The sequence below is a fragment of the Dromiciops gliroides genome, chromosome 2 (assembly GCF_019393635.1).
Source record: "Dromiciops gliroides isolate mDroGli1 chromosome 2, mDroGli1.pri, whole genome shotgun sequence".
NCBI lineage: Eukaryota > Metazoa > Chordata > Mammalia > Microbiotheria > Microbiotheriidae > Dromiciops > Dromiciops gliroides.
Window position 1 is genome coordinate 215,418,262 of NC_057862.1, and position 72,089 is coordinate 215,490,350.

At 40.4% G+C, this 72,089-nt stretch overlaps 1 long non-coding RNA gene across 1 annotated transcript; it reads left to right on the forward strand.

Moving 5' to 3' along the window:
• The first annotated feature begins 45,290 nt into the window (after positions 1-45,290).
• On the forward strand, positions 45,291-57,812 carry LOC122740041. The gene is made up of 3 exons (XR_006354704.1): positions 45,291-45,397; positions 53,543-53,599; positions 57,778-57,812. It is a non-coding gene; the product is annotated as an uncharacterized LOC122740041 (long non-coding RNA).
• The last annotated feature ends 14,277 nt before the right edge of the window (positions 57,813-72,089 follow it).

The following is a 72,089-nucleotide window of genomic DNA, read 5'->3' on the forward strand; positions in this document are numbered from 1 at the left end:
AAACTCTCCAGGACTAAAACTAAAACTCCCTCCGCCAAAACACATCAGTAATTTGTCATTTAAGCCTTAGCAAGTTCACTTGGGTACCAAGATGTGAAGTGATTTGTTCACTTAAATCACATAACTAGTCTATGTCAAAGGAAGTAAGCCAAAGGTCATCCTGATCTGAAAGTCAGTCCTGTGTCTTACTGTAACATTTCTTATCATTAAATCATTTGATTAAAATAATTTTATTATCATTAATTATATAATTATCAATCATCAAGAGCACCATGCCTGAAGTCAGAAAGGCCAAAGTTCAAATTCAGTCACAGACACTAGCTTTGTGAGCCTGGGGTAGTCACTTAACCTCTGCCTGTCTCAGTTTACTCATCTGTAAGATGGGGATGGTAATAGTACTTGCTTCCCAGAGTTACTACAAGGATCAAATGAAATAATAATTATAAAGGGCTGGCACATAGTAAGTGCTTATATGAATGTTAGCCATTATTATTATTATACATTTTTATTATTTATTATTATCATTATTATTATTTCTAACCCTTTAAGACTTATAAGACTTTTTCCACACAAAAACCCAAAACTTGTGACATAGGTAGTACAAAGATGTTTATCCCCATTTCACAGGTGAGGAAACTGAGTCACAGAGCATTTTAGTGACTTGCCCAGGGGCATACAGTTAGTATGTATTCAGTTCATTAGACTGTCATTCACTTTTTCTGACCCCAGGCCTGCTGTCCCTTTCCCAGGCTGCTTTTGGAGGGTCTGGAGGGGCAGAGGGATGGCATGTGAAAAAGACAGTGCAAATAGCATTGAGATGGGAGTCGAAGATTCCAGTGAGCATTCTGGCTTTGCCAATGACTAGTTGTATGACTGAGCAAATTGCTTAACCCCTCCAAGTTTCAGTTTACTCATATGTAAAATGAGAATCATACTTTGACTTCCTGCCCACCAGCAGCTAGGTCACACGGAGGATAAAGTGCTGGACCTGAAGTCAGGAAGACCCGAGTTCAAATCCAGCCAGGGAAAGTCACTTAGCTTCTGTCTTCTTCGGTTTCCCCATCTATAAAATGGGGAATAATAATAATAGCACCTACCTCCCAGGGTTGTTGTGAGGATCATCAATTCAATTTAATAAGTATTCATTAAGCACCCACTATATGGCTTAGCCCAGGGCTAAGCTGGGGATACAAAAAGAGGCAAAAGGGCAGCTAGGTGGTGCAGTGGATAGAGCACTGGCCCTGGAGTCAGGAGGACCTGAGTTCAAATCCGGCCTCAGACACTTGATACTTACTAGCTATGTGCTGGGCAAGTCACTTAACCCCAATTGCCTCACCAAAAAAAAAAAATGGGGGGCATCTAGGTGGCGCAGTGGATAAAGCACTGGCCTTGAATTCGGGAGGACCTGAGTTCAAATCCAGCCTCAGACACTTGACACCTAACTATCTGTGTGACCCTGGGCAAGTCACTTAACCCTCATTGCCCTGCAAAAACAAAAACAAAAAAAAACAAACAAAAAGAGGCAAAAGGCAGTCCCTGCCTTCAAGGAGCTAACAATTTAATGGGGGTGACAACATGCAAACAAATATATTCAAAGTAAGCTATATACAAGATAAATAGGAAATATTTAACAGAGGGAAGGCACTGGAATTAAGAAGAGTTAGGGAAGGCTTCCTGTAGGAGGTGGGATTATAGTGGAGATTTAAGGGAAGCCGGGAAGGTCAGTAGTCAAAGCAGAGGGGAGCATTCCAGGTGTGGAGAATGGCCCAAAAAATGCCCAGAGCCAAGTGTGTTGTTCATGGAACGGCCAAGAAGCCAGTGTCACTGGATCGATGAGTATATGTTAGGGAGTAAGGTGTAAGAAGACTGTAAGGTAAGGAGGAGGCTAGGTTATGAAGGGCCAAGTAGAGGATTTTGTATTTGAGCAGGGGGTTGCACCTGTGTTTTAGGAAAATCACTTTAGTACCTGAAAGGAGATTGGGTCGGAGTGGGGAGAGAGAAAATGAATTAATATTATTTGCAAATTACTTTTCTGGTTCTTTTTTTTTTTTTTTTTGTGGGGCAATGAGGGTTAAGTGACTTGCCCAGGGTCACACAGCTAGTAAGTGTGAAGTGTCTGAGGTCAGATGTGAACTCAAGTCCTTCTGAATCCAGGGCCAGTGCTCTATCCACTGTGCCACCTAGCTGCCCCTTGCAAAGTACTTTTCAAACCTGGAGATGCTATAACAATGCAAGATGATGACGATGATGGGGCTATGACAAAGATTGCCTCAGAACTTTAAGTGTGCATCTTTCTGTTGGTGAGTGCTCCCACCATCAGCATTGTACTTCAACCCCTCAGGAAATAGTTATCCGAAATTGCTGTGACTGAACAGTTCATCGCTCTGCAGCCCAATTGGGGTTGACCCCTTTTGAGGTTAGCTAGGTTTGTCCTTGGACAACAGGGCTGGACTTGAGGGCTTTCTGGCTTGTTAGGACCTGTCACAGCTTGCCTATTACTGATGTAGATTTCATTTATTGATTTTATTTTTATCTGCGTAGATGAGACCATGAATCTACTAGGTATAACTTTTAAAATAATTATATATTAAATTTCTCATAATAGTACCAACACTACCCTGCTCATCTGTGTCCCCTTCTGAACTTCCTTCACTGGCATAGGGTTGAAGAAACTAGGGTGACCCAATTCCTGTCCAGACAATTAATTGTGTGACTTTGGGCAAGTTACTACCTCCCACAGCCTCAGTTTCTAAATTCACAAAATGAGAATGTTGGACTAGAATGATCTCTAAGGTTCCCTCCAGCTCTAACATTCTGTGGCCTATGACTGAACATGCTGTGTTCTAGGGTCCCTTCCAATTTCAACAGTCTAGAACTCTGAATGGATAGAGAGAATCTCTCCTCACTAAGATGGGGGTAAAAAGCATTGTAGAGTTTTCCACTTTAGGCAAAATGCTCGCCCTTTCAACATATGGTGACAGCATGGTGAGGGAGGAAACTGTTCCCCATCTTGGTCACTAGAGATATCAGTCCAGGTCCTCTCACTTGGTTGCTGAAGTCAAATGAAAAAATTAGTGTGGACCTTCTCACTTGACTTGATGCTTTGAAAATGGATCAATTGCATTTTTCCAAGTTGAATCAAGTTTCATTATTGGCTGACATGATTGATTTGAATGTTCTCTAATTTTACTTCACATCATCCTTCAGTCGGCAGTGCTTCCTAGCCCTAGCTTTGAGGTTTTTTTTAACGTTTTCTGCTTAAATCTCCCCTCCAAACTCCTGCCCCCATCAGCTTCTCTCATCAATACATTGTAAGCAAACCATTGATGCACTTGGAAAAACTTCTATTGATCCTGATTCTGTAATGTGGAATATTACCTCTTTCGTAACCTAGTCTTTTTTTGTAAGGCTGTGGGGCCTTTTGTTTCCATTTTAAGCACTTTCATCTGTCATATTCATTTAGTTTAGAGGCAACATCGTGCAATGATAGAGAACCGGTCTCGGAACCAGCAAGTTAAGTCTTACTACCTCTGACCCGACTGCCAAGGTCATCTTGCCAGAGTACAGGTCTAATCATGTCATGTGAGCTCCAAGAACCTCCAGGACCTGTGTGACCCTTCACAATATCTGGGCTCTTCCTAGTCTTCTTTATGATCCAGCTACAGTGGATTGCTCGAGCATGCCACGCCTTCTCATCCCTTGATGCCCTTCATCTTTTGTTTTCCTTTTGAGACTCCACTCAAAGCCTATCATCTGCAGGAGACCTTTCCTAGTTTCTCCCACTGCTAATACTTTCCCCCTTCAGGTTACCTTCCATCTACTCACGTGACGTACTTGGTCTCCAGAGCTTTAGGGTTTTCACTGGATAGTTTTCCATGCATGGGATGCTCATCTCTAGCCACCCCTGGCTTCCACCAAGACCCAGTTAAAATCCCACCTTTGACAAGAAGCCTTTCCTTATCCCCCCTAATGCTAATGCCTTCTGACTGTGATTATCTCCCATTTATCTTTTCTCTATCCTTGTTTGTACATAGTTGTCTGCATATTGTCCCCCCTCCTGTTAGACTGTGATCACCTTGAGATGAAGAATTTGCTTTTCACTTTGTATCCCCAGCACTTAGCACAGTGCCCAGTACATAGTAGGTGCTTAATAAATGCTTTTTGACTACTTTATGTTTATTTTATATGTAATTAATGACTTACAAGTTGAATCCCCTAATAGAATATTTACTCCTTCAAGGCAGGGATTCTTGTTAGTTTTGTTTGTTTTTCTCTGTACCTCCAGTGCTTAGCCCAGGAGTGCCTGGCATACAGTAAGTGCTTAATAAATGCTTGTTGACTGACTTCCTCTGTAGTCATGGGGAAAGTTAACTTATCCTATCAGTGTTCTAAATGACTCTTTTTGAGACTGTAAATTACATAGAAGGTGCTGATCTGTGTCAGTAGATGAAGTTCCCTTATCTGTATCCCTATGTTCATGAAATCAGAGATCCAGTCTCTCTTTGTGTATCAGGGAACAGGGGTTATGGAGCTGAGTCAGAACAAGAGGCCAGAGTGCATGCTAACTTCCATCACCATTGCATTTGTTTTAACATATATATTGGGCTTTCTTAAGGCAATGCACAAGTGCCCCCATGAAATCCTGAGCCAAAAGTTATCAGTCTGAGCATTCCTGGGACAGAGCACCTACACACAAGCGTCCGTGTGTGTGTGTGTGTGTGTGTGTGTGTGTGTGTGTGTGTGTGTGTATACCTTAAGATCAATAACTCCATCATTCAGTCAATCTAAATGAGCCACACCTAATGCAGGAATCCAGCCTTTCTCATCATTTAGAATAGACCCAATAACAGAACAAAAAATTCTCCGACAGTCACCTTAGAGTAGGAGCAGTGAGTTTGAATCTTGCCTCCTTGAAATGAAGATGAGGATGACGATGATAATAACTTGCATTTATATAGCTTTTTATTTTTTATTTCTTGGGCAGGGCAATGAGGGTTAAGTGACTTGCCCTTGTCACATAGCTAGTGAGTGTCAAGTGTCTGAGGCTGGATTTGAACTCAGGTCCTCCTGAATCCAGGGCCAGTGCTTCATCCACTGCACCACCTAGCTGCCCCTATATGGCATTTGTTTTATTTGTTTTTTGTTTTGTTTTGAAGGGCAATGAGGGTTAAGTGACTTGCCCAGGGTCACACAGCTAGTAAGCGTCAAGTGTCTGAGGCCAGATTTGAACTCAGGTCCTCCTGAATCCAGGGCCGGCAATTTATCCACTGTGCCACCTAGCTGCCCCTCCCTACAAGCATTTTAAATATGTAATTTCATTCTCACAATGGCCCTAGATACTAAAATGATCCTGATTTTACAGAGGAGGAAACTTGAGACAAATAGAAGTTAAGTGGTCACACAACTAGTGTCTGAGGCAAGATTTGAACTTGGGTCTTCCTGATTTACTGGTGTGACTGAGTCTGAGGGAAAGATCTTTCACAGATGGCAGGGAGAAGGTAATCTACATGGAGGAGGTGATATATGAGCTGGGCTTTGAATAATGGATAGGATTTCAACAGGTTATATTTCAGGCATAGGCAACAGTATAAGAAAAGACTCAGCTAAGGGAAAGAATGAGATGTATAATGAGGGAGAGTGGAAAGTTTGGCTGGATTATAGGGGAAGTGTTTTTAACCTAAGGCATATAAACTTAAAAAAATATTTTTGATAACTCTTTTTCAATATAATTGGTTTCTTTTGTAATTCCATATACTTTATCTTATGCATTTAAAAAACATGATTCTGAATAGGGGCTTCTGAAGGGTGTGTGTGTGTGTGTTTGTGTGTTTGTGTTTGTGTGTGTCTATAAAACAAAAATAATTAAGAACCCTTGGACAAGAATTTAATGTCATTAAGGCTAGACAGGTAGGGTAGTATCAGATTGTTGAAAGTTTTAATGCCAGAGGAAGTTAGATATCTTTTTGGTAGTCCTTGGGGAGCCAGTAATTTTTGTGAGCAGTGGAATGGTGTCAGTTACGAAAGGGGAAAGACTGTTTTTTCATTTGGTCTTTATATCTTTGGTACTTAGCATGGTACCTTGCGTGGTACTTAACACATGCTCATTGCTTGGATTGAACTAAATTAGATTGGATTAATATGGAAGTAGAAGTGGTTTGAGGGTGATAGGGTGGAGATGTAAGCACAGATATCCTCTACAGCTCAGCTGTCAAAAATTCCACCACCCCTCCCATCTCCCTAGGGTAGAATGTGGCTCTTAATAACATTTCCAGTGTAATTGGACATACCCAAACTAAATTGGAATAAAATTGGGAAATATTTTACAAAATGAATGCAAAATAAAACATAATATTACATTTCAAAATTAAAATATAATTGGGAAATAGTTTACAAAATAAATATTGTAAGATGATCTGCTGTGAATGACTTGCTTATTTTCAACAATGCAATGATCCAAGACAACTCTGAAGGTCCTATGAAAAATGCAGTCCATCTACAGAGAGAGAATTGATAGCGTCTAAATACAAATTGAAGCATATTTTTTGTTTGTTTGTTTGTTTTGTTAGTTCCATTATCTGAAGTTTTGTTTTTGTCTGTTTTCTTTCACAACCTGGCTAATGTGGAAATGTTTTGCATGACTGCTCATATATAGCTTATACTGAATTGTTTGGGTTCTTGGTGGGGGGAGGGAGGAAGAGAATTTGGAACACAAAGTTTTAAAAAAATTGATGTCAAAATTTGTATTTACATATAATTTGGGAAAATAAAACTTAATGGGAGAAAAAATAAACAAATAAATACAATAATACAATAAAACAGATAATATTACATTTTCTTTTTTCTTCCTTCTTTCCTTCCTTCCTTCCTTCTTTTTTTTCAGGGCAATGAGGGTTAAATGACTTGCCCACAGTCACACAGCTAGTAAGTGTCAAGTGTCTGAGGCTGGATTTGAACTCAGGTCCTCCTGAATCCAGGGCCAGTGCTTTATTCACTGTGCCATCTAGCTGCCCCAATAATATTACATTTTAAAATTAAGTCAAGATGCTGCCCACTTGGGATCCCTATGTTTCATTGGTTTAGGGGCCCCTGTTTCTATTTGAGTTTGACACCCCTACTCCAAAGTATCCTTGAGAAATGATCACATAGCTTCTACTTGGACAGCTCCAGTAACCAAGAACTCACTACCTCTAAGACATGATGCATAGATCTGACTGTCGATTGTTAATAATTTATTCCCTTGATTGAGATGAATTCCCCAAACACTTGCAGACCCAGGGCTCCCAGGAACAAGAGTGGTTCTTGGGCAACCATCCAAATCCTGAACCCAGAGCCATCACTGGAGGAGAAGAGAGGTAATCAATGCCCTTGCCATATCCCCTGCCACCTCCATTAACATTTAGAGATCCAGACAGGTGAGCTGATAGACCTCCTCACCTTGAAATTTCAACTTAAAAATGCTACCTGAAACTGGTAGGACGACTGGGGAACCAGACTAGTTTTGACGCTGGTGTGTAAAGGTGTGTGTGGGGGGTGTTAGTTAAGATTTCATTGTGTACATACAAGAGTCTGTGGTAAAAAAATATGAAAGTTTTTTAACAGTCAGTTAGGATAACTGAAAGACGCCAGTTTTTCTTTAAGGACCACCCTTTTGGGGAGGAGACCAATGGCATGAGCTACGCACGCCAGTGTGCCTGCTGCCCATGTCAGACTGCCTGCTATGCACTCGACTTCCGGGGTGCGAGCTGAAAAGGCAAGGAGAGAACGGAAGTGGGAGCTTTTTCCTGCTCTGCTGGTCTCCTGACTGCGCTGCACAGATGGTCTCTCTCTCTCCAAAGGTGGCCTTCGGTTTTGGTGAGTTTTTATAAGGAATATAGACTAAGCTTAGACTTAAGACGATTTGTATTGTGTTTCTACTTTCCTATCCTTCTAATCAACATCACCTTGTGACTACCATAACAATAAGAGGTCTATCGAGAAAACCAAAAGCTTCTTCCATTTACTAGTCTGGGAGATAAATTAAGGGAAAAGTTAAGTAGGGGAGATTTATGATCTAATATCCAATTTTTAATCTCACAAGTCAGAATATTCTTTTCCATAAGATGGTAGAGCCAACCCATCTCAATCATTGACTAGAAAGCTGACTTTGAAGGCATAAAGAATGGAGAAGACCCAGAGTTTGAGGGAGGGATATGGAAGGCCATGTGCCCAGATGGCTAAGGTTTAGGGTTGGTCTGTCTATCAGTTTCATTCATTCTGGTTTTTTATGCCTACTCTGGGCCACAGTACTCTTCAGCATTATTCTCTTGACTAAGCTACCTTGATACCCAATGGATTTGGTACATTGAAAGAGACAAAGTTCCATACCTCTGGGCTACTCCTGCAACATGCAAATTTGTAGGTTGTGTACCCAGAGGGGTGAATACCCTCCGGTTCTACTATTACTCTGTGGGTTTGTACTCCTAACATTATGGTTCATGAGCCCCCCATTAGTTAGTATGTAGGTGGCAAAGTGGATAGAGCACCAGTTTTGGAATCAGGAAGATTAATATTCCTAAATTCAAATCTGGCCTCAGATACTTACTAACTGTGTGACCCTAGGCAAGTCACTTAACTTTGTTTGCCTCAGTTTTCTCATCTGTCAAATGAGCTGGAGAAGGAAATGGCAAACCACCCCAGTATCTTTGCCAAGAAGACCCCCAAATGGGGTCCCAAAGAGTTGGACACGATTAAATGGCTAAACCACAATGACAACCCCAGAGAAGAGAATTTTCTTTGCCTTGTTATTAACATTTTCTACATCACTTTCCCAAGTCTAGATAATCAATAAAACAATAGATCAAGCCCTGATTTGCAGAGGTAATTGATTTCCCAGGTATATAGAGTCTCATACTGAAAATTTAACAATCAGCTCTCTTACTTGGACCCAACCAACTCTTGCATACTACTGGTTAGATTCTCTGTTATGTAAAGTCTCTCCTAGTTCTAGCTTTCTATGTTCTAAGTCTGCATTCTAAGCTTTACCATCCTCTGTTCTAAGATCCCTTCTAGCTCTGACACCCTTATTACTATTTTATAGGTTAATAATTCTAAGGTACCTTTTTACTGAAACATTCAATCTCACACCAAGTCCTATAAAGTCAAACCCTATTCTTGTTCTAAATGTCTCCCTGAGGCCAACTGCTAGTATTTATTCTCAGCCCAGCCTCTTTCTTGGGTACACCCAAATTGAAGATTTGAGGCATCTGGGCTATGTGTAACTGTGCCTCCTGTGAGAAAAGCTTTCTGAAGTCCCTGAGTGACTCATGACCGGGAAGAAGGGGTTTCTTATTGAGAAACTAAGCCGCTGAGGAAGTCTCCTGGACTCTTGCCCAGGAAAAGCTTCTACAACCTTTTCCTGATCTTCTGGGTCTTAGACTTTTTTCCTTCCCACCCATGGCCCCATTTCCAGGACACACAGAGGTTCCCAGTCAGGTAGGTTGTTACCTAGCAGCCACCTCCCTGAGAAATTCCCTGCACTTGAAGTGACACATCTGTTGGGAAAGTCCCCTTTAAACTAGACAACCCCATGAATGCTAAACAAAGATCTCTCACTATTCTTCAGTTTCCAAACTTGCTTCCCTGTTTGTTCATGTGGCCCAATCAATTCTCTCTCCTGAATGCTACAGAGACAGAGAGGTACCTTTATCACCAGCATTTTAGAGGCAACTAGGTGTTGCAGTGGATAGAGTGCCAGGCCTGGAGTCAGGAAGACCTGAGTTCAAATCCAGATTCAGACACTTACTAGCTGGGTGACCCTGGGCAAGTCATTTAACTATTATCTGCCTCAGTTTCTTCAACTGTAAATTGGGGATCATAGTAGCACATACTTATCAGGGTTGTTGTGAGGATCAAAGGAGATAATGTTTGTAAAGCACTTCTCATAGCTTAAAGTGTTATATTAACTTTTATCAGAGTCAGGATTCGAACCCAGGCCTTCTAATTCCAAATCCAGTGTTCTTTCCCTAACACCACACTGCAGAGAAGCTCTGGGGCATGTGAGCTACACTGGTCTGCCCCTCTAGGCAGAAGGATTATCCTACAGGGCTCTTGCTGCCTTCAAGTCACAGACCCTCCCATGAGGTCAAAGTTCACACATTTGTGAGGTCCCTGTCTCCCAGAAAATTTGCCCTGTAACAGTGTAAATGTGGGGAATGGTACACCTTTATTCAATGAATTGTGTACATGTCCTCAGAACTAGGAAGACCTAGGTTCAAATTCTTCCTAGGACACATACTGGCTGTGTGACCTTGGTCAAGTCACTAAACCTCTTAGTCCTCCAGGCAACTTGTTATGGCTAATAAATTGCAGAGAAAATGCCAACATGCATGATCTCTCATCTGAAAATTCACAAGGTTAATGAAGCCACAGGTCTAGTTCCTCTCCCTCTCTTAATCAACAGAGAGAAGGCCATAGGGAGGGTGGGCAGGTGTGGCTTCTGTTTATCTAAAGCTTCTAACAATCTTAAAAGAGTTATGACCTGGATAGAATGATAGGACCAAAGATTGTTAGAGTTGGGGCAGCTGGGTGGTACAGTGCATAGAACACCTTCCTGGGAATCAGGTAGACCTGAGTTCAAATCAGACACTTACTAGCTGTGTGATACTGGGTAAGTCACTTAACCCTGATTGCCTCAAAAAACAAAAATTAGAGATGGAATAACATTTAGTGACAAAAGAAGAAGAGTGACTTCCTCAAGGTTAAATAGCTAATTCTCCCCTACCCCCCCCCAACCCCCATCTCTAAGACACAGGGAAGGCAGGCACATTTTCTTTTTCTTTTCTTTCTTTCTTTCTTTCTTTTTTTTGCTTGGCAATAGGGGTTAAGTGACTTGCCCAGGGTCACACAGCTAGTAAGTATCAAGTGTTTGAGGCTGGATTTGAACTCAGGTCCTCCTGACTCCAGGGCCGGTGCTCTATCCACTGCGCCACCTAGCTGCCCCAGGCAGGCACATTTTCTTTTTCTTTTTTCTTTTTTGGTGAGGCAATTGGGGTTAAGTGACTTGCCCAAGGTCACACAGCTAGTAAGTGTCAAGTGTCTGAGGCTGGATTTGAACTCAGGTACTCCGAATCCAGGGCCAGTGCTCTATCCACTTCGCCACCTAGCTGCCCCAGCAGGCACATTTTCAAAGAGCAATCAATCAATCCACAAGGGGGCCCAGGACAGAGCCTTTGGGAGTCCCCACAGTTAGGGAGTATAATGTAGATGATGAGACAGAAAAAAAGACTGAGAAGGACCAGTCAGATAGGTTGGAGGAAAATCAGGAGAGAGCACCTGGTTATTAACCAATTAAAAAGCATTTATTAAGCACCTACTATGTGCCAAACACTATGATGTGGATAATGAGACGGCAAAAGAAACTGAGGATCAGTCAGACAAGTGGGAAATCTGGATTTTACCATTGACCACTTATTGTATGACCTTGTAGAAATCAATCCAACCCATCTATGCTTCAGTGCTCTCACATACAGAATGAAAATGGAAGAAAACCTCCTATGATGCCTATGGATGTTGGGAAGATAAAGAAACTTGCTGCCTGCATCCAGCTCCTTGAGAGACAGCTGCAACATAATGTAGGAGACCTGAGCTCTAACCCCTGAACTAACACTTTCTAGATGAGAAACTCTGAACAAGGCATTTAGTCTCCTAGGCTTAAATTTCCTAGCCTGGGAAATTGCTAGGTCAGGACCAAGCAATCTTTAAAAATCTTTCGGTACTGATATTCTAAATTCATGCTCTAAGGTCTCCTCCAGTTCTAACATTCTATTTTTTTGTGTGTGGGGGTCAATGGGGGTTAAGTGACTTGCCCAGGGTCACACAGCCAGTAAGTGTCAAGTGTCTGAGGCCAGATTTGAACTCAGGTACTCCTGAATTCAGGGCCAATGCTTTATTTAACCCCAGTTCTAACATTCTAAATATTAACCCCAGTTCTAACATTCTAAATCCCCATCTAACAGTCAATATTTTAAGATTCCTTCTAGGTCTAACAGTCTTTATTGTGTGATAACATTTTGTGTTCCTAGGTCCCTTACAACCTTACTCATAGTTTCATGGTAGGGTTGCTACTCTTTAATTCCAAGGTTATTTTATTTCTTTCTTTTCTTTCTTAATTTCTCTCTCTCTCTCTCTCCTCTGTCTCTGTCTCTGTCTCTGTCTCTGTCTCTGTCTCTTCTCTTCTCTCTCTCTCTCTCTCTCTCTCTCCTCTCTCTGTCTCTTTCTCTTCTCTTCTCTTCTCTTCTCTTCTCTTCTCTTCTCTTCTCTTCTCTTCTCTCTCTCTCTCTCTCTCTCTCTCTCTCTCTCTCTCTCTCTCTCTCTCTTCTCTTCTCTCTCTCTCTCTCACACACACACACACACACACACACAGAGCCACTCTTATGAACTCACTTCATCTTGCATGTCTCTATACATTTCTTAGGGCCTCTTGCCTTTAAATAGGTTTGTTTAGGTGGTTTTTCTTTTAAAGTAAATACAAAAATGATACAAAGCCTGCCCCAAATTGCTCCTCTGGAGGGGTCGCTATTATACAAGCAGAGCCCTGTGGATACCCTGAGGTGCTGAAGCCTTAACTGTGGAAAAAAAAATTATTAAAACCCAAGTTTCCTTGAGACATGAAGGCTGTAGTGTTTGTTAAGCCCCATCAGCCTGCACACAGGTCACCAAGTGTTTCAGAAGTTATACTCTGTGCCCGCTACAAATAAAATCTTAGCATTTCCAGCTTGGCTGGGTTTATTTGATCTGTTTCCCATGTACCCAGCACAGTTTACTTTGGAACATCAGGAATTTTATTTTTCCACTTTCAAAAACACAGTCCTTTTTTTTTTTTTTTCAGTCACTGCGATCAGGAAGAAAACAAAGCCTTGAATTGTTTTTGAGGGTTGGTGGATGGAGCAAAGCCACACATCTAATCATAAAATGTGCACATGGCCCATGCACCTAGAAACAGGGGGAAAATATAATAAATAAAGGTAAGCCAAGAAGAAATGAGGCAGCAGGTCTAATAAAAATTAGGCAGAAGCCCTAGAAGACACAAGGATATTTCTCCTCTCCCTTCTGCTTTGGGAGTTGGGGGGACAGAGGAGAGGGAGAGTAGGCTGAATTTTCCAAACAGCTGCCTCACCTCTCTATTCCCTTATAGCCATGTAGGTCATGGGTTCACAGACTTAGCATTCAAAGCGATCTTGGAGGCCACGTAACCCAATCTTCTTATTTTAGAGATGAGGAAACTTGATCTCAAAGAGGTAAAGTGCCCTGTTCAGGATCATACAGCATCTAGAAGCAGAATTTAAATCCAGATCTTTCTGGCTCTAGGTCCAGCACACTATACCAACCACCATGCTTGATAGAAGAGTTGGAAGCTATCTCTACATGTAACTGGAAAATAATAAAATACTTTTATTAAAAAAAATAAAAAAATAAAAAATAAAATAAAGAAGAATTGGAAGGTCTCCCTTGCAACCTCATCGATGTTCAGCATGTCTTCAAGTATTACATCTCTATACAGCTACCCCTAAAGTGTTTTCTCCTATTCTGGCTTCTTTCAGGACTCTAATAGTTAATAAACATGTATTAAATTCCTACTATGTTCCAGGTGCTGTGCTAAGGGCTGGAGGTACAAGTAAGAAAACAGAAGACAGTGTTTACCTTCAAGAAGCTTACACTCCAACAGGGGAAGACAATACACACACACACACACACACACACAAACTGACAAGGAAGAAGGTCTCCAAAAGGGTACCCTGTATAGAGGGTATGATATTCATGGAGGAGAAACCAAACAGAGCAGCTGGTAAGGCATGAGGGCTGGAACTTTTGAGCTTTCTATTAATTGAGGCTTTTGGAGAGATTTTTTGCTTTTTCCTCCAGACCTCCAATCATAGGTAAGGGGTAACTGAGGGTAAGAATAGCTAGGTGGTACAGTGGATAGAGCACTAGACCTGCAGTCAGGAAGACCTGAGTTCATATCTGGCTTCAGACACTTCTTAGCTTTGTGATCCTGAGTGAGTCGTTTAACCTTGTTAGCTTCAGTTTCCTCATCTGTCAAATGAGCTTCAGAAGGAAATGGCACACCACTCTAGTATCTTTGCCAAGAAACCCCCCAAAAAGGAGTCATAAAGAGTTGGATACGACTGAACAGCAACAAAACAACTGAGAGTACTGATGAAGTAGCAAAGCTAAAGCAATCTCCAAGATGATGAGATTTCAAGATGATGAGCTTATCCTGGGGGAAGCACAATGTTCTTAGAGATGAAATGAAGTAGATCATCTGGTGGGAATTCTCATTTCCAAGTGCCTGCTGGGCATCTTCACCTGGAATTCATTATCCTGACATGCCTTCACATTTAACATTTGATGATAATGGTAATAACTCACATTTCTACAGGACTTTAAGCTTTAAAAAGCACCCCTCCTCCCCCAAAATATGAGGGCAAGTAAGTAAAGTATTTTACCAATGAGGAAACTGAGGCTCAGGGAGGGAACATGTCTTGTTCCATGGTCAGTGAGTGTCAGAGGTAGGATTTGAATCCAGGTCTCCTGATGACAGACCTACCTTTACTTGAGGTGAGGGCGTTTTGTACTTCTCTAGATCCCATTGTGCATAGCTCATGGCTGGGTGTATACTCAGTGTTTAGCAAATGTATTAGGGATAGGGACAGCTAGGTGGTGCAGTGGATAAAGCATTGGTCCTGGATTCAGAAGGACCTGAGTTCAAGTACAGCCTCAGACCCTTAACACTTACTAGCTGTGTGACCCTGGCCAAGTCACTTAACCCCAATTGCCTCACCAAAAAAAAATGTATTAGGGATAGATGGAATGAGTGGGTGGGTGGGTATATGGATGGATGAATGGATGGATGGATGAGTGGGTAAGTGGATGGATGGATGGATGAATGGGTGGATACTTGTATGCATTTCTTGGCTACAATATAGCTTTAGTAGCTCACCAAATGAAATTTCTCTCTAACCCAAGTTGTAGAATGTATTAGATATCCTTAACTAGCAAATTCTACCCAGGCCCAGTGATCTGGCATTTGGAGGCTCAATATGGAAGGCAAAGTGGAAAGCAGTTCACCAGACTTGAGGTCAAAGAATTTGGGTTCTAATCCTTACCCTTTCTACCTGTGTATCTTTAAACAAGTTCCTTAACCTCTCTGAGTTCCTGTTTCCTTGTATATAAAAGAGGGAGTTAGATTAGATGACTTCTAGTGTTCCTTCCAGTTCTAGATATTGTGACTTTAAAATTCTTAATATTTGTTTTGGGGTTTTTTTGGGGGGGTGGTAATGAGGTTTAAGTGACTTGCCCAGGGTCACACAGCTAGTAAGTGTCAAGTGTCTGAGGCTGGATTTAAACTCAGATCCTCCTGAATCCAGAACTGGTACTTTATCCACTGCACCACCTAGCTGTCCTAATTCTTAATATTTGTAAAAGAGATAGTAGGAGATAAATGGAACTGCAAGTTGGGAACCCTGGGTTCCAGTCCTGTCTCTCACATAGACTAGCTATGTGACTGTGGGCAAGTCACTTAATCGCACCAAAATTCTGAGACTCAGCTACAGAAATGAGTTTCTGGCCTGTATCATTGAAGGTCTTTTCTACATGGAGAGTTCCCCTGTGCAGGTTCAGATCAATGGATATTAAAAATGCTTCTATCTTTTACCATGTATGGGTCATGATCTTCTGTGACCTGAAGGGAGGGACTCTCCCCACATCCCCGCTGCCTTTTGTGTCACTCTTGTCTGGGTCTGATTCACTTCCTCTTATTTATCATCCTGTCCTTCCAGCCTCGTCTCACCTGCTTCCTGCTTCTGTTCTGTCCTGTACTAATCTATTGAGTCGACTACGTTGTTATTACTCGATCCCTGGCCTTGAGGTGCAACAGTTCCAATCAGCATCTTGTTTCTTTCCTTAGTCTTATATTCTTTTTTTTTTTTTTTTAGTGAGGCAATTGGGGTTAAGTGACTTGCCCAGGGTCACACAGCTATTAAGTGTTAAGTGTCTGAGGCCAGATTTGAACTCAGGTACTCCTGACTCCAAGGCCGGTGCTCTATCCACTGCGCCACCTAGCTGCCCCTTAGTCTTATATTCTTGAAGGGAGTTGAGATGGTTGGAGACATGGGGATGTTTGGGGTTAAAGGACAGGATTCCATTACCTTTCACAGGGTTTGGAAAGGATATGGATTGGTCCATATTCTAGGTAATCCCGGAGGCTAAAGACTGCAGAGTCTGTTGTATTATATCATGTATTATAATTTATATTGTATTATAATATAGTATACTATATAATGTAGTATAGTATATAGTATTATATAGTTCAATATAAAAGCATGTATTATAGTATCTAGTATTTTGTATATAGCATATAATATATAGTTAACAGTCATGTCCAGTTGGAAGAAGAGTTCTTCATGATCCCTTTTTTCCAATTCTCTCGGCAAAGATTCTGGAGTGGTTTGCCATTTCCTTCTCCAGCTCATTTTACAGATGAGGAAATTGATGCAAACAGGGTTCAGTGACTTGCCCAGGTTAACACAGCTAGTAAGTATCATATGGTATATAGTAAAGTATGGTGTATAGTATAATTAATTGTATGTGCTCTAGTATATGGTATATGGTATGGTATGAGATGGAAAAGGAATGGTATATATATGTATGTATGTGTGTATATATATGTATATACGTAAACATCATAGTATAGCATAGTAATTTTTTTTTTTATGTTTTTGGTGAGGCGATTGGGGTTAAGTGACTTGCCCAGGGTCACACAGCTAGTAAGTGTTAAGTGTCTGAGGCCAGATTTGAACTCAGGTACTCCTGAATCCAGGGCCAGTGCTTTATCCACTGCACCATCTAGCTGCCCCAGCATAGTAATTTTATATTGTTTCTTAATGACTTAGCAAGACCCTAATGTAAAGCATGGTCTTGTCTTGCTGAGCCCCCGGCATTTTTCCTAGGAATCAGTGATACTTAGTTGTATTATACTTACCTGTGTATGTGTGTGTTTTTGTATATACATACATATAGATACACATACATATGCATGCATGTATATAGGATACTTCGTAATAGTACATACACTCCTTAATGACAGAGAATATTGGATTTGTCTCTTTGTATTACCTATTATGTAAGTAGTGCCTTGTACTTGTGTGCCCTTAATAAATGTTTGATGAATTAAATTGAATCTGCTTGTCTATATTCTATAAGGGGAAAATAATTTTTCCTCCCACAACTCTTCTATGCAGTAGTTGGAACAGGGCTTAGTATTCCTATTTGACAGGAAACTAAGACTGAGACCCAAAAGACACAGAACTAAGTTCTAGAAATAGCCAGAACCAAGTCACCCTGTAGACAAGGGGTTTTTTACATTTTTTGTGTCATAGACCCTTTTGGCGAAACCTAAGGTCTTCTTTTCAAAATAAATATTAAAATACATGAAATAAATTACTTAAGGTTACAAAGGAAACCATCTATATTGGAATTAAGATGTATTTTTTTTTCAAGGAAAATGTTGGATGTTGGAAGGGATGTGGAAAAACTGGGATGCTAATCCATTTCGGTGAAGTTGTGAACTGATCTAACCATTCTGTAAAGCAATTTGGAACTATGCCCAAAGGGCTATAGAACTGTGCATACCCTTTGATCCAGCAATGCCACTGCTAGGTTTATATTGCAAAGACATCCCTCAAAAGAGAAAAAGACCTATTTGTATAAGAATATTTCTAGCAACTCTTTTTATGGTGGCTAAGAATTGGAAATCAAAGGAATGTCCATCAATTGGGGAATGGCTAAATAAGTTGTGGTGTATAATGGTGATGGAATATTATTGTGCTATAAGAAATGACAAACAGGATGATTTCAGAAAGGCCTGGGAAGACTTATATGAACTGATGTATAGTGAAGTAACCAGAACCAGGAGAACATTGTGCACAGTGACAGCAATGTTGTTTGATGAATTGTGAATGACTTAACTATTTCAGCAATATAATGATCCAAGAAAATCCCAAAGGACTAATGATAAAGCATACTATCCGCCTCCAAAGTAAAAATTGATATGGATTAAACACATACTGAAGCATGCTATTTTTCACATTCTTTCATTTTTTCTTTTATTTGAGTTTTCTTATACAAAATTACTAATATGGTAATGTTTTCCATAATTGCACATGTATAACCTATATGTGATTGCTTACCACCTTAAGGAGTAGGGAGGGAAGAAAAGGGAGGGATAGAATGTGGAACTCAAAACTTTAAATAAAAAATGTTTATTAAAGAAAAAAAAAGGTAAAAAGTTGTATTTTTTTTTCCTTTTCCACATTCATAGACCTCCTTGAAATCTATCCACAGAAAGGGTCTATGGATGCTTGTCAGGTTAAGGATCCCTGTTGTTGACAAACTGAAAAGTGCCATTGCTGGTTTTATGAATGGTCATATCTAACATGAGCAGATGAATATACTTCATATATTGCATCCTTGAGTATCAGAGGAAGAGGTGGCCCTTTTCTTTGCCAAAGCTAACTTCTTCACTTCCGCCCTTGTTCCCATTTCTTCTGGGAGCTTGACATTCCCTCTATCCCCTCATTCCCTCTATCTTACCTTCAATGTTTCCCTGTCCACTGAACTCTTCTCTTTGCTTACAAACAGGCATAAGTATTCCTATTTTTAGACCTTTCCCTCTCCAATCTACACTTCGCACACTTCTTCAAGGTGACTGGCGATGACCCAGGATGCAGTGGGAGACCTTGGCCCTTTTAAGCTAAAGTCTTTCCCAGGTCTCACAGTCTGAGGCAATGCCCATTGAGAAATTAAAAGCCAGGTAAGAACTGGAGCAAAAGATGGCCTAGATGTCATTGGTTCTCTTCGAGTGACTTGCCCAGGGTCACACAGTTAGTAAGTGTCAAGTGTCTGAGGCTGGATATGAACTCAGGTCCTCCTGAATCCAGGGTCGGTGCTTTTTATCCACTGTACCACCTAGCTGCCCTCTACCACATACTTCTTAAAAATAGTATTCCTAAGGACTTATATGAACTGATGCTGCATAAGATGAGCAGAACCAGGAGAACACTGTATACAGTCTTGACAACATTGTGTGATGATCAACTGTGATAGACTTAACTCTTCTCAGCAATATAATGGTCCAAGATAATTCCAAATGACTCATGATGGAAAATACTCTCCACATCCAGAAAAAAGAACTGTGGAATCTAGATGCAGATTGAACCATACTGTTTCTACTTTTTGTTTTTGAAGTTTTTCTCTTTTGTTCTGATTCTTCCTTCACAACATGACTAATGCAGAAATATGTTTAATGTGATTGTACATATATTACCTATATCAGATTGCTTGCTGTCTTGGGGAGAGGGGAGGGAAGGTAGGGAGGGAGAAAAAATTACAACTATAAATCTTACAAAAACAAATGTTGAAAATTATCTCTACATGTAACTAGAAAATAATAAAATACATTTATGATTTTTAAAAAATAATCTTCCTAAAACTCAGGTCTGACCACTTCACTCCTTTGTTAAAAAAAAATCTTCAGTGGTTCCCTATTGCCCCTTCAATAATTCCCATTGTATTTTGGTTCACAAAATTCTTTCTATGAGAACAAAAAAGGGTTATGCACTCGCAAGGATAATTTCATATACTACTACTCATAATATGCAGTAATTTACTGTTAAAGTCACTGTGACACCATCATTGAAAATTCCCAAGGGGTTCAAGAACCATTAAGTGGGAACTGCTGTTCTATAGGATAACTGACTGCATTGTATGTGTTTGGTATGGTTCTATATATGTGTCTAACACTGGTGGGGAGACTAAGAGGGAAATGCTTATCCCTTCTAAGTACAAATGCTAGGATATATCAGTCAGTTCTCAAACCCCACACAGTGTCTCCCTGTTAGAATGTAAATGCCTTGAGGTCAGAGACAGTTCCACTTTGATCTTTGTAAAGCTATCCCTTCCACATTGCTGGGGTTAGGGGTTAGAAACCTGAATTGTTATAGTATATTAAAAGATAAAATTTGTTGATATTATACAATACTATACATATATTTTATGCATTTCTGAGTTTCTAAACTTTTTCTGTCATGTGCTGGTCTTTTGCGTGTCATCTGCAGCTTTTGCAAAACTCCTCAAAATTCCCATTTAATTTCTTATGCTAACCAGTGATATATATTGTGATAGGGAAAGTCATGATGTGGAAGGGATAACTGTATTCTTAGCACTTAGCACCGTATCTGGCACATAGTAATCATTTAATAAGTGCTTGTTGATTAATTATGATATTCCTCTTGGTACCATATGCTTTTATATATGCCCCATGCCCCTGTTGGTCTCTTAGCCCCTTGTCTTATATTTTTCTTTTTTATATCAACTTTAATCTCCTGGCAGTGGGGTCTGACACATAGTAGGCTCTTGATAAATGCTGATTGAATTCAACAAATCATCTCAATTCATTAAGACTATTAACAAAGGAGGAGGGGCGGCTAGATGGTGCAGTGGTTAAAGCAGCGGCCCTGATTTCAGGAGTACCTGAGTTCAAATCCGGCCTCAGACACTTGACACTTACTAGCTATGTGACCATGGGCAAGTCACTTAACCCCCATTGTCTAAAAACAAAAAAAACAAAGGAGGAAACAGAGCATGTTATGACTTGTGCTGGTGGAAGGCAGAACCATACTCATGAAAACATAGATCCTCAAGGTAAGTATGGACATGCTCTATTTCTTAGCCAGTATCAGATAGTTTTGATAATTACTGCCCTATAATAGTTTCAGATCTGGTACTGCTAAATCTCCTTCCTTTACATTTTTCCCCATTAGTTCCTTTAATATTCTTGACTTTTTTTTTTCTTCCAAATGAATTTTTTTACTACTTTTTCTAATTCAGCAAAATAAATTTTTTGGTAATTTAACTGGGATGCTATTGAATATATAAATTACTTTAGGTTAAATTGTCTTTTTATTATGTTGGCCCTGCCTATCCATGAACAATTAATATTTCTCTAATTATTTAAATATTATTTTGTTCTGTTCTGTTTTTTACAGGGCAATGAGGGTTAAGTGACTTGCCCAGGGTCACACAACTAGTAAGTGTCAAGTGTCTGAGGCTGGATTTGAGCTCAGGTCTTCCTGAATCCAGGGCCACTGCTCTATCCACTGCACCACCTAGCTGCCCAATATTATTTTATTTGTATAAAAAGTTTTTAATAATTTTGTTTATATAGTTCTTTAACTTTCATCTTTCTGTCTCAGAAGACCTCTTCCCTCTTTAATAGTGGACTATGGAAATGGCTCTGTTTGGGGTACTTTTTTCAGTGCTTTTCTTCCCTTGGCCTCCTGTTAAGGGCTAAAATTCTAGCTAAACTGTCTAAAATATCTAATGAGTGGTCGCCAATAAATTATAAGCTTTAGCAAGAGTTAGACTTTTAAGCATTTATTAAGGAGAATAAGAATTTGGTAAAGAGAGAGAGAAAGGCCTAGATTTCTATCTATTAAAGGGAGAGCACATTTTTAGCTCCCTTCTCCGCCAGCGTCCTCAGGAAAAAGAGTCTCAGTCTCTTCCTTCCTCCTCCCACTAGCCCGCGTCACTTCCTTTTCCAAAGAAAAGACTCCTGGTCTTGCCCTCAAAGACCTTCACTTCATGGGCAGAACTCTTCTACAGTAAGTCTCCAGCAGGTGGCGTCATTCCAATCGTTACACTCCTAAACTGGAATAGAGCAAGGTATTGGGGAGAAGGGTGGAAATCCTTCTCTCTAGTCCTTTCCCCACCAGGAGCAATGATGACTTGCAGTGGACACACAGGTGATCCTGTCTATGGCATCACTGAACCTGGAAGACCTGGCTGCCCTCTTCTGCCTTTCTGTTTCCTTTCCTGAGCACAGGTTAATAATTTCCTCATTTGTTAAGTAATAATGCCCTCTGGTTCTAAGAGATCTGGGAAGTTTTAAGATTTCTTGAAATATAATGTTTAGGCTCCTTTTTGGTGGGTGGGACTCATGACTTTCAGGAAGTTTAATGATTCTTAAATTATCTCTCCTCAAATCTGTTTTCCAAGTCAGTTGTTTTTGCTATGAGATACTTTACATTTTCTTCTTCTTCTTTTTTTCTTTTTAGTCTTTTGACTTTGAATATTTCTTTTTGTCTCATGGAGTTATTGGCTTCTATTTAGTCCATTCTAATTTTCAGTGAGTGGGTTGCTTGGGCAAAATTGTGTATTTTTTTCCAATTTTTTTGTAGCTCTCGTTTCTTTTCCATTTTTTTCCTCTAAAGCTCACTCATTTCACTGATAACATTTGTTAACTCTTTTAAAAACTCTTGCTTCAACTCTTCCAGGAATTCTAGGAAATTGAATTTGTGCCTAAGCTGTGTTATTCTTTGGGGCTATGCTTACAGACATTTTGGAGTTGTCCTTTTTTTTTCTGGGTTTGTGTCTTAAATGTCCCTGTCACCATAATAGCTTTTTATGACAGGATTATTTTTTGTTTGCTCATTCTTCCAACCTACCTTCTAATTTAGACTTGATGTAGACTTGTCCTTTTGCTGCTTTCTTTTGGTACTGATTGTTATGTTATTCCAATCTCTCAGGGACAATTCAGGTTGGGGACCAGCAAGCTTTTAGTGCTCCCAAAGTGTTCTTTTCCAGGACTAAGTCAGATCACTGGCCCCCCTGGTCTGAGTTCTGCAGATTTATGACCTAAGTTTGGGTCTGAGCAACTGTAGATTGCTACTGGACTCAGCTCCTATTGTTGCTGTTCAGTTATTTCAGTTGTGTCCCACTTTTTGTGACCCCATTTGGGGTTTTCTTGGCAAAGATCCTGGGGTGGTTTGCCATTTCTTTCTCCAGCTTATTTTATAGATGAGAAAACTGAGGCAAACAGGGTTAAATTACTTGCCTAGGGTTACATAGCTAGTGTTTGAAGATGGATTTGAATTCTGGTCTTCCTGACTACAGACCTGTTGCTTTATCCACTGTGCCACCTACCTGCCCCCAGCCTCTATTAGCCAGCTGGAAAGTTACGATGGTTCAGAGTGACAGAACTGTAGGTTTCTCTTTGCTCTGAGATTCCTTCTTTGGTTATTCCACTACTAATTTCAAACTGGGCTAGAAGCTGGAACTGAGACTCCACTCTGTTCCTGGGGTCTGAGTGGCATAGTAGCTGTTTGCTTCTGAATTTTCTCCTTTCTCAGTACACAGCCTAGGACCTGTGACCAGTCCTCACACCAGAATGGGTTCCTAGGCACAGGTCCCTTCATCAGTCCACCCTGGATCTGCTACCTGAAACTGGGAACTGGGTAGTAGGCAACAAAGCTGCCAATTAGCACTTCTTCCTACACCTTTCACAAGGTCTTAGTGCCTTGTGTGGGTCTGTGATTTCTTCTCACAAAGCCCTGGTCCTCTCTTGGTTCCTAGGTGCTGTGATGCTCCATGTGCCCCCTGGACAGATTCTATCCTCAGTCTCTGCAGACCTGTCTCTCTCTGTCTCCCTATACTGATCTGAGCTGGACAGGATGACTCACTCTAATTTTTTTCCTTGGATTTCCTGATCAGGAGTCGGTCTAGTGCATTTTTCATATCTGTTTGGAGTTATTTTTTGGCGAATAGGTAGGGGTAGGACAGAGCCTACTCTTCTTTCTTCTGCTACTTCACCATCTTGGCTCTAATGGAAGTAGCTTTTTTTTTTTTTTTTTAGTGAGGCAATTGGGGTTAAGTGACTTGCCCAGGGTCACACAGCTAGTAAGTGTTAAGTGTCTGAGGCCAGATCTGAACTCAGGTACTCCTGACTCCAGGGCCGGTGCTCTATCCACTGTGCCATCTAGCTGCCCCAGAAGTATCTTTTTAGCAGCCCCACTTCCAGTGAGTACAGAGAGTACAATGGACTATTTGAGAGTATCTTGTGTTTCCTGTATTTGTTCATTTATTCCTGTGAGTCTTATACAATTTCTGTTGAGAGGGAAATGAAAAAACTGGTCCATACCTGCTACCCATATTGTACATCCAGAACCTTTATGATGGGGGATTTTGTCATATACCTTTAGGAAGGGAGTAGACATGAACCACATCTAAGCTTTATTTTAGAGATTTTCTCTGAGAAATCCAAGTGGAGACACTGATGAGCCATATAACTTTCCCCCTTTGGGATCAGGCCATCAAGATGAACTTGGCCATCAAGGGAATACTTCCCATATCCCCAGAGTCCCTTGGGAGTGTGGGAAGGGCATGGTCACTGAGCCACAGGGAAGCAGACAATTTGAGGGACTCCTAGAAGATCTTTCTCTTAACCTGAAACATCTTATGATAAGTTCATAGGCCCCTCCTCATTTAATAGAGGAAGAAACTGAGTCCCATGGAGAAGGACTAATGTGATGTTGTGGACAGGGTTCTGAATTTGGAGTCAAAGGATTTGGTTTTATATCTGCCTCTTACTGATTCAATCATGGGCAGATCACTTGGCCTGCATGGGCCTTAGTTTCTTCATCTGAAAAACGGGGAATTGGACTACATAGCCTCTAAATTCTCTTCCAACTGTAGATCTAGGATCATAGGAACCTAGAACCTGCCCAAAGCTTCCTTTTGAATGAGTTTGTGAGAACCTGACCTCCCTTACAGGGCCAGGCAGCATGGGAACATCCGAGGCCTATGGGGGGAGATGATGGTACCTGCATTGGCTAGCTGGCTCCCCGGCTTGTTAGGGATGCAGGGTACAAGCAGACATCTGTGGGTGGAGCTTAGGAGGAAACACCTTCTTGAAAGAAGATTCGCATTAGTCAAGGAGTTAGTGGTTTGCTCAGTGGCCTGTGGGGTCAGTCAGGGAAAAGGTTTACTCTTTCCCTGGAGTAGTTTGGCTACTTGACAGAGGAATCTCCAGTTTTTCTTTCCCCTTTTACCTCCTACTATTTTACTCAAACCAAATGCCTTCCAAGGGCTACATGTTTGAGGCTTGCCCTGCCTCGAGGGCCGGTGAACTGGGAGATACATGACGACTGGGGATTCAGTTTTTCCCCAGAGCCAGACGCCAGAGTTGCCTCACCACCAGTCTGGAAATTTTTCAGACTTTCATAGATCAGAGACCAGAGAAACAAGGAAAGTGATAAATAGTCTGGAGAGGCTGACTTGGGAGGAAAGACTAGGAGAGAGCTCACTCAGGAAAGATAGCCTAGAGGGTAGGAAATAAGGGAGGGGAAAACTGTACCTGGGGAAGAAGGGAAGAGCAGCTATTCAAGGGTAAGAGAGGTCTTTGAATAAATGTGGAGGAGGAAGGGAGTGAACACATTCTAAATATGTGTCTGTGTGGTGCAGGGAAAACACTGGGCTAAGAGTCAAAAGACATGGATTCCATGCAAGTAAACTCAATGACCCTTTACTGAGTATGTCCAATGTGCTGCAATACAAAGGCAAAAAATGAAACAGCCCCTGCCCTCAGGAAGCTTACATTCCATTTAGAGGATAAGTATCTATCCTCTAAACAAAGATAAATATCTATAAAAATATGTATTGGGTAAATATTTTTTTTTGGAGTGGGGAGATCACTAATTGGGGGAGAGAAGAATTGGCAATGTCCTTCAGCAGGAAGTGGTCCCAATTTTTGTGTTGAAGGACAGTAGGGATTTTACAAGGCAGAGTTCTAGCAGGAGTAGGTCAGTAGGGCAAGGATTTCATAGTGGCCTTTGGACCTCATTTTTCTCACCTGTAAATTGAAGGCTTCTCCCACCTTTGGATCTATGATCCTATCACCTCTGTGTGTTAGTAGTAGTAGGGAACCATGGGGGTCCTATTCCTGGCTCCTTGTTCCTGGCTTGGACACTAAGTACCTTTGTGAAGTTGGAGAAATGACTTTGCCTCTCTAGGACATGTCCCCAAAAGGTGAAAAATGAAATTTGTGCAACCTCTGGCACAGAGTGAAAGTTCTGAGTTCTACCTTAGCAGCTTTCTTTTGGATTGTGCATACATCTGGAGTTCCCCTGGGAAGATCAGAATGTGGCTCATTTTGTCCCCACCCACCATTTTTCTTAGGAACAGCAGGCTCTGGCTCCTGTTTAATATTAATAAGGGTCTGACTGATGAGGGCAGCTAGGAGCCTCAGTAGATAGAGTGCTGGGCTTGGAGTCAGGAAGACTGAGTTTCCAGAGTTCAAATCAGGCCTTAGATACTTACTAGCTGTGTGACCCTGGGTAAGTCCCTTAACCCTGTTTGCCCCAGTTCCTTGTCTGGAAAAGGAACTAGAGATGGAAATGGCAAACTGCTTCAGTCTTTTTGTCAAGAGAACCTCAGATGGGGTCACAAAGAATTGGATATGACGGAGAAGTGACTGAACAACAACAATGACTAATGAGGACTCATCCTGGGAGGATGAGCACAGGACCTTTGTGAACATTTGGTGAGCCTACTTCCAGCAGCGCATTATCTTGCACAATGGAGGGGCCTAGCCCTTCATTTTATAGTATGTGTGGATATTCTCTGACCATTTCCTGAATGCTTATTTTCATGGTGAAGAAAAATCTTTTAGTTGTCTGCTGAGCTGGAACTGAATGTGCATACAAAAGTCCCTAACCAATGAAATCACTCTCTATTCTACCGGCTGGTCATGAAGTATATGAACAATTCTCTGAACTCCAGAGGGCTGGTGAGGGAAGTGTCCCTTCCTCCAAGCTCTGGCACAGCTCATGAGCTCCTAGCTTCCTAGACATGTCTTTGGGATGGACCTGCCTTAGGTTTATGTCTTTGCTTTGTTATAGAACCTTGTGAGATCTTGAGAAGATCTTTGGGAAGAACCACCAGAAGTGCAGTGGCTAAGCCCGGGAAGGAAGCAGCCCTGAGGAGCAACCTGTGGGATCCAGTGGAGCAGTGGGCCACCTTAGCCGCTGAGCTGCTATATCCTTCGGTAAGAGAGTGACGCAACCTGTGAAAATGTCACATTTGGAAGTGAACTTGGTCAGGCAAATTTAAGTTTGAATTCAGTCTCCCCAGTGGGCAGTGGCAGCAAGGTGAGTGGTGAGACCACTGATTTCTTGGCTTGGAGTCAGGAAGACCTGGGTTAAAAATCCCACCCTCTTAGATACTTGCTAGCTGTATGACCCAGACTACTCACTTAACCTCTCTGTGCCTCAGTTACCTCATCTATAAAATGAGGAAGTTGTACTCAGTGGCCTCTGAGGGTCCCTTCTGGCTCTAAATCTATGATCTTAGGACTACTCTAAGTCTAACTCTTTATCCCATTGTGTCATACTGTCCCTCCAGTTACCTTTGGGCATTGGGGCATAAGGGCATTGCCCCATTTGGGGAAGTTATGGGTGGTCCCATTTAGAACTACTTCCAATTATTCATATTTTTATGGGTTATAATGATTTCTGGGGATTTGCTAAGTGAACCACTAGTTGAGAAGTCACTAGTTAAGAATCACTGATTGAGAAGATGGTGGCTGAAGTTAAGCTTTAGATTTATGCACTGTGAAGTAAAATCTAGGAATAATGAGTTCTTTGCTGGGGATGGAATATAAGTAACAAGGTCTGGTTAAAGCAAACACTTTTCTCCTGGAGACTTGCAAGGACTTTGAATGGAAAAAGAAAGGAGAGAAAGACAATTACCTGCATATATCTTTCAAGCCAGACACTACTGTGAGGAATAGGCAAAAGATAGAAAGAAAATTAGTAGTAGAGAGGCATAGTAATTCACAGAAGATAAAATTCAAGAAGGAAGCAATAAAACCCAAGCCTTTCAATGTCTATATACAAATATACAAAGCATGAATTACAAATAAGGTGAAATAAAAATCCTAAGGTAAGGAAGTAAAATCATTACTTGGAATGAGATCGGTATCACCAAATGGGACAAGAGACTGGAATGGAGTTATAGAAAGGTACTCTTAACAAAAAGAAAAAGGATAGATTGCTTTGGGTGCAGAGTAGCGTTGCATATTAAGAAGATATAATCAGAAGAGGAAATCAGGAGCCAGAAGAATATTTGGGTGAAGATCAACAGAGAGAAAAACAGACATGATACATTCATGGCAACATAGAGTCATCCAAAAAAATCTCCAAAAGGCAAGAACAATAAAATTGTTTGGGGATAAATCTGATGTTCTACATTTTTGTTAAAGAAATCTACTTCATGAAAGACAGAGGAGGCATAGCTATTCCATCTGAAAAGCCTCTGGGAATTGAATAAACAGTACAAAATGGTAACGTCTCACCCACCCTCAACTAATGGATTTTCTGATATTGTTCAGTCAGTTTCAGTCACATGTGACCCTTGATGACCCCATTTGGGATTTCCTTGGCAGAGATACTAGAATGGTTTGTCATTTTATAGATGAAGAAACTGAGGCAAATAGGGTTAAGTGACTTGCCCAGGGTCACATAGTTAATAAGTGTCTGAGGCCAGATTTGAACTCAGGAAGACCTGTCCCAATGGATTTTAGGCTAAATTTAAAGAAACAGTGTCTAGACAGAGGTTGGTATAGTCCTATGTTCTGCCCTAGTCAGACCACATTTGGTTCGATTGCTTGGGGATAAATCTGAAGTTCTACATTTTTGTTAAAGAAATCTCCTTCACCAAAGACAGAGGAGGCATAGGGGAGTGGGGAGCAGTCACATTTGAGGAAAGACATTCATAGATTATAGAGGATGGAAAGAGATAGAAAACAACAAAGGTGACGAAAGTGGTACTGTTCTTAGGGTTAAGGTCTGGACCCATGATTTCTTTGGTCTAGGGAACTTCCAGGATGAGGAAACAAATCCCCCTCTACCAATATAGGTCAGCATCTTCTCTGTAATTTAGAATCTTAGTTTCCTAGAGCATAGAACCAATATATACCAGAAGAGAGGCTTAAACCAGAGCCATCCTGATTCTAAGGCTAGTTTTCTATCCACTAGGCAACACTGCTTCTCATTCTCCTTCTTAATCAGGTGAAGGAACCGGGGGTGTTGCGCTTAGAAAAAAGAAGGGTAAGGGAAATAACTTGACATCTACCCTCAAACATTTGAAGGGCTATTACATGGAACACTGATTAGATTTATTCTTTACAGAGGCCAAGGACAGAACCAGCAGCACCAGAAGTATAAACTGGAGAGAGAGAGATTAAGGCTCAATGGAGGGAAAAGCTTCCCAACTCCAGGGAGGCTGGCATATAGTAGATACTTAATAGATGCTTATTGACCTGACTTATTAGAGCTATCCTAAAGTGGAATAAGTTGCCTTGAAAGTAGTGGATACTCCTCACTTATACTCTACAAGGGATGTTAAGATGGTGACATGGAGAGAATTTTTGCTTGGGTGTGAGTCGGGCTTGTTGGCCCATCAGATCTCTTCCAGTCCTGAAATTCTGTCACCAGATTTATCTTTAGTTTCCCCCAAACCCACATTCCAAACTAGCAGAGCCAGGATTTAAACTTAGGTTTTCTGCTTCCTATTCAGTCTTCTTTCCACCCCCACCCACCCCCCACCTACCCCGCCATGAGTTGGACTCAATGACCTTTGGTGTCTGAGGTTCCATGATTCCCATCCATATCCAGGGCCTGGGCTAAGAGCAAGTGGCATCCTAATGAACAAAGAGATGAGTTTATACTTTGGAGACTGAACGTGAATTTGATTTACCCACCCACACATGTGAACTGCCATCCGCTGTTGCTAAGTAGATAACTTTCCACAGAGTCCATTCCAACCATTGCCATAGCAACCACTGCTAGTGAAAGGCAAAAATCCTCAGACTATGGAGATTATGTTGGTGTGAAAACAAGTAATTTCAGGACTCAGCTTCCTGCCACGAAGGTGCAATATGTGTAGCCACCCTGGGGCTAAGGGCCAGCCAAACCTACCCCCATCTCCCTTTTACCTAGTGATTGGCACAGCATAGAGGTGAGCTTGGGATGGTACCTTTCCATTTTCCAGCAATTTCTCATCTCGAATTCCAGTGAGACAGGGGATGGGGGTGGGAGATATAGAAAAACTAAGACCTAGACAAAGAACCCAGCTGCAGCAGAGAGCTTCTAAGAGAGAGGAATCAGATTGTAGAAGAAAGCACTAAAAAGTCTAGAATCTAGATTCTGAAATCTAGATTTGTCTCTCACCATGCCCTGGTGATACTGGGCAAGTTGGGTTTCTTTTCTGAGCTTCATTGTTCTCCTATGTAAAAATGGAGATAAAGCAGCAGAGCACGGGGTATAGGGACGCTGTGATGGATTCAGGGAGGCTTGGATTCAAGTTTCTAACATATACTGACAGCAGGAAGAGCTCACTCATTTACTCTTTCCATGCCTGGTTGTTGTTCAGTTTTGTCTGACTCTTTGTGACCCTATGGTCCTCGATGTCCAGGGGTTTTCCTGGCAAAGATACTGGAGTGGTTTGCCATTTCCTTCTCCAGTGTGTCCCCATTTTATAGATGAACAACTGAAGCATATAGAGGTTAAGTGACTTGCCCAGGGTCACACAGCTAGTGTTTGAAACTGGATTTAAACCCAGATCTTCTTGATTCCATGCCCAGTGCTCTAACCTAGCTGGGCCACCTAGCTACCTCCATGCCTCAGGTCACTATAAGGGTAAAGGGAATTTCTCCACAGGAAGTTCCCTGCACGAATGAAATAATAAGTCTGATTCAACAAAATGGAGCTAAGAATGTCAGTTCTATCTGCCTCACCAGGCTGTTGTGAGTATAGCACTGCTTCTAAATGTGAGCTATAATTATATGATTTCCCCAAGGCTCCTTCTAGTTCTAAAATTCTGATTCCCTGAGGGAAGAATTTTCTTTTTCTCCTTCAATATACCCCAAACATCAAAATTGCTCATTATCTTGCTCTGCTCTTCTATTTTACAAAAGGGCAAGGTGTGGTGGGAAGGAAAGAATGTGGATTGGAGGGTTAGATTCAAACATCTCATTCACCACTGAGGAGCCCTGAGTGATTTGGGAGTGATTCACCTCATGCCTCCCACCTCAGTTTCTTCACCTGTAAAATGGATGCAATAGCACGTGAACTACTTCTTCTCATGTAAGTGAGGAAAGTGCTTTGTAAATTATAGTTGGCTATAAACACAGGCTCTAGTCCTTCATCAGGACCTGAATTTTATTCATATTGACCTCCACTCCACCCCCAATCCTTGAAGGGGGTGGGTGGGAGGAACCAACCACAACTAGTCCTTTCATCTCCAGTTCCCTATGGGAAAGGGTTTATTGCATAAAGTCAGCTTAGCCATGGGTTCCAGGGAATGCTTATCGCAGAAACCTTGGGTCCAAAAGGGCGTTGGGTCCTTTGGTCCTTGTCCAAAGGAGGAGGACAAGTGGTTACTGCATCTCATGCAAAGAATACAGTGGTTCATGGTTCCTCTCTGACCTCAATATTATATGGATCATACTCATGAATTGTCTTCTCAGCTCTGTTTTTGAAAAATTTCTGTTCTCAGCCATAGTGCAAAGGGCACTGAAAGTGAAGAAAGATGAGAGCTGGTGCTGTTTCTGCTGCTAATTGGATGAGGGGCAAACCCCTTCACCTCTCCAAGACTCAGTTTTCTCCTCCATAAATGGGGGTGTTGGACTAAGTGGTCTGTAGAATCTTTTACAGCTCAATCAATCAACAAGCATTTATTAAGCACCTACTATATGCCACGAACTATGCTAGACATTGGCGATATGAGTACAAAGAATGAAACAATTTCTACTTACAAGGAACTTAAATTCTAATCAGGGAGATAACACATACATATAAAAATATATACAGTATAAATATAATGTGAATGAATATACATATATATATATATATGTATGTATACACACACATATGGTAGTTAAATGCCAGGTTGCTTGGAAGAAGGGTACTAGTAGTTGGGGGATCAGACAAGGTTTTTATGCAAAACATGGTGCTTGAGAGGAGCAAAAAGACCCTGTGAGATGAAGGGAAGTAGGAAGAATATTCTAGGCATGTGATTAATTCCCTCAAATTGTGATTAATTCCCTCAAATTTTCTCAGCTTCCCTCTCTCCTTTCATCTCTTTCCTAAGTCCTAGATCTGGGATAGGCCAAACACACTCTCAAGTAAGGATCAATAGTCAAGTCAAAGACTTGCAGCTGCTCAGAGCCCTGTAGGAGACATTGCAGGGACATAGGGAGCAAATGTTTGTTTGTTTTTTCTTTTCTCCCTATGTCAACCAACTACTCTCCACTCCTAAAGCTTGGGGACATTGAGCAGATATGAAAGTTGAGGTTAGCTATGTCAGAATGGTGATGACTGTGCTTAATTAACTCTCTGTCTTAGCAAACCTTTAAGGAAAGGATCCCCTTTTTCAAACAAATCTTTCCCCTACCAATTCAGAAAATTGGTCTAATTGGACTAATACAAGGAACAGGGCATAAGTCAGGGTCCTAGGACATGAGAGCTAGAATGGTCATAGTGGATAAGGCACTGGACTTTGAGTTAGGAAGACCTGAGTTCAAATCCTACCTTAAAGATACTATGTGACACCTGGGTAAATCACTTAGCCTTGGATTTGATGGCCCACTAAGATGCCACCTATCTCTAAATCTAGGATCTTGTTTTTACAACACAGAATTTTGAAATTGGAAGAGACCCTAGAACAGAATGTCAAAGCCGGAAGAAACCTTAAAAGATAGAATATGAGAATTGAAAGATAGCACTGGAGGAAGAGCAAGATCCTAGAAGTGGGAATCTTGATCTGTGTCCAAGCACATGCATGACAAGAAACCTTCATTGATTGGACCAGCAGCCTCTTTGAAAGGATTAGCCTGTCTCCTCTAACACCTGTATAAGCCTATGGTTCACCCTTTTAGTTTTGTTATTATTCTATATCATAACTCTTCTCAAGATACCTTAAGTGCTATTTTTATGTCTTTACCAATAACAAAGACCATGTTGATAATAAAAACCAATAAAGATCACGTGATTATATCAATAGATAAAGAAAAGGCCTTTGGCAAAATGCAACACTCCTTTAGGTTGAAAACAGTAAAAAGCATGGGAATAAATTAATCATTTCTGAATAAGGTAAAAAAAAAAAACTACCTTTCTAAAACCAAAGGCCTGTACACTATCTGTAATGCAGAAATCCAGAGGGCTTTGCAGTAAGATCAGCAGTAAATCTGTCACAATTATTTGATATAGTTCTAGAAATGATAGCTATAGAAATAAGTCTAGAAAAAGATATTTAAGGAACAAGCACGGGTAAGGAGGAAATACAATGATCACTTTTTGCAGATGACAGAATGGTTTATTTAGGGTACTCTTAAGAGTCAACTAAAACTTAATTGAAGCAATTAGTGACTTTGGAAAAGTAGCAAGATATAAACTAAACCCACAGAAATCACCAACATTTCTGTTTATTCCCAAACACAAACAAACAAACAAACCCACAGGAAGAGAAAGAAAAGGAAATTACTTTCAAAATAACTACCTGATACATAAAACCTAGTAAGATACAAGAAATATATGAGTACAACTGAAAAACCACCTTTAGAGAAATACTGACTTATGTAATTAAAACATATTAATTTCCCATGGTTGGGCTATGCCAATAGAGTAAAAATCATCAATCAAGAGGAATTTATTATGTGCCAGATACTGGTACTAAGTGATGAGGAGAAAAAGAAAGGCAAAAATATAGTCTCTCAAGGAGATCACATTCAAATAGGGGAAGGAGGACGCAACCAACTATGTGTGTGTATATGTGTGTATGTATGTATATGTATATACACATGTGTATATATACACTATATAAATATAATAAATGAAAGATTATCCCAGATGAGATGCATATCAATTAAACTATCAAAGAATTATTAGATAGAATTTCTCAAGATAATAACATTAATCTATAGGAATAAAGACATTAGAATGTCAAGAGAAATAATGAAGGGAAAAGTGGAAGGGGACCTAGCAACGTCAAATCTCAAACTATACTACAAAGTAGTAACCATCAAAACTATTTATTAGTCAAAAAAAATGTAAGTGTATCATCGATACTGATTACATACATAAGAAGAAAACAAACAATAAATTCAAGGACTCCAATTATTGGAGCAAGAACTCACTATCTGACAACTACTAAGAAAATTGGAAAGAAATCTGGTAGAAATTAGGTATAGATTAAGAACTCCAACCATATACTATATAATAAACTTCCAATAGATACATGACCCAGAAATGGACATTATCATTAATATATTAGAGGAACAAGGAAATAAATATCTTTATGAATTGGGGGAGATTTCTTGACCAAACAAGAAATCCAATAAAAAAAAAAATCTGAGGTTCCACTTCTCACCCATTACATTGGTAAAAATGACACAAAAGGATTATGATAATTGTTGGAGAGGCTATAGAAGTGCAGGCACACTAATGTACTATTGGTGGAATTATGAATTGATCTAACTATCCTGGAAAATAATTTGGAGCTATATCCCCTGCTTCATTAAGCTGGGTTAAGCCAGAGATCAAAGAAAGAGATGACTCAATGTGCAAAAAAACTTATAGCAGCACTTTTTGTTGCAAAGCTCCAAAAGAAAATGGGTGCTCCTCAATTCAAGAATGACTAAACAAATTATGGTGTATGAACATAATTGAATATCATTATGCTATAAAAACAACAAAAGAGATGGATTCAGAGAAAACTGGATGGACTTGTATAAACTGATGCAGAATGAAGTTAGCAGAATCAGCAGAACTATTTATCCAATACTTCAACATTGTAAAGGAGAATTTCTAAGAAGGATTTAAGAACTATGAGCAGTTCAATGACTGATCATAACTCCAGAAGCCTAATAATGAATCATGCTTCTCATCTCTTGGTGGAGAGGTTGATGTCCTAGAAGTACAAAATGAGGCATACATTTTCAGACTGGGGCAATGTGTGGGTTTACCTTTCCTGACTACTCTTGTTTGTTTAAGGGGAAGGCTTTTTTTTCTTTTTCTTTCAAAGGGGGGAGAAGAGAGAATTATAGGGAAAAAGTAAAGGGATAGTAATAATGATATGAACCAAGCAAGATATAAACTAAACCCACAAAAATAATCAACAATTCTGTATATTACCCCTCCCCCCAGAAAAACCCACAGGAAGAGAAAGAAAAGGAAATTACTTTCAAAATAACTATATGATATATAAAATCTAGTAAGATACAAGAATTGTATGAATACAATTGACAAATCACCTTTACAGAAACAAAGACTTAAACAATTAAAAATGTATTGATTGCCCATGGTTGGGCTATGCCAATAGAAAAAAAATCATCAATCAACAAGAATTTATTATGTGCCAGAAAAAGGAGGAGATGGAGAAAGAAAAGGAGGAAGAAGAGGAGAAAGAAGAGAGGGGGGAGGAGGGGGAGGAGAAGAAATAGTATTAATTTAAAATGCACAGAAGAGAGTAGAAGGAAGTGCAGAAGGGAACAAATACAAGCAGGGAATTTTTGGAACTACCAAGTTAAATTTAACACATACTTTAAAAAACAAGTGTTACTTAATAGAGATTTGGGGTGCCATATACAGTCTTTTTTTCCTTGTTCTTTATTTTAAAATGATTGTAGATTTTTGTCAAGTTTATAATAAAAAGAAAATTAATTTTACTTGTCTATCAAATGTATTATAGTATTCTATTACACTAATGTATCACAAGTTATTCAACCATCCCTCCAATGTTGAGTATTTAGGTTATTTACTGTTTTATGCAACTACATATAATGTCGCTATGGAAATATTTGAGCAGATAGCTCTTTTTAAAACAACAACAACAACAAAACTACACTTTCATTGTATAATCCCAACAATGGAGTTCTTGGGTCAAAGGGTGTAATTATTTTTGTAATTTAGTGCTTTAGTGACAGATTACAGAAATATTCAACCTCACTATTAACCAAAGAGATGCAAATTAAAACAACACTGAGGTAACACTATACCTCAAACCCATGAAATTAATGTAAAAAAACACAACAATTAAAAGCAACAAGATTCATTGCTGGAAGGGGAGGGTGGTTTAGAGAAACAGGTATGCTCATTCACTGTGAGTGGAATTGCAAAAAATAAAATTTTTGTGAAAAAGCAATATGACAGCATGCTGCAGTGGATCCCTGGGTTTGTGATGCAGCCAAATCTAGTGACCTTTCTCCTGTCCTCATCATTCATGACCTCTCTGTATGTAGCATTTGGCATTGCTGTCGTCCTTTTCTCCTGGATACTCCTTTGTCCTGGTTTTCATGACAATGTCCTCTCCTGATCTCCTCCCATTTGTTGAAAAGCTCCTCAGTCTCTTTTGCTGGTTCCTTATCCATGTCGTGCCCACTGACGGTAGATATCCCCTAAGATTCCCTCCTGGGACCTCTTCTCTTTTTCAGTCTATGCTATCCCTCACTTACTGATCTCATCAGGTTCCATAGGTTCAATTATGATGTCCATAGAGATGATTCACAGATCTATAGATCTAGCCGTAAGTTTCTCTTTGGAACTATAGCCACACATCACCAACTTCCTTTTGGATATCTTGAACCAGATGTCCCATGGACATCTCAAACTCAATATGTCTAAAAGAGAATTCATAGTCTTTATTCCTAAAGAGTCCCCTCCACCAAATTTCCTGTCAAGGGCACTACCATCCTTCCAGGCACCTGGGTACCATCCTCAACTCTTCATTCACACTCACCCTACATAACCAATCAGGGGCAGCTAGGTGGTTCAATGGATAAAGTGCTGGGCCCATGGTTAGGAAGGGCTGAGTTCAAATTCAGCCTGAGATACTTTCTAGTCATGTGACCCTGGGCAAGTAACTTAAACCACTGTTTGCCTCAGTTTCCCTACTTGTGAAATGATGTAATAACAGCCCCTACATCCCAAGGTCATTATATAGATCAGATGAGATAATATTTATAAATCACTTAGGCACAGTAACCTGGTACATATCAAACTCTTTATAAACGCTAGCTATTATTGTTATACTATTAGTTGCCAAATTGGGTTGTTTCTATCTTTCCAATATCTCATACATACATATTACCTTCTTTCTACTCACAAATATGTCTACACATATGTACATATATTATAGACACATGCACATACATGCATACATATATGTGTGCGTGCATACATATACACACACACATATACATAAAACACCTTCTCTCTACTGACAAATCTGTCACACTAGTTCAGACCTTCACCAAACTGTTACCTGGACTATTGTAATAGGCTTTTAACTGGTCTCCCTTTCTTAAATCTTTCCCTACTCCAATCCATCCTCCACTCAAACTCTTAAGAGCTGATGGTTAAATTTTCAGTATGAACAATTACACTTCAGAAATCAGCAAAAGCTACAAACCAGGGCTTTATTTATTGTTCTGTTGATTGTTTAGGGCACCTAGGTGGTAGAGTGGATGGAGACCTGAGGTTGGGAGGACCTGAGTTCAAATCTCACCTCAGACACCTACTAGCTGTGTGACCCTGGGAAAGTCACTTAACTCCAATTGCCTTAAACATTTGGGGCCATCTCCAATCATCCTGATCTATGTCTTGCCACTAAACCCAGATGGCTCTGAAGGAGAGAGTGAGGCTGGTGACTTTGCACAGCCCTGCCTCACTTAAATCCAATTCATTGCAAGTCATGACATCGCCCTGATGCCATGGTATTCTTCGAGAATGAAGAACAAACAACAACAACAACAATGTCTGTTGATTGTCTAGACTTAAGAAAGTGAGGTAGAAATGTTAAATGCCCATTAAATTTAGAAGTGTGTCATGTGCACATTTACCCCACCATAGAACCAATTGCTAAACATTTCTCCGCACACCCTTGTTCATACTCATCTTTCCTAGCTTAGTAGGCCTCCAAGAGTTTGTATTCCATTGGCATAGCCAAGGTCACCTCCATGCGAGGCATTGAAGGAGGATTTTAGCACAGAAAATCCCAAAAACCAATGTGAAATTTCACTACTTATTAGACACTAATGGTTGTTATTTATTACAATATTTCCAGACCATAGAAACATAACTAATCATTTTTTTGTTTTCTAGGAAGCTCTTTAGCCATTACTGAAGTCTGCTCCAACAACACTAAAAACGAGAACCAAATGACAGGAATTTTACCTCTGGGGATGTGTTATTGAGCCCTGCTAGATGGAAAAACACAGAGCAGCAAGTGGATCTCCTAGGACTTGCCCAGAAAGGATGCACATTACACTGACTTTTCTGAGTGTTTTTTTCCCTTCCAAAAAATTCTATCTCTTCAGGGAAATCTTCACTGACTTCCTCGGCCCTCAGGAATCCTTTCCTTCTTCTACTATTTGATTAAAAAAAATTTTTTTTTGCAGGGCAATGAGGGTTAAGTGACTTGCCCAGGGCCACACAGCTAGTAAGTGTCAAGTGTCTGCAACCAGATTTGAACTCAGGTTCTCCTGAATCCAGGGTCAGTGCTTCATCCACTGTGCCTCCTAGCTGCCTCCTACTATTTGATTTTTTAAATCTTTTTTGAGCTCTCTAGGAATTCTTGGGGAGGGGGGGGCGGTTAAAACAATTCACATTTTTCTTTTCAGCTTTGCATGTAGTTGTTTTGACATTGTTGTCCTTTTCTTATCTTTCCAGCACCCAGAGTAATCTTCTATGGTCAGGTTCTTTTTTTGTTGTTTGCTCATTTTTTCCAGCTTTTTGTCTTGACTTTTAATTTTACGTTAAAGTTGGGCTCTGTTCCTAAAGTGCTCACTGTCCCAAGCTTCAAGTTTCTTGTGCTGCCATTTTCAGACCTAGTTCTGAAGGTCTGTAAGTTTTCAATTCTTCCAAGGTGGTATGATCTAAGGATAGGTATGATCACTGTTCTCCTGGCCTATGCTTTGGTGACTACAAGTGTGACCACACACACTTTTTTCTGGGACCATGGAAGTCCTGGAACCATGTATAGGATCCCTGCTCCTGCTGGTGCTCCTCTTTGCCCTGGGACTATGACCCAGAACCAGGTATTGGCAATGCATTAGAATTCTGTTCCCAGTGCCAACAGAGGGTCCCCTGTAATCTTCTGATCAGTTGTCTGACCCCCTTACTCTGTGGGCTGAGAGATCTAGAAGCCACTGCTGTCCATTCAGTCACCCCCAAGGCCTGCTGCTAGCTTGTCAGGGGGCAGCCTGTACTAGATGGCACTCCTCTCTCACCCCAGTGAGATAGACCTTTCCTGCTGACCTTCTAAGTTGTCTTGGGCTGGAAAAATGTTTCAACCCCAGTTGGTTTGGCTTCTTCAGAGTATGTTTTGAAGCATTATGTTAATATTGTTTGGAGGGGAATTTGGGAGAGCTCAGGAAAGTCCCTTCCTTTATTCTGCCATCTTGACTCTCCCTCCTCCTCTCCCCCTTCTTGAAGAATGGTTTTTATACTTTTAAATAAAATTTCAATTGTATTTAAAAAGGAAAAAAATCCTTAGCACACTGGCTGGCAGTGCAAAAACCAAGGCAGTTGTAGTTTGTCAATGCCAGCCTTAGAGTCTCCTTTTTAAAGGGTCATCAAGGCCAATCTTTAGGCCTGCCAATGGCCAGCTACTAATTTCATCAAGTGTGAGGGAAAACCTTCTTTATGTCTCACAAAAGGATTAAGCACAGACCATTCTTTGTGCTTCTAAATTCTCACTGTCTCTATTATTGGCCCCTTACCTTTTGCAATTTCAGCAACTGGGCTGGAGAGAAATCAACTAATCAGGGTATCTTAATCAACTCTTCTCCTGCCCACACATACTTCACTGGGAAAGCAAAGAGATAAAGTGAGGGGGCTGCTTACCAAGAAGGAGGGTTACACGGGGCTATAAGGATGGCACTGATGAATGCTTACATTTTTAGAGCATTTAAGAGTTTTCAAAATATAATAATAACAATAATATCTAGCACTGATACAGTCCTTTAGAGTTTGCAAAACTATAAATATAAATTCATTTTATCCTCATACAACCCTGCTAAGTGGGTGATATTATTAACCCCATTATACAGTTGAGGAAACTAAGGCACATAGTAGTTAAGGGACTTGCTCAAAATTATACAGTTAAGTGCATTTCTGAGGCTGGGATGAACTCTGCTCTTCCTAACTCAAGGTCCAGAGCTCTAGCCATTGAACCACTTAACTGCATATCCCATTTGGTCCTTACAACAGACATGTGAGATAGGTATCATTAGCCATTTTACAGATGTGGAAACTGAGGCTGAGAGATGACATGGATCGCCCAAGGTTGCATAGTTAGAAAATGCAAGATCTGGGTCTCCCACCCAAGTCTTCTGACTTTGAGTCCAGTCCTATTTCCTCTACAGTCCTTCTCTGTTTTCTCTCTACAAGGAATGATTTGCATAGTCTGGATATTTTTTTGTGTATATACACTGAAATAGAGCTGTAATCTCATCCATTTGGGCATTTTCTCCAAAGAAATAGATTATGACTCCTTATTGCTGTCCATCCTGTGAAACTCCATGTCTTTCCATGTTTACCAAAGGTAAGGAGAAGAGAGGATACCTACTGTGCTTTCCCTTGAAATTTCAAGGCCCATAGTTTTAGTACCAATATTCTTCTAGTTCTGTTGTATGACTGTGAGTCATGAAACATTAATCCCAGAATAATTGAAGATGATGAGTATCACTCAAAGGGGCAGATAGATAGCTCAGTGGATTGAGCACTGGGCCTGGAGTCGAGAAGACCTGAGTTCAAATCTAGCCTCAGACAGTTACTAGCTGTGTGACCCTGGGCAAGTCACTTAACCACTTAACCTCTATTTGCCTTAATCCCCTGGAGAAGGAAATGTCAAACCACTCCAGTATCTTTGTCAAGAAAACTCCATGGTTCTCCTCATGAAGAGTCAGACACAACTCAACAACTGAACAAGAAGTCACTCATAGGGCAATGGAGAGACCCTGGATAAGTTTGTACAGACAGCAATGATTAACTGAAAAAGGAATTACAAAGGAGGGGGAGGAGCAATAGAAAAGTATCATTCAGCTAAATTAAATTTAGTGAGCATTTAGTAAGCATCTACTATGTGTCAGGCACTAGAATTAAATATAAAGTATAATAGCACCTGACCTCAAGAACCTTCTATTCTACTCTGTGTGTGTGTGTGTGTGTAGTGTGTATGTATATATATGTGTGTATACAAATACATAGACACATATGTGCACACATGTACACACACACACACACACAAATTTCAAAAAAGTCCTTGAAAGTTGTAGTTGAGAAATCTGTTGCTTTAGGAGCCCAGAAACTCATCTTAAACTAACGAGTTCTAGAAATGCATTTCTATTAAACTATCCACACCCTTTCCTGCCAGTTTCCCCATGACCAAATACAGTAGCATACAATTGTAAGACATTTTAATGAAGAACCTGAGGCAGCATACAATTTTGAAAGTGCCTTCTGAATCATCAAAGAAAGATTAAATTATGTTCAATAGCATATTAATGTTAAGTATATTTTGCTGTATTTTCTTTGATGACTAGTTACCCTCGGTTATATTAATCAGACCATTCAATTAAGCAGAGCACCCAATTTCTCAGACATTCTGAGAAAAAAAACACCAAACAGGAATTTACTGTAATCATAGACTACTGAAATATGAATAGTATAAATAAATATTAATATAAATACTAGTTGGCTGTAGTTTTCAGGATTGCCAAAGAGCTGTGGATTTAACTAAAGAAGGGAGAAATTGTGCTGATGTTTTGATTATCATCATAAAATTTTAAAGCCAAATTAATAGAAACATAGAGTCCAGAACAAAGAAGATGATAGTTACACTGTTCTCTGTCCTAGTCAAACCACATTTGGAGTAATGTGTAGAGTTTTAGAAATTTTAGCTGATTATAGTAATCCTTGCTACAGGCAATTCTGAAGTTGGCTGATTGCTTGAGATGGTGAGTTTGGAGAACAGAAGGGCTAAAGCCAGTTGGGCATCTGCAATAAGTCCAGCAACAATATGGTGAGCCCCTGGGAATTCAGAGGGGAGGGGAGGAGGGAGGCAACAGGTTGCCCAAGAAGGGGCAAACCAGCCCAAGCCAGAAATCAAACAGGTCAAACTAGAAAGGAAGGAAGGAATGAACAAACAAATGAATAAATGAACATTTTCAAGGAGTCAGTGACAAATTAGAATATATCCAGAAGAAGGTAGTATTATTTCATGAGGGGCCTCGGAATTAAGTCATATGAGATTCATTTGAAGGAACTAGATATATTTAGCTTGAAGAAGGGAAGACTTGGATGGAAGAGATACATGATCCCTAGCTTCAAGTATCATGGGGCTGTCCTGTGGAAGAGACTTATTCTGCTTGGCCCCAGAGGATAGAACTGGTAGAGTGCATTGCACATTGAAGCATTTAATAAATATGTATTGAATGAATTTGGACCAATAAGTAAACATTACAGAGTGGCAGATTTTAATTGACATGGAATCACAAATTTAGAGCCAGAAGAAATCTTAAAAGCCATTAGTCAAATCCAATCCCATAATTTTACAGATGAAGAAATGGTCTCAGAATGATTAAGGCACTCGCTCAGGGTCACACACCTAGTCATTGTTTGAGGTAGGATTTGAACCCAGGTCTTCTGAATCCAAGCCTATTACCTTATAAGGAAGAACTTTATAACAATTTGAGCTCCCCAATATTGAATAGGCTGTCTTGATAGGTAATGAGTTTTCTGTCACCCCAAGTATTGAAAAAGAGCCTGGATGACAACTGGTCAGAGATGCTAGAGAGCAGTGATATCAGACTCAGAGAAATGGGAACCACTAAATTGTACATAAGAAATCCTGTAGGTAACATATTGACTTAGAAAACCACAAATTAACATTATCTATATTCTATTGTATTTTTATTTATTTTGTTAAATATTTTCCAATTACATTTTAATTTGGCTTCAGAGCTGTAGAAGATATTTCTTTATTAGATCAGAGTATGAACTCTAAAGTCTTTTCTATCTCTAAGAGTCTGTGATTCTATAAATAAAGACAAGAGTGATGAGAGTGAGAGCAAGGGATAATGATAATAAAGATGATGACAATTATTATTATGATTACTATAGCTAATATATAGTGCTTATTAGGTGCCAGACAATGTGCTAAGAACTTTAGAAATATTATCTCATTTGATCCTCACAGCAACTCTATAAAGTAGGTGCTATTATTATCATTATTATCCCCACTTTACAGATGAGGAAACTCAAGGCAGACCTCAGAGGTTAAGTGATTTTCCCAGGGTCACAGAGCTAATAAGTATATAAAGTTGGATTTGACAAATTCAGGTCTTCCTGACTCCAGGCCTAGCTCTCTGTCCACTGTACCACCCAGCTGCCCCAGCTAAGGAACTAAGAAAGGGAGGGAAAAATGATTTAAAATAGACAAGAAGACAGAAACAGGGGAGGGTTGGAAAGGTATGAGGAAACAGATACAAGTCATAATGAGGATTTCCCAGTGTTGATTTGGGGAGTTTTATTCTAAGCTTGAAATATTCTGCCTATTTCTAGAGACTCTGGCCACATTTCTAGATCCTAAACCGTCTCATGCTAATGTTTCTGTAATGGGATTGGACAGTTACCAACTTGTTAGCTACAATTCTTTTCCCAGGGTTTAGATGCCTCTGCATCAAATTTAGGTTTTTAAGTGGGCTCAAGCAAAATGAGATCACTGCAGAGGACATTGAAGAATCTGCTCTTGGTCTGCGAGGCAAAATCACAGAACACAAATCTGAAATGGAATATAGAAAAGAATATCAGAGCTGGAAAGGGGTCCTGGAAGGTGCAGTGTTAGACCTAAAAGGGAGCTTAGAACATAGAATGTTAACAGTTGGAAGGAATCATGAAGTGTTACTTCTTTGAAACTCAGACTCATCTGTAGGAGGAAGTTGTGTGGTGTGTAGAGGATGGAAAATTGGGTGTAAAGTCAAGCAGACCTGACTTTGGATCCTACCTCAGATACTTACTAGCAGTGTGACTTTTTGGGCAAATGACTACAACTTTCTGGACCTCAGTATCCACATCTATAAATGAGATTGGACTCTAAGGTCTCTTCCAACCCTAAATCTATGATCCTAAAGCCCCAAAGTTCTGGATACTTCTGAAAGTCTCTGGAGATATTGCAACCCAGTGCTCTCTTTCACCTCTTCCTCTCCCTCCCTCTCTCTCTTTTTTCCCCTCTCCTCCTCCTCCTCTCTCTTTTCTCTCCCTCTCACCTTTTTCTCTTCCTTCTCTCCTTCCCTTCCTTCCATCCTTCCTTTCCATCCCTCCCCTTCTCCTTCCTTCCCTCTTCCCTTCTTCCCTAACCTCCCTTCCTCTCCCCTGCCCTCCCCTCCCCTTTCCTCTCCTCCTGCCCAGGCTGGAGATGCAGGGACATTTAAAGACACAGTCCTACACTAATCAGCACAGTACCCTTTCCAATCTGGGCCACTCATCATCCCTCCTTAGACAATTTGGTAGCCCCTGCTTCCACAGTATCACCATGTTCCAGCAGAACTTAGTGCAAATACCCAATTGGGTTAGCCCTGTTGCAGTTTAATGTCTCCAAGCTCAAGAGATTCATAGCCTCAAAGATTATAGTCCTGAGCTAACCCCCCAGTCCAGTTATTTCTAAAACACCCTTCTGCCTTTTTTCCCTTTTCCTTTCCTTTTTCTTTTTTTTGAGGATGGGGTTTTAGTTTGCAAGACTTTGGGTGTTTCTCATTGTTGTTTTTAAAGAAACATGTTTCATATAAATGATTTTAAAAGGACTACACAATGTTAACCTTACACAACTACCTAGAGTATGCAAATGTAAGACAGAAAATACTTCCCCTTAAAATCCCTCCAGCCACCAGGTTGTTCAAGATAATCAATTATACTAACAGCTTTGGAGTTTCCCTCTGAGCTTGTCATATGGTTGCGTTATTAATAGACCGTCTTGATGGGTGTGTTCTGAAAAGACTTCAAAGTTCTCCAAATGAGGTTCACAAAAATTTTTCAGGGCTGGTTTCTCATGGATTTGGGGGTTAGGGGAGCATAGACAATTACAGAACTTCTCAGCCCTTAGTAAGGGCTCATCCACACCCTTCCAGTGGATTCTGCAGAGGACTACCTGTCTTTCCCCTTCTTCCTCGATGTATGGCATCTCCACAGCGTTATATCTGTGCATGAACTTGTACACGTATAACTGGTATAATTAGATAGAGACTTCTCTTGCCTGGAGGGAAACACAGAGAGCTGGAACTCTCACAGAAGCTTGGGGGCTGTGTGTGGTGGGGGTTTTTTTCCTCCCTTCCCTTACATATGCTCCTCTGATTCATTCCATTTTCAGGAACATACTGAGCAGAGCTAGGGTTGGCACCACCACTGATCCATAAAGAAAGGCTTGGCGGGGAGTGCTTGAGTTTGTCTGAAAAGGACATCTGCGCAGCCCCAGGGTGAGTGCTGAGAGGGCTGGTTGGGGGTGGGGTGGGGAATGGAAGTTATACAGGAGTCTGGAAACAACACATGGGCTCTTCTAGGGTGGAGGGTGTCAGGAGAGACCTCTTTCTCCTTCAGATTTGTTCTGCTGGTCCAGTAGATCAATGGTCATCTAATAGTACCATGAATCTCTGATCAAATATTTTATGTCTCATGTGTTCTGGGATTTTTTCTATTTCAAACAATATCAGAGCTGGGCTATTAAATAATGGTGAATAGTTATAGCTGTAAATTCAAGGGTCAGAATCCATCCAATAGTGCCAAGCCACCAGACAGAGTTATAGGGGCTTTTAAGGTGCCATAACAGATAAAGCACCAGGCCTGGAATCAGAAAGACCTGAGTTCAAATTCAGACTCAGACATTTTACTAAGCTGTGTGACTCTGGGCAAGTCACTTAACCCTATTTGCCTCCATTTCCTCATCTATAAAATGAGCTGAAGAAGGAAATGGCAAACCACTCCAGTATCCTTGCCAAGAAAACCTCAAATGGGGTCACAGAGAGTTGGACAAGACTGAAACAACTGAACAACAACAATAACAATCCCTTCCTAGCCAAGAAAGTGAAATTTCACAGGATATTGGGGAAATGCCCTTGAAGAAGCCAAAGTATTTATCAGGAAATAGAATTTGGTCTCACCATAAGAAAAACTTCCCAACAACTTGAGCTGTCCAATTATGGGATGGGCTGCCTCAAGGGACAGTGAATTCCCTGTCACTTTAGGACTTCTAGGTGAGGCTGAATAAGGACCTAGGCAGAATTTGATGAGACACTGTGGTACGGTGGAAAGAACACTAGATTTAGAGTGAGAGGACCTGTAGGTGAATCCTGGCTCTGCCACCTGCTACCCTTGTGATGCTAGATAAGTCATAAACCTCTCTGAGCCTCAGTTTCTCTTCTACAAAATGGGAGGGTTGGACTACATGGCCGTGAAGGTCCTTTCCAGTTCTAAGTCTATGATCCTAAGGGGTGAGCTGGATGGCCTCTGGGAACTTTCCAACTCTAATTTTAAGACTGATTCAGATTCATTCAAGGTGATATTACATAGACTGAGCATAGCAGCTTTCTTGTAAGCAACTATAGAACTAAATTGCATCTGACTTAGGGGTCCCATCCATATTCTAGCCTCCTGCCAAAAAGTAGCAAAGGCTTTTAAATCCTGGAATGCCCAGAGGCCAAAAACCAAAGTTTGTATTCTTCATACTAAGTGTTAGTGACATCACTAAACAACCAAAAAAGGAACTGCTTCCTGGTCCCAGGAAACAGATGGTAACATATACTTTTTCCTCCTCTCAGTAGAAAGGTAGAGGACTGTGGGTGCGGAAATTTGCCCTGCACTGTCAGATGCAGTCATTTGCCTAGTTGTACTTAACTCTTTAATTCCCGAACTATATGCAAAAGTCCCTAAGGCACCTCAGGATATTTTCTATTTTAGAGGGATACAGTAATATTGGACATCTTTCAGGCATTGTGAGAACTACCGGTTTAAGGTATTAGATTCTTCTACATTACATTCCTTTCAGCAACATTGTTGGGATTTTGATATTTGTTTCTGTTTATTTGTGTTTTCAGCTACATCAGTTAACTTTTCAAAATTCTCATTTGCAATGTAATAGCTTTGCCAAGCTGGGTTTTTAATGGTTGCTGTCATTTAAAGAAGGAAGGGAAGGGAAGGGAAGAGAAAGGAAGGGAATAAACGTTTATATAATGTCTACTATGTGCCAGGTATTGTGTTAAATGCTTTTACAAATATTGTCTCATTTAATCCTCAGAATAACCATAAGGTAAATGTTATCTTTAACCTCATTTTATAGTTGAAGATACTGAGGCAAACAGAGCTTAAGTGACTAGCCCTCGGTCACATAGCAAGTAAGTGTCTGAGGCCAGATCTGAACTCAGGTCTTTCAGACTCCAGGCCCAGTGCTCTATCCACTGCACCAACAGCTACCAAGATAAATATGGAACATGTACTACACAAAAATAAATATTGAACAGGGAATGAGGTTGGCCATGTCTGATTGCAATATTGGAAAAGCTGTGCATTGCCCAACAGGTGCATAGATCCCATTAATAAGTAATTGTGGTTATTTAAGAATGAGATTAAAATATTACTTGATCTTTCAACTTATGTGTATTTTTTCAAATGTTTTTAAAGTAGTTAGGACAGAAATACCTATTAGTACCTATTTTAATAATTATTATTTAAATGTAATTATTTAAGAATGAGATTAAAATATTATTTGTTTCAATTTATGTGTGTTTTTTCCAAACAGCTACTAAGTTGTTAGGACATTCATACTTATTAATTTGTTTGGACTTAACTAATTATTTAATAGAAGCGTTATGTATTTTCTTTGACCTATAGGCCAAATTACTGAGACCCTAAGGGTACGATAGAGTTTGGTAACCTCTTGGCTGTTTTACTCTGTGCTATCAGAGGGTTTGATGGGCTGGCATCTAGGGAAAGACTTGATGTTCTCTGTACAAGACATTCCAATCTCTCTCATCTCCTTTCAAAGGCCATGTCTTATGCCTGGAATGTTCTTCCTCCTGGTACCATATTTTTTTTTCAAGGCTCAGCTCTAGTAACAACTTCTACAAGAGACTTCTTTGGATCCCCCAGTTGTAAGTGCTTCACCTACCAAAAAAATTATATTTTGTACTTACTTATTTGTGTATATGTTATCTAACCCCCACCCTCTGCAGTAGGATGTAAACCCCTTGAAGGCAGGGATTGTTTCCCTTTTTTTCATCACACTACCTAGCCCAGTATCATGCCTATATGCCATAGGAAGCACATAGTAAGCATATATATAGTAATGGCGCATAGTAAGCACTTGGTAAATGCTTGTTGAATTCAATCGAGTTGAAATGACTGTCATCTAAAAAATAAAAGGCAGCCATTAAACTTTATGAAACAAAAACAAAACCCACCCAATCCAAAAAGTATTGGTCATGCTATTGAACTCTGACCTTTGAATTTCTATCGATGATGATTCACCACTTAATAACCTAGTTCTTATGGTGTTAGAAATGGAAAGACTTTTACAACATAAACTGTCAAAACATAGAATATAAAATGCTTGATCATAGAATTGAAGAATTTACAGTCTGGGAGGGACCTGAGAAATCATTCAATCCTACTTCCTCATTTTATATGTGATCAAACTGACACCTGGAAAGATGAAATGATTTATCCACTGTCATCCCACTAGTAAGAAGTCGAGGCAGGATTCAAACTCAAAGAAATCAAAGAATGTAGAGTCTTAGAACTGGAAGAGATCTTAGAAGTCATCTAGTATGACCCCTCCCATTTTACAAATGAGGAAACCAAGCTTGGTCCAGAGAAGTGAAATGGTTGGCCAACATAACCCACACAATCAATGGCAGAGCTAAGGCTTGTCTCTTGACATTTAGCTCAGCACGGTCCCAAGTACCAAGTTCTCTGCCATTTGTAAAAGGAGATTTACCCTCAAGGGTCCTCACTCAGGCTCATGACTTGTCTCCTGTCAAGCAAAGTGAACAAGTGTTTCATTCCTTTGCTGCAGCCACATGTTCCAAAGGAATTTCTGATGTTCCTCAGATGTATTATTCATGTCACACCATGTGGGTGAGAAATACCAACTTAGTGCTGTATATTGTGATGGATGGGGAGCCTGCCTTTAAAAGAGAGAATGTAGAAATTCAGGATTCATAAATTCTGAGAATCACAGAGCCTCAGTGCTGGAAGGAGCCATGGAGGTTATCTCATTAAAACTTCTTGATGTAGAGAATCCTTCTATAGTATCCACAATAGGTAGTCACCCAGTGATGAGAATCTCATTGTAAATAGGCCCAACATCTACCCTATTTCCTATATTTGAACCCTCAACTCTGGTTTTGATTCCTTCCTCTCCCTCACCTTGTCAAGTTCACATGAATACAACTCTGCATCATCTCTAAACTGATTATCCCCTTCTCTCTATTCCCATTTCTATCACTTTAGTATGGGTCCTTATTTCTACTTGCCTATTGTTGTTGCCTCCTGACTGATCTTCATGACTCTATTTTCTTCCCACTCTAATTTTCCTTTCATTACTTTGATAAAATAATTTTCCTTATGTCTAGATCTGGTTGTGTTACTGGCTCTTTCAGAAATTCCGCTGGTACCTTACTGATTACTGAATAGAATTTAAACTCATCTGTTGGCCTTTGTCCTGATGTAGCCTATTTCAAAATTGAAAAATTCTTATTGTTATATTAAACTGAGATCTGTTTCTCATCAGCCTCCATCATTAGGCCTATCTCTGACCCCAAGAACTAACCTAAATGAATCTAATTACTCTTCCTTATTGTTGTTGTTGTTCAGTCCTTTCAATTGTGTCCAACAGTTCATGACCCCATTTGGAGTTTTCCTGGCAAAAATTCCTGGCAAAGATACTGAAGTAGTTTGTCATTTCCTTCTCTAGCTTATTTTATATGAGGAAATAGAGGCAAATAGGGTTAAGTGACTTGCCCAAGATCACACAGTTAGTAAGTGTCTGAGGCTGGATTTGAACCCAGGTCTTCCTGACTCCAGGCCTGGCACTCAATCCATTGCACCACCTAGCTGCTTCCCTCTTCCTTATTACAGCTCTGCAAGTACTTGAAGATGGCAACAATGACCCCATCCCACCCCATCCCCACCTCCATCTCCAGCTCATGCATTTTTTTCTCATTACACATTTCCCATTTCTTTACCTGTCTTCTGTATGACATAATTTTAAGTCCCCTAACTATTCCAGTTTCCTTCCTACAGTATTTTATCAGCTTACCAATGTCTTCCCTAAAATGTAAAGCTCAGAACTGAACAGAGTATTTTGGAAGTGGTATGAGTAAAGCAGAACAGAGAAGAAATATTATTCCCTCTGATCTGGACACATATTTCAATTAATTTAGTCGGTTTAACAAACACAACACACTATTAATTCCTATGAAGCTTATAGTCTACTACAATTCCCCAAATCTCTTTCATATGAACTGATACCAAGCCACAGGTCCTCCATCATATAATTGTGCTACTGATATTTTTAATTTAGAACACAAATCTAGAACTTTTCATTTACTTCTATTAAATTCCTTTTTGTTAATTTTAGCCCAGCATAATATCCTACTGAGATAATTTTGAATCTTGATTCAGATTATAAGCTCCACGAGGACTGATATCGGGCCTCATCTAAACTAAATCTCCAACATGTAGGGCAGGGCCCTGCATATAGTAGGCATTTAATAAATGCTTGTTATTGCTTTTGTTGTTATAGCATCATCTGCTCTACACAGAAGTTCTATTACTATGTCTCATCATATTATGAAGTAAACTCTAGGTTCTCAAAGAACATGAGAATTATACCATCCTGCAAAGTAGACAGACCATTGCCTGAGGGATGCATGTAGGGATCTTTACTTAGCCCAACTAAGTAAAGAGAAGCTCATTACTACTAGCTAGGCTACTAGCTAATGAATTATTTGACAATGACAACCTGTGCAACAAAGAAAACTCCAAAATGTTCCTTAGCCCTGTAGGGCCCCTTTGTGTTCTTATCCATTGTCCATGTCTAGTTAGACCATTGACTCATTAAAACAAAAAATAACAATGATCATCCAGTCAGAAGAAAGGACCAAGGTAAAAAGAAGCTATAACATGCAATTTTTAAAAATCCAGTTTCACTTTTTAAAACATACTATTGATGTTGGGGCAGCTAGGTGACATAGTGGATAAAGCACCGGCCCTGGATTCAGGAGGACCTGAGTTCAAATCCGGCCTCAGACACTTGACACTTACTAGCTGTGTGACCCTGGGCAAGTCACTTAACCCCCATTGCCCTGCCAAAACAAAACAAAACAAAACAACAACAACAAAAACCAAAACACCATACTATTGATGTCCCCATCCAATAGGAAATGGATGAGAACAGATATCAAGACAAACTGTCATCATTTCCTACCACTATAAAGCAGGCAAACATCACAAAGAGGCTGAAATAGCTTAGAAACCACCTTATCCACAAACACTTGATCCTTTTGCCAAACACAGAGACATAGTAACCAAGGGTACCATATGCTTAAAATATGAACTCAACTGTAAATTCTTATGGAGAAGATAGTGAAAGATTATGAACAGAATCATCTCACAAAACAGAAAGAGTAGAAGGAAAGAGAAACAAGTTTACAGAAACTTCCCATGAAATCCCCCTGAATTAACTTGACTCCAAATCATTTAAGAAAAAAAGGATAACAAACACACACAAAAAAGAAAAATATCTGTCAACATTTAACTATTTTCCTCATAGATGACTATATAGTTACCACATTTGGAGTCTCATATCACAGAACCTGATATGCTGCATGAGGAAGTAGAACGATAGTTCTAATGGAAACAAAGACAGGATGAATAACTAGACAAGGTCAGGTGTACACAGAAAATACCTGTGCAGGAGATTACATTATTTTAGAGTGCTGAGGGATTGATTCTCAAGATAACTTAAAGAGGGAAACCCTATCAAATAACTGGTAAAATCATAGAAAGGTTTATTACTGAAAAAAAATCAATTGAGATAATATCAATAAACTACTCATCTAATTGTGTATTTCTCATTCTTACACATCATTTATGAGAATATCTATATGACTGAAAGACTTCCTGAAAGAAAATATGAGAAGAGAACAGGAAAGCTTTCATCAATGATATTATCTAGCAGACCACAACTTATAGTCACACAATTGACTAAAAGGTATAGAGAATACAATGCCAAATTTACTATATATATATTTTTTTACTATATTAAAGAAGAAGTTCGATTCAGTAGAACAAAATAAAAGCTTTTCTCCAATGAGGTCTCTTAAACATACATTAAGATCAAATGAGATTCCTTGATATTTTTAACAGAGATAAGTTAGTTTGATAATGCTCTGATTATTAATATCAAGAGAGGCACAAGACAGGGAGACATATTCACCAAAACTGTTTGTCATTGCCATGGAAGATGTCCAATTCAGAATCCAAATGGAAGAGAGCTAGTGTGATTCTGCAGTTATTTCCATAGATTACATTGTGCTAGGGGGCAGCTAGATGGCGCAGTGGATAGAGCACCAGCTCTGGAGTCAAGAGTACCTGAGTTCAAATCCAGCCTCAGACACTTAACACTTACTAGCTGTGTGACCATAGGCAAGTCACTTAACCCCAATTGCCTCACTAAAAAAAAAAAAAAAGAACAACAACAACAACAAAAGATTACATTGTGCTGATTTCATCAAGTCCAGAAATATTCCAGGGTTTCCTAAATGAGACTGATAACTACTTAAATGAGTTTGGCCTAATCCACATAGGAAAACCTAAGCAGAATTCTTATTTTCCAGACTATGATATGCATTTATATGGACAGTAGCAAATTGGTCCATCAATACATATATTTTAGACAATCACTTCAAGTGAATACTGAGTGGGACCCAGAGCTGAGTAAGTGGAAAAGGGTAAGTTGGATTGCTTTTTAAAAACTGTACTTTGGGGGCAGCTAGGTGGTGCAGTGGATAAAACACTGGCCCAGGATTCAGGAGGACCTGAGTTCAAATCTGAGCTCAGACACTTGACACTAGCTGTGTGACCCTGGGCAAGTCACTTAACCCTCATTGTCCTGAAAAAAAAATATTTTTTTAAAATATAAAAAAAATTAAAACTGTACTTTGCTTTTGACAACTCCTAAAACTTCTCTCAAACAAAAATGCATCTCCCATAGAGAGCTAATACAGTGGAGAATCAGGAAGAAGTACAGCCAAATTTACCCACACAACACCTCCAAACAGATCTAGAAAATGCACCAGCAGAGTGACTACTGATTGTTAAGCCAAGAAAAAAAAATCACAGCGAGTCATTTTTCCAGCCCAGATTGGCATTGGGAGACAAACAGAGAGGTCTGCAGATACTAGACCTACATCTAGTCAGGAATGGCCACATAACATTTCCACACACAGAGAGAGGCTGCAAAGCAGGGAAAGGAAAGGTTCCAAATCCAGAAAAGAGGGTCCCAACTTTTTTCAGAGCACAGGAATAGATTCTAACTGGCAACTCTGTTCACTACCCATTTTTAGGTCACAGATCCAGGACCGAATGAGGAGAGGCCCTGCACCAAGAGATGGTATTCCAAGGTAAGGAATGATGATAAGGTCTAGGTTGTGTACACCACATGAAATGAGTTCAGAAGGAAGCAGAACTATGTTGTTCTGATGCTGAGAGAGGATTGCAGTCTCTCTTCCACCCTCCAGCCCAATATGAATTTTGCAGTGGAATAACCCTGGCAGGATTCCCAGACCAGAGGAGAGCCTAAGTTTCCCTTACTCCAAATCAGCAGAATTTTTTAAATATTTATTTATTTATTTATTTTGCAGGGCAATGAGGGTTAAGTGACTTGCCTAGGGTCACACAGCTAGTTAAGTGTCAAGTGCCTGAGGCTGGATTTGAACTCAGGTGCTCCTGAATCCAAGGTCAGTGCTTTATCCACTGCGCCACCTAGCTGCCCCCAATCAGCAGAATTTTTAAACTGACTGATGGTAATTGAATCTAGTTGAATCTACTGGAGCTCCAAATGGGGCAAACCCACAGGTGTATTGTTCAGACCCAAACCTTGGTGAATAATTTGCAGACCTCAGACCAGAAGGGCAGCAAGCAGACTTTCCCCTGGATAGGATCACATTGAGAATACGGATAGCTTGCTGGTTCCACATACTGAGCTGTCCCTGAGATCTTGGAATAACATTATATTCAATTCTCCAAGAAAGCAGCAGGAGGACCAGCTCAAACCTTCCTTCCAGAAGTGCACAAAGCCTGGCCATAACACAAAGCATGAAGTCAGGAAGTAGGCTAGAAGAATGAGCAAGCAAAAAAAAAAGAAAAGAAAAAGAAAATAATTCTGCCATAAAAACCATTATATTCACAGGGATACTCAAGCCACAAATCCAGAAAAAAAGAGAATAATTCCAAAATATCTACAAAGCATCAGAGGAAAACACAGTTTGGGCACAAATTCAATAAGAATTCCTGGAAGAGATGAAGCAAAAGTTTGTTTTTTTTTTTAAATCAATGAAATGATAGTGTGAGTGGGAAAACTGGAAAAGAAATGTAAGCTATAGAAGAAAGAATTGGAAAGGGATTTTACCTCTTGGCACAAGAGATTAAAAAAAAAAACAAAAAACCTTTTCCAAACAAGACTCCATGAACATTAGAATGAATCAAATAAAAGCTGATGACTCCATAAGACAATAAGCAATAATAAAAGTCAAGAGACTAAAAAAATAGAAGAAAATATAAGGTATCTCATAGCAGAAACAACTGACATGGAAAACAGACTGGGGAGAGGTCATTTAAGAATCATTAAACTACCTGAAAGCCATAACCTGCCTCCCCTTACCCTCCCTAAAGCCTACATATCATATTTCAAGAAACCCTAAAAGAAAACTTCCTAGATCTCTTAGACACAGGGGTCAAAGTAGAAATTGAAAGAATCTACCAATTACCCCCTGAAAGAAATGGCCAAATGAGAACCAGGAGAGTGATAGCCAAATCAAGAGCTCTTGGGTCAAATAAAAAATACTGGAAGCAGCCAAAAAGAAAGAATTCAAGTACTCAGGACCACAGTCAAGATCACATAAGATCTATCTGTCACCAATTTAAAGGAGTGGAGAGTTTAGAATATGATGTTCCAGAAGGCAAAGGATTATTTAGGCTTACAAGCAAGAACAATTTATGCAGTAAAACTGAATGTAATTCTTTAGGAGAATAAATGAACCTTTAATGAAGTGTGTGTATGTGTGTATGTGTGTGGCTTTACATATGTGTGTGCATATATATGTGTTTGTTTATATGCACATTATGTGTATGTGTATGCATGTGTGTCCATAGGTGTTACCTGAAATCTTCTTGGGGAAGAGAGTTATATCAGAAGACATGAGGGACTATTGCCCATTTGGATATTTCTCTCTCCAAACTAGGAATAGCTTGAATATAGATTAATATTAAATTAAATAAAGTTGATTCTGAAATACTGGTGCCTAAACATAGAGCATGGTATGAGTATTAATATTTTTCTTGAAATATATGCATATCCATAAAAAAAAGAAAAAGTTAAAATCCACCTTAATTATGGCATATCCTTCACATATAAGGCATACTGATGCCTACATTCACATGTACTTTAATGGAAGCTTTGAATAGTGGTACTTAATCTGTTTTATATATAACTGTGATTGAGTTGGCTCTTCTTAGCAATGCAATGATCCAAGACAATGCCAAAAGATTTATGGTGGGAAATGCTCTCCACATTCAGAAAAAGAACTATGGAATCTGAATGCAGACTGAAGCATGCTATTTTCACTTTTGTTGTTGCTTTTTTGTTATTGTTCTTGTGTGTTTTTTTCCTTTTGTTCTGACTAATGTGGAAATATGTTTAACATAATTGTAACATATAACCTATATAAAATTGCTTACTGGCTTTGGGAGGGGGGAGGGAAGAGAGGGTGGGAGAAAAATTTGGAACTCAAAAAATATCTTTACATGTAATTGAGAAAAATTAAAGAAAGAAATTTAAAATAAAAAATAAATATGTGCATATATATATATATGTGTGTATGCCCCACCTTCTTAGTGCAATTTAAAGCTATTAAAACTTAGGGGCAGCTATGTGGTGCAGTAGATAAAGTACTAGGCTCGGGATTCGGGAGGACCTGAGTTCAAATCCAGCTTTACATACTTGACACTTACTAGCTGTGTGACCCTGGACAAGTCACTTAAACCTCATTCACACCCCCCTCCAAATCTATTAAAGCTTAAAACTACTTTTTTGGGAGGATATTCTGAATATGCATAGGTATACATATGCATACATATATGTATATATGTACATGTAAGGCAAACACTGCAAATGGATAATTAGTTGGATTCCAAGTTGAATAAGAAGACCACAGATTGCCTTTAGGAAATTGCAAAGCTCTCTTAATCACCCGAAGCTTCTTCCAGAAACAAAAGCTCATCTTTTCAATGCCACTGTTTTTCTAATGTCTAAGAGGCTAGGAGCTCTAATGTCTCCAAAGAACTGATCACTTGATCATAGACTTACAGCTGGAAGGACATTAGAAGTCACCAAGACCAACCCCCAAAATCTTACAGATGAGGAACCTGTTAAGGGCTAAAATTCTAGCTAAACTGTCTAAAATATCTAATGAGTGGTCACCAATAAATTATAAGTTTTAGCAAAAGTTAGACTTTTAAGCATTTATTAAGGAGAATAAGAATTTGGTAAAGAGAGAGAGAAAGGCCTAGATTCCTATCTATTAAAGGGAGAGCGCATTTCTGGCTCCCCTCTCCACCAGCGTCCTCAGGAAAGAGAGTCAGACCGAGCGCCAGTCTCTTCCTTCTTCCTCCCACTAGCCCGTGTCACTTCCTGATGCAAAAAAAAAAAAAAAAAAGACTCCTGGTCTTGCCCTCAAAGACCTTCGCTTCATGGGCGGAACCCTTCTACAGTAAGTCTCCAGTAGGTGGCGTCATTCCAATCGTTACAAACCTGAGTCTCACAGAGGCTAAGTGATTTACCCAGAGTCACCTAGCAAGTTAAGTGTCTGAAGTGGGATTGAAATCCAAATCTTCCTTGCCCTAAATCCAGTGTTCTTTCCACTCTACCATGTTGCCTCTCATATTTCAAATTGAAACTCCACCTAAAAGGCAATAGAGAGGTGCTTCCTGGGCATAATTAAGTTGTGACACATAACAAATAAGGACTTAGAAAGAGCAGAATAAATGATGTCATAAAAAGAAATGTATGAATGAAAAAGAGGGTGGACTGGTTACATGGCTTTATGCTCCATTTGTATGTTCTCAATGTCAAGGAAAAGAAAGTGGGGCCATTAGCATAATAAGTGGGAACTTCTTTGGTATAATTATGGGAAGTCATGGGTAAGAGTCATTTAGGATGGGCAGATAAGGATAGTTTGTGATCTGTATTATTCAATGGAATACCCACACTGTTAAATTCAGATCCATTTAAGTATTTGAGAAGATGGGGTGAGGATGGAGCCCTAAGGCATGCCATTAGAGACCGAAATCCGTTTTTACATCAACCTATTATTCACTTTGGAAATACAATCGATTAACACGTTGTGAAAGCATCTAACTGTACCACTATCCATGTCATTTTCTCTAGGATATAATAAGAGGCCTTAGGAACTGTATTGTTGGGTCTTTGCTCAAAGACTATGGGGTACCAGTTTTCTAAAAAGAACCATGGATGAGGAAGAGTTCTTAAGCAATGACCTAATTCAAACTCCTCCTTTTACAGGTGAAGCCAGCGACCAGAGAGATGAAGTGATTGACCTGAGGTCACACAGCTGCTTGATGTTAGAACCTAGGTCTCTTGTCTTTTAATCCTATATCCTTTCCACTACACAAAATTATATAAAACAGATTAAGTACCACTACTCAAAGCTTCCATTAAAGTACATGTGAATGTAGGCATCAGTATGCCTTATATGTGAAGGATATGCCATAATTAAGGTGGATTTTAACTTTTCATAAATATTTAACTGTCATGTACATATTATAACCATTTGCATCACTATATATGAACATGTCACCGATAATTTCTATGAGAAGTGACATAGCATAGTGGCTAGAAGGTTATTCTTGGGTTCAAATCCTGCCTGCCTCTAACATAAGCTATCAGTGTAACCATAGGCAGCTAGGTGGTATAGTGGAGGGAGCACTGAGCCTGAAGTCAGGAAAACCTGAGTTCAAATCCAGCCTCGGACACTTGCTTACTGTGTGACCCTAAGCAAGTCACATCACCACTTTCTGCCTCAATTTCCTCAATTGTAAAATGGGGATAATAATAGCAGTTGAGGATTGTTGTGAGGATCAAATGAAGTAATATCTGTAAAGCACTCAGCACAATGCCTGGCACACAGTAGGTAATCAATGCTTGTTTCCTACCTCCTTTAAGCAAGCCATTTAACTGTTCAGTGGCTCAGACAACTTTTTAAGATTTTTAAATTACAGCTGAATTTCTGATTTGCATTGGGAGAGGAAGTTTCCTTACCAAGAGCTTCGCAAATTAAAATCATGGATTTAGATTGGGGGGGGGGGGAAGATTCTGCATTGGCAGCATTTTTGTTCATGATTCTGAAATAAAATATTTTCAATATCTCCTTCAATTCATCTTAACTACTGGGTTAGCTTCATATATACATATACCATGTCCAGAGGGATGTGTTACTTAAATATGAAGAGCATGAGAGTGGTTAAGGGAGAGAATGAATGAGATAGAGACTTACAGATATCAATCATGCGTTTGTCAATGGAATGCATCATGTTTGGGCAGGCAACCTCCTTTTTTTTTTTTTTTTTTTTTTTTTGGTGAGGCAATTGGGGTTAAGTGACTTGCCCACTTAGTGGGCTAGTAAGTGTCATGGGTCTGAGGCTGGATTTGAACTCAGGTCCTCCTGAATCCAAGACCAGTGCTCTATTCACTATGCCACCTAGCTGCCCCAGGCAACCTCCTTTTAAAAAATAATGCTAGATCCTGTGAGATTTAAAATTGGATATTAGATCATAAATCTCCCCTACTTAACCTTTCCCTTAATTTATCTCCCAAACTAGTAAATGGAAGCAGGTTTTGGTTTTCTAGATAGACCTTTTTATTTATAGTTATGATAGTCACAAGGTGATGTTGGTTAGAAGGATAGGAAAGTAGAAACACAATACAAATCGTCTTAAGTCTAAGCTTAGTCTATATTCCTTATAACAACTCACCAAACCGACAAGGCCACCAACCGACAAGGCCACCAACCGACAAGGCCACCTTTGGAGAGAGAGAGTCCGTGCCGCGCCGTCAGGAGTCCCCCCAAGCAGGCAAAAAGGCCTCTCTCCTTTTCTCCACCCCGGAAGTCAAAAAAAACCCGGCAGGCAGTCTGACATGCGCAGCAGGCGCACTGTACCTGGCAGGCAGTCTGACATGCGCAGCAGGCGGACTGTACCCGGCAGGCAGTCTGACATGCGCAGCAGGCGGACTGTTCATCTCCTCCCCAAAAGGGTGGTCCTTGAAAAACTGGCGTCTTTCAGTTATCCTAACCGACTGTTAAAAACTTTCATATTTTACCACAATCCTGACTCGATCACTCAAAAGAATTATAACTTCATGGAATGTTATTGCTGAAAAGGGCCTTAAAACACAAGGTGTTGGAGCAAAGGGCATTGAATGTTAAGAGTTAGAAGGAACCAGAGAGGTCATCTAATTTAAACCTTTTTATACATAAGGAAAAAGGACCCAGAGAAATTCAGTAATTTGTCCAAGGTTGTACACAATGAATGAGTGCAGATCTCTAACTAGAACCAAGGTCTCTACTGTTAGTATTCATCCAAAGAGGAAATCATCATGTGCTCCATGTGGGAACAGCCTCTGGTCTTATATGAGCCATTTCATTCATTTATTCAGGGCCTAGCTGCCTTGTTCCCGGCACTGTGTGCTAAGCAGTATGAGAAATAGGAAGAAATATAACTCATAGCCCTGCCCTCATAAAGTTTACTGCCAGTTGGACAGAAGCAATATACACTCATGAAAAGCTGAATAATAACATGAGATGACAATACAAGAGATTGTAAATCAGTAACTACTAAGTGTTGAATGGAAGGCACAGACAGCAAATGCTCTATGCATCCAATTTGATTTAATTCAAAGCACTATTTAAATGCAAAGCACTATGCTAGGTATTGGGGATACAAAAAAATGAACCAGTGCCTGCCCTCAAGGAGTTTACATTTTCCTAGGAGAACAGAGGTGGGGGCATATCTATTGTGTACCTACTATGTGTCAAACACTGTGCTAAGTGCTTTATTTTTTGTTTGTTTGTTTATGGGGCAGTGGGGGTTAAGTGACTTTCCCAGGGTCACACAACTAGTAAGTAACAAGTGTCTGAGGCCGGATTTGAACTCAGGTACTCCTGAATCCAGGGCCGGTGCTTTATTCACTGCACCACCTAGCTGCCCTCATAAGTGTTTTACAAATGTTATTTCATTTGATCCTCACAAAAACCCTGGGAGGTTTGTGAGTACCTTAGCCAGGTCTTTGTGTAATGAGGTGTCAAACCAAAAGGAGCTGAGGCATCCTGGGAAGGAGAGAGGCCCTGAGTTGAGAAGAATCTACCCTCTGCTTTCTTCTACTAGGGCCAAGTATAACAAATCTAATCCCCCGTTCTCACAGCAGCCTTGGAAACACTTGAGACTCATTGCTATGGTCCCTTTAAGTCACCTCTTCTCCAGGTTAAATATCCTCACTTCCTTAAAAAGATCCTCATTGGGGCAGCTAGATGGTGCAGTGGATAGAGCACCAGCCCTGGAGTCAGGAGTACCTGAGTTCAAATCCGGCCTCAGACACTTGACACTTACTAGTTGTGTGACCCTGGGCAAGTCACTTAACCCCAATTGCCTCACTAAAAAAAAAAAAAAGATCCTCATAAGCCAAGGTCTATAGTCACCCACCACCACCCTAGTCATCTTCTTCTTGCTGTTTTTTTAGCTTGTTAATGTCCTTAACATATGGTAGGTAGCCAGCAATTTCTCTGCTCCACCTTATGGTTCAAGGAGCTACTGATGTATGAATTTCTACCTTTAGAAGTGAAGCTAAGTAACGAATGGAGCCCCTGAATGAAGTTGTATCCATTTCACATTTATTATATACTGAAATTGCAATTGCAACCTCAATTTTGGGAGACCTGTTTCCTGAGTAGAAGAAATATTCATATTAAGTATGTTTACTGTCATCTTGTCTTTGTTTGCATGTCGAGTTAATCCTTTTTCTTGAAATATAGTTGCTTGTAGTTTGAATGCTAAAAGTTCAACAGGTTTTGTTTTTCTCTTTCACAAGGAGCTTTCCTGAGTGGGTTTTACCTTTTCCTCCAGACCCAAGATAATGGTAGTTTCTTCCAAGGTGGTTGTCAGGATAATGATTAGTACCTGAACTGGGCATGCTGCCTAGACTGTGATAATAGCCTCCTTTCAATGTTACCGAATGTGCACCATCCATGGGCCAATTATGAGAAATTGTACATTATGGGCCTCCCCTTTCCTCCTACCTTAGGTAATAGTCACCTGCATCTGAGATTGCCAAAGGTATTTATGGTATATAGGGCTGAGTTGGTGGAAAGACTACTCTTCAGAAAAGACAAGTGCAGTCGCATGTACTTTGGCCAATTGGTATTCCTCGAACTTCAAGGTGAGACTTTACTGACAAAGTACGCCATATTTTCCTTCATATAAATGAAGACCCTTTTTGTGCAGCTGGGTGAGATGGATTGATTCAAGCTCGTGATTAAATCTAATATAATTAGTCTCAGGTTCCCTTTTGACCTTCCCACCCTTGCATGTCCACTCCTTTATATAAAACAATCACTCAGTGCAACAAAAACCAGCTTGTCTTTATCTGAAGACATGTAAACAATAAAGTTTAAAGAGAGCTGAAAACTCCCAAAGAGTAGTGATGCCAAGTGGTCCAGCAGTGATGAATCAAGAGAGTCAAAAGAATAGAGTAGGGATAACTTCATCCTGTCCCACAGTGAGGCAAGCAGATATATTAATGCAAATAGCAAACTTTGTGAAGAAGGCTCCAACTATTCATGATCATATTCAGTTTAGGGGAGCAGCAACCTTCTTTGCCATTGACTCACTGTTGGTATACAGTGGCCCCTCTTTTGCCGGAGAGTAAAGGTTTGTGAGTTTTCCCTATTCTGTACCTCCCATGATCCTTCAGTCTCTCCTTCCAACTGGAAAAAACTCTACTTTGCAGCAGTCTCCTCGCCAATAAAGGGCTGTATAAACAAGAAAAATTCAGCCTCAAATTGGATTCCTGTTGGAGACTTCATCCAGCAGTTCTAACGTAAATGCTGACACTTATATTGGCATGTCAATGGTTGGAATAAGACCAGTAACTTAAGACCTAGAGAAGCCTACCTCACAGTGTGGGTGGGGTGAGGGGAAGGTGGGGGAGGCAGCTTTTCTGTTACCTGTTTTTATTATCTATCTAAGATCTGGTGTAACTGTACATATGCATCAATAAATCCCTCTGGAATATATATATATATATATATATATATGAATTCTACATTTGCCTTTTAGTGGTGCAAAAGAGATGTTTGCCACATAACTATCCATTTAGAGAGCATTTGCTGCTAAATGTTGGAGACTGGGTGGGAAAGACTGATCACATTTCCAATGTTTGGAATTACTGCTGCCCCTCCCCCCCCCCCAACAAACCCAAGACAATGTAGTACTCAGAATTAAACACAATACAACAAATGTGACCTGACCAAGGCAGAATACAGGATAATTACTTCTATAGTCCTAAACATAGTGTCTCTATTAATGCAGACTAAAATTGAAAGTTGGCTTTTTTTTAAGCTACCTTGTTTCACAATTAACTCACTGAATTTGCAGTTCATTCAAATGTCTAGATCCTTTCAAATGAGCTTCTATCTAGTTGTGCCTCTCTCATCTTGTATTTGTGAAGTTGTTCATTTTAATCCAAGTGTGGGACATTATCTCTATTAAATTTTATTTTATTAGATTTGGCTCATTGGCTTAGCCTGTCAAGATTTCTTCAAGTCTTGGCCCTGTAATCCAGTGCAAATTTGATCCGCTTGCCTTCTATGTCATTTTTCAAGTCATTGATAAAAATGTTCAACACTACAGAGCCAGGCACGGATCCCTAGGGCATTCCACTAGAGACTTCCATTTGAATTGAAGTCAAGACATTAAGGACTATTTTTTGTGTCCAGTGTTTCAAATAGTTCTGGTTTTACCTTACTGCACTATCTGTATTATCAAGCCCACATCTCTCCATCTTGTCTACCGGGGCATCATGAGAAATTTTGTCAAATATTTTGCTGAAGTCTAGGTAAATTATATCAGCAGTAGTTCCCTGACCAACCAGTCCAGTAACTTTGTCAAAAAAAAAAAAGGAAAATGAAGTTAGTCTTGCATGACATATTCTTTCTTTCTTTATTTTTAGTGAGGCAATTGGGGTTAAGTGACTTGCCCAGGGGCACACAGCTAGTAAGTGTTAAGTGTCTGAGACAGGATTTGAACTCAGGCCCTCCTGAATCCAGGGCCGGTGCTCTATCCACTGCGCCACCTAGCTGCCCCATGACATATTCTTAATGAAGCAATGATGGTCATAAGTGGATCACTGCATCCACACTGGTCTCTTTACTCTCCCTTTTCTTCCTTGTGAGATATGTTTCTGTTTGAGTTTTTAGAATATCATTTTCAAGATCCTCCAATCGTTCTCGACAGTGTAGGAAACTTCTTTTTCTCTGAATCCTTTCTACTTTTCCTAAATAAAGATGTATGTCCAACTATATCCATTTTTCCTCTCCTCTATCACAAATTCTAAGACAAAATGATTACTTCTTCCCAAGGTTCCCATAGTTCCTATTTAAGCTACAAGTTCTGTTTAGATCCAGAACAGCAGTTTCCCTTGTAACTTCTCCCACTTTTTTTTTTTTTTTTGGTGAGGCAATTGAGGTTAAGTGACTTGCCCAGGGTCACACAGCTAGTAAGTGTTAAGTGTCTGAGGCCGGATTTGAACTCAGGTACTCCTGAATCCAGGGCCAGTGCTCTATCCACTGCGCCACCTAGCTGCTCCTCTCCCACTTTTTGAAGAATCAAATTATCGCTAAGATAAGCTAATATTTAGTCAGTGGTTCTGCTTTTGGTGTGGGGAGGGGGAGGGGGAGGGGGTGGGGGGGAGAGAGAGAGAGAGAGAGAGAGAGAGAGAGAGAGAGAGAGAGAATGAACGAATCTATCACCAGATATTTGGATAAATTAAGTCCTCTATCACGACTGTACCATTCCTCCATACCAGGTTTGTAATCTGTTTTGTAATCTGTTATCTACACTCTTTTATTTCCTCCTTCTGTCCAGGTGGTCCACATTACATTTATAATAGTGTTTTTGTTTCTCTCTCCACTAATTTTCACCTAAATGCACTCAAGTATGCCTCCTTCCTCTTTCTGGTTCCGTGATTTCTTCACATAAATATATGTTCTTATTATACAATGATACTCTGCCTTTTCCCATTTTATCTATTCTATTCCTTGTGAATAAGATAATCCCTCTCTAGAGCCACCTAGTCAAGGTACTCATCCCACAAAGTCTCAGTGATATCGATGAAGTTACATTTGTCTACCTGGCTTATTAGCCATGCCTTATGCACTTGTGTTTAGGCAATTTAGCCCATGCATTTTATTCCTGGCTCCTTTCTTGGAAATTGTCTCCTATAAATTTGTTGGGCTCTCTACTGCTCTTATTCTTCCCTGTGTGTTAGCTATTGAAGTCCCAGATGTTACTGGATAGATACATAATCTCAAACAAATTAGCCCCTCTAGGCCTGTTTCTTCCTCTGTAAAATGATGTGGCTAAACTAAAACAGAAATTTGCAGCCTTTTATGAGAGAACATTTTGTATATGGAATGGGGATAATTAGTTCCCTGTCACACCTCCCCTCCCCATATCTGCTCCTCTTTGGAGCTGGGTTTGGCTCCCCTGTCCACCTCTGGAGACCCGTGTGCTCAGTGCCGAAGGATTTGGCACTTAGGAATGATGCTGGTCCCAGTGATGGCAACAGAGGCAGGGGCTGTGTCAAAAGAGAGTTGGCCGGGGCAGCTAGGTGGCGCAGTGGATAGAGCACCCGCCCTGGAGTGAGGAGGACCTGAGTTCAAATCTGGCCTCAGACACTTTACACCTACTAGCTGTGTGACCCTGGGCATGTCACTTAACCCCAGTTGCCTCACCAAAAAAACAAAAACAAAAAAAAAGAGAGTTGGCCAGGAAATCAAAAAGGGACACCCACTGTGGAGTCTTTAAAGGGATAGAGGGGCAGCTAGGTGGCGCAGTGGATAGAGCGCCGGCCCTGGAGTCAGAAGTACCTGAGTTCAAATCTGGCCTCAGACACTTAACACACACTTACTAGCTGTGTGACCCTGGGCAAGTCACTTAACCCCAATTGCCTCACTTAAAAAAAAAAATGGGATAGAGAACTTCTGCTCTCCCTCTCACTCTGCCTGTCTGCAGGACTCAGGTGGACACTTAGGTTGTGTTTTTCAGGGCTCATCCAGGATTTCACTGATTCTCTAATATCTTAGGCTACATTAGTCTGGGGAGGGGGAGTGCAAAATTTTCTAAATTGCATTGGTAGAGGGGGTTTCCTCATTTAGGCATTCCCTATATTGTTGAAGCCATAGCTGGAGTTCCTATCATTAATCTTTCTGTTCTGAGGTATATCACACTACCAGTATTAGTAGACCTCAATTAGCACAGAATCCAGAAGCAACTAGGCCAACTGAACCCTAGAGAGACTTATACAATTGTCTGTAGTGGTAAGTGGTTGTCCTGGCTACTCAGTCTTTAGGGAAATAATGTGAATAATAGTATTTATAGACAGACCCTCATTGTGCCTGCAATGCACCCCCTCTTTACCACTACCTATGGGTTTTCCTGGCTTCTTCAAAACTCAGTTCAGATCCCCACCTTCTGGGGGGATGTCTTCCTTGGTTTCACCCGCTGCTATTGCCTTCTCACTGAGATTACATGACATCTTCACTGGACATAACTTATATGTATAGAGTTGTCTGTATATCGTCTCTCCCATTAAAATAGGAGTTCCTAGAGTAGAGATGCCATGTTTTTTTTTGTCTTTCTTTGTATCCTCAGTCCTTAGTGAAGTGCTTGACTCATAGCAATTGCTTAATGAATGCTTTTGACTATCATCCAAAGACTGGTGACTTTAGGGATGCCCATAGACAGACCAATGAGGGCACTTTTGAAAAGGAATTTAAATAATGCTGATTGTTGTTGTTGAGTCTTTCCAGTCATGTTCAACTCTCTGAAATCTCATTTGGGGTTTTCTTGGCAAAGATACTGGAATGGTTTGCCATTTCCTTCTCTAGCTCATTTGACAGATGAGGAAACTGAGGCAAACTGGGTTAAGTGACTTGCCCAGGGTCAAAGAACTAGCAAGCGTCTGAGGTCAGATTTGAACTCAGGTCTTCCTGACCCTACCACTCTATCCACCGCACCACCTAGCTGCCCAGTGAAAATAATAGCTAGGTGTTTATAAAGCGCTTTAAGGTTTGTAAAGTGTTTTACCTACATTATCTCAGCTAATTCTCACAACAACTCCATGAGGCAGGTGCTATTATATCCATTTTAAAGATGAGATTGAGAAGAAGAGGAATGACTTATCCAAGGTTGTGTAGCCAAGTAAGTATCTCAGGCAGGATTTGAATTCAGGTATTCTTTTTTTTTTTTTTTTTCCGGGGCAATGGGGATTAAGCAACTTGCCCAGGGTCACACAGCTAGTAAGTATCAAGTGTCTGAGGCCGGATTTGAACTCAGGTACTACTGAATCCAAGGCCGGTGCTTTATCCACTGCGCCACCTAGCTGCCCCCAATTCAGGTATTCTTGACTCAAAGTTCACACACTAATTTACTGGGCCATCTTGCTGCTCCTACAAAAGCAGCAGCAGCTGGGTATTATGACCAAGAAAGTCCTAAACTGAACAGAATCTAGATGAGGCAAGTACTTGAGCCAGGCTGTAAAATGGCTGCCTTGAGGGAGCCAAGAATGCAGGGGAAGTATTCTTCCCAATGGGACAGAGGCACCGCTTTCACCAAAATTATCAGGGACTGTTTAATACAGAGGAAAGAGTACTGGATGTAAGTCAAATCCCAGGCCTGGTTTGAATCCCAGTCCAACCATCTGTAACCTGTATTTTCTCTGAGCTTCAGGTTCCTCATGTAGAAAATTGAGGATTTAGGGCAGCTAGGTGGCGCAGTAGATAGAGCACCAGACCTGGAGTCAGGAGGACCTGAGTTAAATTCGGCCTCAGACACTTGAAACTTACTAGCTGTGTGACCCTGGGCAGGTCACTTAACCCAATTGCCAAAGAAAGAAAGAAAGAAAGAAAGAAAGAAAGAAAGAAAGAAAGAAAGAAAGAAAGAAAGAAAGAAAGAAAGAAAGAAAGAAAGAAAGAAAGAAAGAAAGAAAGAAAGAAAGAAAGAAAGAAAGAAAGAAAGAAAGAAAGAAAGAAAGAAAGAAAGAAAGAAAGAAAGAAAGAAAGAAAGAAAGAAAGAAAGAAAGAAAGAAAGAAAGAAAGAAAGAAAGAAAGAAAGAAAGAAAGAAAGAAAGAAAGAAAGAAAGAAAGAAAGAAAGAAAGAAAGAAAGAAAGAAAGAAAATTGAGGATTTGGATTAGAAGCCCCAAAAGATGCCTTCTAGTTCTAAGTTGATGATAACACTTCTCGTGTCTGTTCCCTTCCCAGCACTGACACAGGCACCCCTTTAGTTCAGCTACTCATCACCTTCCACCTGGATTATGGCAATAAACACCTACTTGGTCTTCCCGTTTTCCTCTCCAATCCACACTCCACCCATGTGCCAAAGCCTAGGGCTGACCATTTGACCGTCCTACTCAGAAAACCCCCAGTGGCTCCCTATTGCCTTTGGGACAGAATATATAAACTCCTCTGGCATTTAATGCCCTTCCCGATCCGGCTCCTGCCTACCTTTCCTGATTTATGACACATTATTCTCTGTCACGAACTTGACTGTCTAGCCAAACTGGTCTTTTACTGTTCCTCACACATGATATTCCATTTGCTCTCTCCATTCTTCTGCAGAGGCTCTCCCCCATACTTGGAATGCACCCCTTCCTCACCTCCAGATTTCCTTCAAAGCCCAACCCAAATATCAGCTCCTATAGGAAGCCTTTCCTAGTCCCCCTCAGCTGTGATCTCCCCCCTTCCTCCAAAACACACACCCAGAAATCACTTTGTATTTACTTAAAAGTATTTGCCCTGCCCCCCTCCACAAAGTGCCTTGAAGACAGAGCAGATGGGCCTGTTTCATTTTTTTTTGTACCCCCTATGTTGAACACAGTGCCTGACACTTAGTAGGTCTTCAATAAATGCTTGTTGATATATGGATCATGCTTTTGGGCCATTCCTTATGGGGACTTCTATTGCTTTGGGGAGGTCGCTTATGCAGAGACTGGGGCTGACCCCTTTGGGGTGGGGAAAGAAGATGATCTTGCTTCTTTGCATGTTATGGCAAATTTGCTTTAGCTTTGAATATTTATTAGGAGATTGTTGCTTGTTGGGGTGGGGGGGGTCAGGGAGGGATGATGAGAAGCAAAAAAGAGCCACAAATTAACTCAACTCATATATGCCCCAATTTATCTGGTTGGGGGTAAAACATAAGTCGTAATAATATTGTTAAGTGAGAAGTTCTGGGGGCAGCTAGGTGGTACAGTGGATAAAGCACTGGCCCTGGATTCAGGAGGATCTGAGTTCAAATCTGGACTCAGACACTTGACATGTACTAGCTATGTGACCCTGGGCAAGTCACTTAACCCTCATTGCCCCGCAAAGAGAGAGAGAGAGAGAGAGAGAGAGAGAGAGAGAGAGAGAGAGAGAGAGAGAGAGAGAGAAAGTTCCCCAAGAATAAACTCAATCCAACTGCCGAGAATAGAGGGGTCTAGGAATTCCAGTGGGCACTTTGGTTGTACATATTATGAGTATGAAAGATCAAATAATTCTGTCTGGAGAAGGCCTCTGTTATAATACACTGGAGTGTCTAGGGATTTGAAGGAGGGTCCTGAAGCAATCCTATTGCATTTTTCTTTAGCATATCAGCACAATAAATCTGTCAGACTAGCTAATTATCTTTTTTTTTCTTTCAGACTAGCTAATTGTCACTTCCCAAGGCAGAGAGAGAGGACCCTTTTGTTTGGGAGAGGAGAGAGCTACTGGGAGAAGGGGGAAGGAAACTGAGTCACAAAAAAGGGGGAGAGGTAGGGGCTGCCAAATGGTAATGACAAAAGAGAGAGGAGGGGTGGCTAGGTGATGCAGTGGATAGAGCACCGGCCCTGGATTCAGGAGGACCTGAGTTCAAATTTGGCCTCAGACACTTGACACTTACTAGCTGTGTGACCCTGGGCAAGTCACTTAACCCCAATTGTCTCACAAAGAGAGAGAGAGAGAGAGAGAGAGAGAGGAGACCTTGGACAAATTGTCTTCCCCCCTCTCCTTGAGAGCAAGGACTTTCTTAGGGATTTTTTCATACCCCCAGCACACTTAGTAAGTGTTTAATAAATGCTTATTGACCAATAACCGACTTACTGATCCAAATGGAGCTCTGTGCTTTGGGCATGGAGGAGAAGGATACTCTAGGTCTGAGGTTTATTCAACTCTGAGGCTAATGATTCATATTAATTCATTGTTGGAAGTAGTTAAGAGTTACACCTGGGGGCAGCTGGGTGCTGCAGTAAATAAAGTACCAGCCCTGGATTCAGGAGGACCTGAGTTCAAATCTGAAGTCAAGACACTTGACACTGTGTGACCCTGGGCAAGTCACTTAACCCTCATTGCCCCCCCCCCAAAAAAGAGTTACACCTCATTTAAGCCACTAAACTGGTCATCCCAGGACTAGAGAACTTGTGGGAACCCTGCTAGTTCTCACATAAAAGTTCCGTGATGTAAAATTCTAGGGTCTAAGCCCCCCTATAGCTCTAAGACACCATGTTCCAACATCCTATTTTCTGAAGATTCCACAGCTCCGAAACTCAACGCTTCTGCATTTCTGGCTCTCTGTATCCTGCAGGCTACACACAGCAGCAGTAACATCAGCATCACTGTTATGAAATAGATTTCCATCCCCTGCTGTGTTTTTTTTTTCCTCCCTGATCCTTTTTCCTTATGACATGGGTTGAAATATCATGCTTCTGCCTCCCCCTTTTCTTAATTAGACATAACCCCATTTTCTCAACCTTTGTGCCTCATCTGGTCACCTGTGGGTCCTCTAAGCTCACAAAAGAAGCCTGAAAGCAGAAATCAGACAACGACAGCCAGGATGAGAAGTGCTTTTCTTAGCAGGAGCAAAGAGAGAAAGCTTGGATTAGCCTGAACAGCTGGTATGGATTCAATAATCAACTGTTCTGCAAGGAAGGGGTGGGGGAGAAGAAAAAACCCATCCCCCCCCCCATCCTGTAGCAGAGGAGAACAGGATACCATGACTGCCAAGCTCACAATTGAAATCTGCCCACACAGAATAGCAAATTCCCCTCGGCTTGAATTTAAATGTGCCTGGCGCTTGGGAGCTCTCTCCTTCCTCAGGCGTGTATAGGCATTTTCTGGGGGTTGTGTATCTCCCACAGCAGGTGAGGATACTGCCATAGGACTCCTCCCAGGGGGGTGCTCCATCCCTTTCATCATGGCCAGGGAGAGTACAAGGGGCTGGACAGGGTTATTGTTATTATTTGTGAAGAGTAGCTCACATTTCTACAACCCTGTGAAGCAGGTAATGCAGGTATGATTGTTCCCAATTTATATGTAACAGGCCACCCACTCAACTCATGTTGAGTCAGGTTCAATGTGGAAGAAACATTCTGCTGACCCCCTCCCTCCCCCCACTACTTCACAGACCAGTCAGGAACCAAAAATTGAATAGTAGAGCATTTAATTGAAACGCACAAACACAATAGCAAATAGAGAAAACCATACAGCAGTGTCATTTTTAGCCCACCATAAACAAGAGAATACTCTCCCACAAGCTCAAGCACTAAAGAGAAAAAGGAAGAAAAAAGATCCCACTGCCTTTCCCAAGGAAATCCATGCTCCAGGGGAAAAGAGAACTAGCCTACATTGCACCAGGAGAATTCTCTGGGCATCTGCCTGTCTCCTAAGCTGTCATTTGGCAAAATCAGTCTCTGGAGTCTCTAGCACGTCTTTGAAACCAAGTTTGTGCCGCTTCTTCGCTGCTGTGGGTTGAAGCTCCACCCTGTCTCTTATAATTGTTGCTTCTGCTGTTATTCTTTTGGATTCAGACTACCCTGCTCTTCTGGCCTTGAGCAAGGGTTATGATTCCCTTAGATTCAGACTACCCATGCCCCATGCCCAGGGCTATTTGTCACATTCTTCAGTCTGTATTTTCACTTGCCTCATAGCTCATGTACTATAAGACAGCTTTCTCAACTTATTAAATTGTAAGTTCCTCGACGGGAGGGACTATCTTTTGCCTCTTTTTGTATCCCCAGAGCTTAGCACATGTGCCCAGCACATAGTAGGAGCTTAATAAGTAGACATTTATTAATTGAATAAATTAATGAATTGAATGAATGAAAAACCCCCCTCCAAAGAAAGTCCTCAGCCCTTACTCCTAGCTGGGTTTGGAGGAGTGACTTCCTTTTATCTCTTCCCTACCTCAGAAAATGACAATATCTTTCTGAGATCAGTGGTAGAAACCTACAGACAACCTCTTATCATCGGCCCTTTTGACTCCTGACATGTCTCCTCTCCCCCTAATGTCAGTAAGCTCTGCCCTACCACATTCTTACACTCCTGGTCTTAAGAAAGGTATCGTACTTTTATTAGTATGGGCAGCTATGTGGCCCAGTGGATGGAGTGCCAGGTCTGGAGTCAGGAAGACCTGAGTTCAAAGCCAGCCTCAGACACTTACTAGCTGTGTGACCCTGGGCAAGTCACTTAACCCTGTTTTTCTCAGTTTCCTCATTTGCAAAATGAGATGGAAAAGGAAATGCAAATCATTC